The 72,089-nt window shown below is 42.4% G+C and overlaps 1 protein-coding gene across 1 annotated transcript; it reads left to right on the top strand.

Moving 5' to 3' along the window:
* Window positions 1–18,552: 18,552 nt before the first annotated feature.
* LOC310994811 (DNA repair protein XRCC4-like) lies at window positions 18,553–46,368 on the top strand (the record flags this gene model as incomplete). The annotated part of the gene is made up of 7 exons (XM_083983664.1): window positions 18,553–18,694; window positions 21,904–22,139; window positions 27,845–28,011; window positions 29,238–29,369; window positions 29,483–29,655; window positions 32,809–32,965; window positions 46,073–46,368. The coding sequence occupies 7 exons, from the start codon at window positions 18,553–18,555 to the stop codon at window positions 46,173–46,175; spliced, it is 1,110 nt and encodes a 369-aa protein (XP_083839790.1). The 3' UTR covers window positions 46,176–46,368.
* Window positions 46,369–72,089: the final 25,721 nt, after the last annotated feature.

Raw genomic sequence — 72,089 nt, 5'->3', positions numbered from 1 at the left:
CACACCAAGAAAAATCGATAATCATGACGTCCCTAATAATAATACTTACGACACATGAAACAAATACTCGGAACTACTTTCTCTTCTGAAATCACTCCGCCCAGCAGCCATGTCTGTAATGTAGTTCCGGCTGCATTTCCCTCTAAAACAACTCTGTGTGGTAACGTTGTGTTATTATCTCATAGCGTGGTGAATGTGCAGCTCACAACTTGTCCACCAGAGCGTTGTGGAGTTGTTGGATTGTGTATTTGATGAGTTTGATGAGGAGGAAAACCAAGAAATCCCATAATGAGCCTCTGTAGCGTAGCTCTGAGCAGCTCACGGCTCTGCTCCGCCGTTCTAAAAACAACTTGCACCGACAATTAAAGGTAACAAACCTACTGCTATGACTATAGGGATTATGGCAATGGGCCAATTTGCCAAAAATGTTGAATTATCCCTTTAACAATGAACATCTGAGGTCCTAGTTTATATAATGAAACACAGGAAGTGTCTCCATCAGCGACTTAATGCTGCTGTTGCTTCAGCTGGATGCTGGTTGATCCTCACTGAGCTCTGAGCTGGAGACTCTTCACAGTGAATATCTATGATCCCTGAAGCCACGATGATACAGCAGGAGGACTCCTCAAGACCCCCGATCCAGGCCCCCCCCCCCGCCTCCGAAAAACTAGGCCAGACCCTAATGAAGCCACGTTTATGGACTGAGGTTTTAACTGCATGGCCTCCCTGTGAGAGGAGGAGGAGGAGGAGGAGGAGGAGGAACACAGGGAACTCGCTGCTTTTCTGCTAATGTGGCAAAACTTCACGGTTAAGTTCTCTTCTCAGGTAGTCTCTCCATGGAACGGTTACAAAGACGATATGCTCAATACACGGGTAGCCTAATCCTTTAATTTAATGGCCATTAAATACGTGATAATGTCAAGAAATAACGGTCAGTTTCATAGTAATGTCATGTTTTTCATAAAGGCAAAATATTACACATGCTTTGAACTTATTTGGGAAAGGCCAGAATCTTTCTCCACCAGGTCTTCTTGCAATTGACCGATAGTTCTGGACTATTTCTACACAATCAATCGTTATTTCTTGGCACATTACTATGAAATTGAACGTTATTTCTTGGTTATTTCTTGGTTATTTCTTATTATCGGGTTACCAGAACTATTAGCTTGCCTCCTCTTCACATATGTGATGCTCATTACTGTCTTACCTACATGCTTTTTCGACAACCATACATGATGATCATGTCTTCATCACTTTCACGAAGAAGAAGATCCAGGTAGGTTAAGTGTGAGGGACTCGGACTCAGCAGCAGCAGCTACATGGAGGCGTTCAGGTCTCTGTCCCGGGGCAGAGGACACCGCCGCCGCTGACAGGAAGTGCTAGTTACTGTACCTGCACACGGAGCTGGAAGTCATTACAGCAGGATGGAGGCTGACGCACGCACACGTGTGTCGGTGTGTGTGTGTCTGACTGTCGCTCGCAGCGAGACGCAGGCGGAAGGAAGGATGAGAAGGAGGGAGAGATGAAAGTGTTGGAGTTGGAGTTAATGATCAGAAAGTGAGTGAGCTGGTCGGGGCCTCGGGGGACGCCACGGGGCCACGGGAGGAAACATGGTTCTGGTTATCTGGAAGTGGACACACACTGCAAAACATCAAATATCTTACCAAGAATATTTGTCTTATTTCTAGTCAAAACTAATCTCATTCTATTTAAAATAAGACTAATCACATTAAAAAGTAGCTTGTTTTTAGACACTTTTTACTTCTTTCAAGCAGATTTTCACTTAAAATAATCTGATAGTGGAGCAAGTTTTTCTTCCTTATTACAAGCACAAAAAACGTACTTTCACTGGCAGATTTTTTTTAGTTATTTCGAGTGAAAATTAGTTTGAAAAAGTAAAAATTATGTAAAAACAAGTACATTTTTAGGTGATGAGTCTTATTTTAAGTGGAAAGAGATTAGTTTTGACTAGAAATGATGAGACATTGTGACAAGAAATAAGACAAAATATTCTTGGAAAGATTTTGAGTTTTTACAGTGTAACTCAGACCAATTGAATACGGTTTCTCGGACCTGCACTGCAAAAACTCAAAATCTTACCAAGAATATTTGTCTTATTTTTTTGTCAAAATGTCATTTCTAGTCAAAACAAATCTCATTCTACTTAAAATAAGACTCATCACATTAAAAAGTAGCTTGTTTTTAGACACTTTTTACTTCTTACAAGCTGATTTTCACTTGAAATAAGCAGAAAAATCTGATAGTGGAGCAAGTTTTTCTTTCTTATTACAAGAAAATTATCGAAAAACAAGTTAATTTTTAGGTGATGAGTCTTATTTTATGTGGAAATTTAGATTAGTTTTGACTAGAAATGAGACATTTTTACAAGAAATAAAACAAATATTCTTGGAAAGATTTTGAGTTTTTGCAGTGCACAGACACACAGACAGACAGACAGTTTCCCATCATGCAACACTGTGGAGTTACTGAACAAACAGGCCGTTAAAGAAAGAAAGAAGGAAACAGACTGGAACGCATTAAAACAATTGATTTAAAAAAAAAAGAAGATGAGTGGATGATTTGAGAGAACTTGATTTCATGACTAACATTATTGTATCAACCAGAGACGTTCATGAAACAGTCAATTATTCCATAAAAAAGATTAATGAGCAATAAAAACAATATAAAATTCCCTAAAAGTCGACAGAGCATTGTCCACAAATCAATAAATAAAACTATTAAACCCTGTTTATACGATCAGATCAGCTGTGATTCATCAACATTTCTGAAACACATTTTAATAATATTAATTGTGCAAATTTATTAATCTTTTTCTCTCTGTCTCTGTAAACAACCTTAAATCATCAAAAACTCACCAGAATGTGAGTTTTCACTGTTTATTTGATCACTTTAATCACTTCCTGCTGTTTGGACGAAGGGGGCGTGGCCTCACCGGTTCACCTGCTGGTTTGTCTGTGTGTCAGGATTCAGAAAAACGAAGGTGAGTGAAGCATCTTTGCTGACTACTACTTGGAGTTTCAAAATAAAAGCCATCAAATAATTGGTTTGCAGCTGTGATTCATGAACATTTCTGAAACACATTTTAATAATATTAATTGTGCCAATCATTTTCATTAATCAAATTCTTTCTCTCTGTCTGTCTAAACAACCAATTACCGTTTTTTACAATCTGGACCTTATTTCTAGCATAAACTACAATAATTTCCTCCCCCAGATAACTTTGGTGTCACTACAAGTGGTTGTGATGAAATGAGCTCAAGCCGAGAGGCGCGTATATCTCAGTCCCTCCTGGATTTCGCGGGCTTTTTTTGTGATTGTTGCGGCCTAAAATGCCTGATTTTGCGGCCACATTTTGAAAAAATTGCGGTGCATGTTGCGATGTTTTAGGTGCTTTTGTTGCAATTAAATTGCGGGAGACAGCGAAAGTTGAAAAAAAAATTTGCAGTTTTGTTCTGAATAATTAAAAATCAAAGGAAAATTTAAAATTTTGAAATGTCACAAAATAATGTGAGGTCCTGTTATACCAGCAATTTTCCACTTGTTAAGAAAGGCATAGGAAAATTATATAGACTTGAAAGTTGTTTTACTTTTAATTAAAATGTCTGTTTAAAAATCGTGGTAAAAGAACTGTTTTAAAATGCCGTTAAAACAGTCCAGTCTTTGAATAAAAAGGGGGGGGTGGCTACTCAAGTCCAGGGCCAGGGCCTTAGGATGGGGGAAGGGGCACCTGGCCACCGGCTGCTCCGCCCCGGCCCTGCAGTGGCGCACTCACTGGATTCCCCCTCGGCGAGTGCTGCGGGGTTGACAGACTCACACTCTCTGATGTGTAACTCGCGGAAAGCACCGACAATTGGTCCAATTTGCGGAAAAGTTGCGGTGATTGTACAAAATTGCAAGATCGCAAAAATTCGTGGGGATTGGCTGAATTTGCGTTAATTGTTGCGATCGCAACATCGCAAATTCCTGGAGGGACTGATATCTGTATAATGGAGTCTACAGGGCAGCAGAATGCAGCCTCTAAATAACACATTATCTGCAGAGAAACTCCTTCATTTCACCAATATTTAGTTGTGATAGGCTAGTGCTATTCCCCTCTGAGTCCGGGGTTAGCTGTTATCAACATCCGGGGTCTGTAGGTTGACCTACTGACCTCTGACCTGGATGATGTCATCTCTGAGCGCCGCCCAGTGCGGCTTGTTGCTATCGCTAATACTAAAGCTCTAATGCTAAAGCTCCGGCTAGTTGAGATAAAAATGGACCCGAATGCCGAAGCAGAATGATTATTATCAGAATGAGCCGGGCAGCGCTCAGAGATGACATCATCATCCAGGTCAGAGGTCAGTAGGTCAACCTACAGACCCCGGATGTTGATAACAGCTAACCCCGGACTCAGAGGGGAATAGCACTAGCCTATCAGAACTAAATATTGGTGAGATGAAGGAGTTTCTCTGCAGATAATGTGTTATTTAGAGGCTGCATTCTGCTGCCCTGTAGACTCCATTATACGGATATACGCGCCTCTCGGCTGGAGCTCATTTCATCACAACCACTTGTAATGACACCAAAGTTATCTGGGGGAGGAAATGATCGGATTTTATGATAGAAATAAGGTCCAGATTGTAAAAAACGGTAATTATTCTTTAAGGTTGTTTACAGAGACAGACAGAGAGAAAGAAATTGATTAATTAATTTGCACAATGAATATTATTAAAATGTGTTGGCTTTTATTTTGAAACTCCAAGTTGTAGTCAGCAAAGATGCTTCACCAAACCAGCAGGTGAACCAGGTGCGGCCACGCCCCCTTTGTCTAAATGGCAGGAAGTGATCAAAGTGAACAAATAAACAGTGAAAACTCACATTCTGGTGAGTTTTTGATGATTTAAGGTTGTTTGCAGAGACAGAAAGAAAGAAAGAAAGAAAGAAAGAAAGAAAGAAAGAAAGAAAGAAAGAAAGAAAGAAAGAAAATGATTCATTAATGCTAGAAATAAGGTCCAGGTTGTAAAAAAAAAAAGGTAATTATCCTTTTAAATCATCAAAAAATTCACCAGAATGTGAGTTTTCACTATTTATTTGTTTGTGACAAAGGGGGCGTGGCCTCACCTGGTTCACCTGCTGGTTTGTCTGTGTCTAGATTCAGTAAAAAGAAGGTGAGTGGAGGCTTTTGAAGTTTTATTATCTTTGCTGACTACTACTTGGAGTTTCAAAATAAAAGCCATCAAACAATTGGTTTGATCTGTGAACAGGTGAGTGAACAGGAGTCACTTTTGTTGTTTTTTACCTGTAATAAAATCAGTTTTTTTGCTTCGTTGTTGCAGCAGCGTCGTCGTGGCTACAGAGCCAACAGGAGCCTGATGGAAACAGATGCATTTTTTTTTTTTTTTTACGTTTTTATTGGATTTTATTGGAACCAAAGTGAAATGATTGGATTTTGCAATTTCCCCCCCGGCTGATGTGTTTAACATGTGGCTGCAGAGCTTCTGCCCACATGAGCTCAGGCAGAACATTTGGGCACTGAATTCGTATTTTTTTTTTGTTTTTTTCCTTTTTTTTTATAAACCAAACATAGATCCAGATCTTCTCTGCCTGTTCTCACCGACACCCTCCTCTAGCACCAAGATAAATAAATGACCTGGGCCCTGGAGACGGGGGGAGACGGGGGGAGGGGGTGTGTTGACCTCGTCTATCTCCAGACCCTCCGAGGTCTGATCAGGATAAACTGGGAAACTGACAAACACAAGAGGCCTGTAAATCTGTCTGAGCATCACTTATCGGTGGTTTATCAGAGAGCCTCATCGGGGTCTTGAGTAACTCGGCTCCTCCGCGCGGCGCCAACATAAAGAACATTTCTAGGAATAGAAAAGAAAAACAAAAAACAAAAAAAGAAAGAGAACAGCTTCCATCCAGAGGAGCCTGACATCAGATCTCTGAGCTGAAAAGGAGCTTTGTTGAGCAGAAATGTTGCAGATTACAGTTTGGACGTAGCTACACCGACCGTGGAGTCGGGTTGAAGCTCCTGCAGCGCGAGAAGTTTGATCTGAAACTCACTGACGCAGAGGAGGCAACACAAACAGCAACAATAACTACACGCGTGTCGGACAAACTGACCGACAACATCTGTAATCAGACACAGACGCTGTACGATCACGGTGTTTCATCACACGGAGCGACTCAGGCTTTGAGTCAGGGGGGCGGAGCTACCAGATGTTCAGTCTATGACGTTACTGTAGCTCCGACGACGTTCTACGGCGCATCATGTCGGCTGCAGAAAGAGCACAAGATCATGTCTTATTGTGCTGTTGGTCGCACTAATCGTTTTGATAAAAATAACAAAATGCACAAGTTTTACAGAATACTGTCAACTCGCATCCCTTTCAATTTATTTAAAGGGATAGTTCACCCAAAATTCAAAAAGACACACCAAAAAACACCCAAATACCTCCATACTGCTCGTATGTAATGTCCGTCTTGTATTGAAGCCCCAACATGAGAAATTGTTCAGAAAAAAATTAAATAAGTCTATATTTCAAGCTTGTTTTGTAGCGGAAGCTCAGTGTCTCAGTTCACTGCTCTTCCTGTGTCAGTGCAAATCTCACGTGATTTGCACTGACCGGCGGAACAATTTCTCATGTTGGGGCTTCAATACAAGAGGGACATTACATACGAGCAGCATGGAGGTATTTGGATGTTTTTTGGTGTGTCTTTTTGTTACGAAGACAGTTAGTATCCATTCACAACCATTATATGGACAAATACTGCTGCACGGACCCCCCCTAACTCAGAGAAGCCACGGAGGACTCTGAAACTTCTCCCAGCCCTTAGTCCACATGAGGGGGAGGAGATAATGAGTGACATTTTAATTTTGGGTGAACTATCCCTTTAATTTTTGCTGTGTGCCATCTTCATTTACTCTTCACCAGTAACACATATAAAGACTGAAATTTGCATCTCAGCAATTTCTCAATTTTTTCCCTTTACTATGACACCAAAAGTAGGTATTCAAATAGACCTTGTGGTTGCAGAGATATAGGCTAGCCTACTCGTTTTATTATGGATATGCAAATTTCGAGAAAAGGCCTAGAAAACAGGCTTGGTTTTTATCACGCTAAAGGCAAACGAGAGAGTAAATAGTACATTGGAGATTAATTAGGAGCAATATAATGTGTTAGACACGTTGGTTTGAAGGGTGATAAAGCTGGATATGCCCTGAGTTGTATGTTTACGAAGACAAGGTTACATAGTAATGGAAAGCAAGCTAAGATTAATTAACGTTAGCCTATATTATTTTTAATTTCATGCCCAGCCATCCAGGTGCAGTTCGCGGTCAGGATGCAGTTGTTCCAGACTTTATATATGTTTGTCCCATTTCCTTGTCTTTGATTAGCACCTCAGTTCTCAGAGCCACAAAGTTTTGTAATTGTGTTTGAGTCCTGAACATGATTGTCTGTTACAGAGCTGTAGGTAGGGACCAAGGGGGCAGTTGTCGGTCTGAGAAGTGAAGCTCACTTCCGCGTTCAAAAAACTGCAATCCCCTCTTCTTCCTCTGGGGGCTGGTGTCAGAAGGGAGCATTCTCCATAGACCCCCATGTTAAAATCACCGACTTTACATCCTCAATAAACATGTTAAAAGCCTGGTGTCAGAACGTTTTTTGGTCTCAATCGATAGTTTCTACCCCCGCACACACTCTGAGGGGGGTGAATTTTTTTTTAACTCTACCGTTTTACTGTTATTAGGTTAAGATTCGGGCCAATTAGGGCGCGGAAACGTTGAGTGACAGGTCCGAGCAGCTCCGTGGACAGCTGCTTCGAGGCCAGTGGGCGGGTTCTCGGCCGGCCAATCCAACATGGCGCTGTTCAGGCCGCCATATTTGAGTCACAAAAACGACTCCCCAAAACCAATGGGTGACGTCACGGGTGCTACGTCCATTCTCTTTACAGTCTATGCCTGGGACGCACATTGCCATTTTTAACCCATAACCGACGCTCGTTAACTGATTTATAAACCTTAACTGATAGCATTAAAGTGCTCTGAGTGTCTGTGGCTTGTGCCGATCTGCAACCTGAACCTCGGTCCTTAGAGAATAATTGGCGATGGGTTTTTTTTGTTTGTTTGGGGTTTTTTTTGCCGTTATAAAAGACACACTTTTATCAGGTGATAAACTGTTGTAGTAGCCTATGCAACATCGCTAGCTAACATTGCTTTGAGTAAACCAGCTCCCAGTGGCTGCGTAAGATGTTCTTCTGTGTACATCCAATGGTTTACAACGACGAACCAACATCTGGCAGCAAATCTCTCACATGTGCACAAACATCAACAGCCACTGGGAGCTGCTGCTACAACAAGGATAAAAACAGAGATCAAATTATAATTTTCCCAACAACTTTTCCATGTGGCGGCTTCAGGACACTTGGGTCAGTACAGACGAGCAGTATGGAGGTATCTGGATGTTTCATAGTGTGTGTTTTGGACCAATCAAAAGTGAACTCCATCCACTGCCATTATGTGAATGGAACTGGAACTGGAACTCCAAAAGCGTTTTGATGACTCTGACAGTGCGTTCACACCGGGCGCGAGGCAAATTTTTCGCGCGATAAGACTACATACAAAGTCAAGGTAAAGACGCGAATGGACGCAAACTTGTTCCGGCGGCGCGATGCGAATGACGCAAACACGCGAAATTTGCCCGTTGGCGCAAGTTCAAAATATTAAACTCAAGCGAAATATTTGCATGAATGCCGCAAGTAAAAACAAATATTCCAGCGGGCAAACTCGAGCGAGTAGAGTGACGCAAATATTTCACTCGCGCCGGGTGTGAACGCACTGTAAAAGTTCTCCAAACCCTTCCTTGGCATGACGGTGAGTAGATGATTGGTGAATTATCGATTTTGGGTGAAGTATCCCTTTATCATGGATCCCTCCATGTGGGAATCAAACCCACTCTCCTGCCCGGGCATCGTGTTTTTGATCGACCCCGTCAGTCCACCTTCTTAACCTGGATTTGTCTCTGTAATACTCACTACGACCACCAGGTGTCGCCTGGAAACAAAATGAAACGATGCTTCATAACAAACGAGCTGTGGACTCGTTTTTCTCTCTGGAGGTTTGAAGGTTTTTTGTTTTAGAAGAATAATAATGAAACTCTGCAGCTGGAAACTGAAAAGTTCAAATCGTTCTCATACAATAATCATTTTAGATTATTGAGGAGGAGGCGGCGTCTCCTCTGATCCTCTCATATCCTCCATGTTTGGTTTCCTGAGCCTCATATCAGTAAAAAAAAAAGAAAGAAAAACGAAGTATAGGACAGAGGCAGTGATGGACGGAGAGATATTAAAAACAACTTGATGAGGAATAAAACAGATAAACAGGAAAGAATTAGAGCAGGAAAGAAAAGTTCATGACCGAGTCTCTGTATTGTTTGACTTGGTGAAAGCGGTCGTTGGTCTGGTCCAGGTCTGCAGGGCAGGAAGCTGAGCCGGGGAGGCCCAGACCACGGGGGGGTCAGACCGACTCAACGGAGGCGACACACACATCGTTAATACATCAGTCAGTGTTTATGAACCAGGTTATTGATTATATTGATTGATTGCGTTCTAAAACCAGACTTTTGACCTGTTGTTATAGAGAAAAGCTGAGAGAGGAGATGGAAAACTACACTGAGATGGTTTTTAGATCTTCACTGCAAAAACTCAAAATCTTCCCAAGAATATTTGTCTTGTTTCTTGTCAAAATGTCTCATTTCTAGTCAAAACGAATTCTTTTTTCCACTTAAGATAAGACTCATCACCTAAAAATGTTTTTAGATCATTTTCACTTGTTTCAAACAAATTTTCACTTAAAATAAGTAGAAAAATCTGCCAGTGAAAGTAAGTTTTTTGTGCTTGTAATAAGAAAGAAAAACTTGCTCCACTGTCAGATTTTTCTACTTATTTCAAATGAAAATCTGCTTAAAAGAAAAAAAAAAGTGTCTAAAAACAAGCTACTTTTTATGTGATGAGTCTTATTTTAAAGGGATAGTTCAACATTTTGGCAAATTGGCCCATTGCCATAATCCCTATAGTCATAGCAGTAGGTTCGTTACCTTTAATTGTCGGTGCAAGCTATTTTTAGAACGGCGGAGCAGAGCCGTGAGCTGCTCAGAGCTACGCTACGGAGGCTCATTATGGGATTTCTTGGTTTTTCCCTCATCAAACTCATCAAATACACAATCCAACAACTCCACAACGCTCTGGTGGACAAGTTGTGAGCTGCACATTCACCACACTATGAGATAATAACACAACGTTACCACACAGAGTTGTTTTAGAGGGAAATACAGAGACTGCTTGATGTTTCTCATGTTCTCATGTTTCACTTGTTTCAAACTAATTTTCACTTGAAATAAGTAGAAAAATCTGCCAGTGAAAGTAAGTTTTTTGTGCTTGTAATAAGAAAGAAAAACTTGCTCCACTATCAGATTTTTCTACTTATTTCAAATGAAAATATGCTTTTTAATGTGATGAGTCTTATTATAAGTATATTGAGATTTGTTTTGACTAGAAATAAGACAAATATTCTTGGAAAGATAGTTGAGTTTTTGCAGTGTTCTCCTGGATCAGCCCTTCAAAATGAAACACAGAACAAGAAGAAGAAGGAAAAGAAAGGTGAGGGCCCCAATGAAGCCGATCGGGGGCCCAGATGTTACACTACACCTCTGGATCAGCCCGTTGTTGATTGTTGCTCAGAACTTACCTTGATGTTCACAACACATGTGATCACACACTTAGAGAGAGAGAGAGACCACCTGGGAGAGCTGCACACACACACACACACACACACACTGAGGCCCACATCAGCTGATTTTCTATGTGTGTGTGTGTGTGTGTGTGCATTAATGCCTGCGCAGCCTCTCAAGGCAATTATTGTTGGACAGAGTGTGTTTGCAGAAGTGGGATCATGCTCTGGCATAATCTCCTCATTTCCCTCTCAACATGCTGCTGCAGCTCCGTCTCTCTGCTCAGACACTCTGGAGATTATTCAACTATTAACTTTAACTTTAACTTTAACCTGTTTCCTGTCGGCAGAAGCTGCAGCTCCTCCGTCTGCTTCCTCTTCGTCCTCCCTGAATTATATCCAGCTACTTCTTTATGAAACTCTGTGGTGGTTCAAGTCTGATTTCTGCTGCTGGAGCGACGACGGCTGAAGTTCAGCAACATTTTATATTTGGCATCTTGCTGATAATTATGGGAGCATCCTGTAATCTAAAGAATAGAAAACTTTGTTATCCTGTTCATATACTAGAGATATAAAGATCCTCATTCAGCTTTTCTGCATTTTCTAAATTAATTCAAACAACTTCTAACCATTGCAACATTAATAAACACACACAATTTAAAATGCAGCACATAATAAACTATGGCTCTGTAACATGTACGTTTGTTTGTTTTATTGCCTCTGTGTATTTGTAGGCTACATGAATGTGTTTACACTGCAAAAACCCAAAATCTTACCAAGAATATTTGTCTTATTTCTAGTCAAAATGTCATTTCTAGTCAAAACAAATCAAAGTCTACTTACATTAAGACTCATCACATAAAAGTAGCTTGTTTTTAGACACTTTTTCCTTCTTTCAAGCAGATTTTCACTTGAAATAAGTAGAAAAATCTGATAGTGGAGCAAGTTTTTCTTTCTTATTACAAGCACAAAAAACTAACTTTCACTGGCAGATTTTTCTACTTATTTCAAGTGAAAAATTGTTTGAAACAAGTGAAAAATTATCTAAAAACAAGTTAATTTTTAGGTGATGAGTCTTATTTTAAGTGGAAAGAGATGAGTTTTGACAAGAAATAAGACAAATATTCTTGGAAAGATTTTGAGTTTTTGCAGTGCAATAATGAAAATAGATGATAATGAAGGCCTATTGATGAATTTAAACACTTTACACATTTTAAATCAATGTTTTTATGTCAAAACTTCAATATAATGAATACATTAATAAAATAAAAATGTATTAAGCGATCAAAACAATCAAATATATTGATTATATTGATCTGATTGGTGATTTCACTTGTCTTTTTATCAGTGTGGCTGCTGCCGTCGCCTGGAGATGACGTCATGAGGACGCGCCGTTCCCGGTGCAGCTGCAGATAAACACCGGAGAGATTTTTGTTTTACTTCGCGGCGGAAAAAGACAACAAACCGGGTAAGAAACCACTTTAACCAGCTGGTTCTGAGAGTCCGGTTCAGTCCGGTTCAGTCCGGTCTGAGTCTGACTGAAGCCGGAGCACGTGTCGTAGTTTGAGGCTGTTGTTGTTGTTGTTGTTGTGGTGGTGGAGGAGTTGAGGAGGCAGCAGTAAAGTCTGTGAAACATGAGAATATTAATAAACTAATCTTATAATATTTATTTATTTAACCAGGTCAAATGTTTGAGACCAAATTCCCATTCACACAGAAACAGATAAAGTCTAATGAGCAGGTTAAAAGCTGCAGACTTCTGCTTCTAGCTCATGTTTAATATTTCTTTATGTTTGGTTTTGGTTTTATATACTAATACATCACTATAAATATCCATTTACTTTATTTTTGTGTTTAATTGCTTTTCGATTGCTTTTAATTAGTCATTTCTGTTGTGTTGGAAGTTACAAAAGTTATGGATGTTTGGCTTTTGGATTACATTTCAGAATGCACCTTTAATGCACTTTAACCTTTTACAGGTGAACTTAATTTACCCTTCTCTAAACGTTTGAATGCACATGTCCAATTGTTCAGTGTTTCAGTCCTTATTGAATAACATGCTGCTCTCTAACAAGCTGATTAACCACAAACATCACAAGGTTATTGAGACATTGAGGTTTTTCTTGTTGCTATGGCCACCACTTGTTGGAGATAAAGAAATGACCATTACATCCTACTACTTAAAAGGCTTTCATGATAGAACATCACTGTAGCATGAACTTATACTAACCCTAACTTTTATTCTGGTCAAATATGATATCCCTAACTTTTTGTGAGTAGTGTATATTGTTAAAGCACTTTGGGCTTCATCTAATGTTACAAGAAGAGTGCTGTATTAACAAAGTTTATTATTATAAGTATTGAATTTAGAATGAAACAACATGAGAATCACTTAAACTCAATAAAAAGAGAGATTTTATTCAAAATATTATAAATAATTAGACTATAAATAATAAATCGCACCCCTTTAAATGTATTTAATTTTTGCTGTGTGCCATCTTCATTTACTCTTCACCAGTAACACATTATACTGAAATTTGCACATCTCAGCAATTTCTCATTTTTTTCCCTTTACTATGACACCAAAAGTAGATATTCAAATAGACCTTGTGGTTGCAGAGATAATATACTCTTTTTATTATAAATATGCAATTTTCGAGAAAACGCCTAGAAAATAGGTTTGGTTTTTAACACGTTAAAGGCAAACGAGAGAAAATAGCACATTGGAGGTTAATTTGGAGCAATATAATGTGTTAGACACGTTGGTTTGAATGGTGATAAAGCTAGATAGGCACAGCTGTATAATCACAGCAAATGAGTTGTGAAATGTGATCCCTGTGATCCCTAACTTTTAGTGAGTATTGTATATTGTTAAAGCACTTTGGGCTTCATCTAATGTTACAAGAAGTGCTGTATTAACAAAGTTTATTATTATAAGTATTGAGTTTAGAATGAAACAACATGAGAATCACTTAAGCTCAATATAAAAAAGAGAGACTTTATTCAAAATATTATGAATAATTAGACTATAAATCAAGTTTTAAGTAACTGAGTGCCACAGATTTAATAGATAATAAACAATGGCAGATTATTTATAGAGTGGATAATGATGTTTATGTGACAAAGATCATTTTATAATAGAGTTGTATGGTGTTATTCCCTGAGGGCGCCCCCTACAGGAGGAGGCTGGGGTTGAATCTCCCACTTCAAACTGGCTGTGGTTCAGTGTGTGTGTGTGTGTGTGTGTGTGTGTGTGTGTGTGTGTGTGTGTGTGTGTGTGTGTGTGTGTGTGTGTGTGTGTGTGTGTGTGTGTGTGTGTGTGTGTGTGTGTGTGTGTGTGTGTGTGTGTGTGTGTGTGTGTGTGTGTGTGTGTGTGTGTGTGTGTGGTTGGACGAGCAGCTGATCACTGTGTGGAAACAGAGTCTGGTCCAAACCTCATGAACATCTGGAGACATCTGGAGCTCTGTGTCGTTGTTTCATCAGCAGAAACTCTGAGCTCAGGTCGTTGTCGTGCAGCAGCAGCAGCAGCAGCAGCAGCTGACTCACTCTTTCAGACTCAGTGACTCAGTTCATCTCCGGCTGCAGGTTCAGATTAAAATGATCCTCTTATTCCTTTAACCACCACAATATTGTTTTTTTTTTAACATCGTCCATCTGTCTCGTTCTCATGGACACGACGTCTCAGTTACACCTCGATGGAGCTTCTTCATTCATATTTGGCACAAACGTTGGTCAGGAGGAGTCACTAGTTGTGTTTCTGTTTCCTCTAGAAACGCACAAAACCTAAATATCACAATTAAAAAACAGGTAATGGAAACACCTACGTTTTGGAAAAACCTCTCAGATACAGTATAACCAAAACATCTTTATGCTCTCATCATGAAGTGTTTTTTTTTCCATACGTGAGATGTGTCGATATGAAAGTGTATCGCAAAAGTGTAATGGAAACACAGAGTTGTTTTAGAAGGAAATACAGAGACTGTTGATGAAAAACTGTCCCTGAAGGCAACGTGCATCAGTGGTTTTGCATGACTTTCCCTCTAAAACAACTCTGTGTGGTAACGTTGTGTTATTATCTCATAGCGTGGTGAATGTGCAGGTCACAACTTGTCCACCAGAGCGTTGTGGAGTTGTTGGATTGTGTATTTGATGAGTTTGATGATGAGGGAAACCAAGAAATCCCATAATGAGCCTCCATAGCGTAGCTCTGAGCAGCTCACGGCTCTGCTCCGCCGTTCTAAAAACAGCTTGCACCGGCAAACAAACCTACTGCTATGACTATAGGGATTATGGCAATGGGCCAATTTGCCAAAATGTTGAACTATCCCTTTAAACGATCTGTCCCCAGTGGACATAGGGGTCGTCTAAGACCAGAAACCAGAAACCAGGTCCACTACATGACTTAGAGCATTTACTTTTTTTCTTATTCAAAAAAAGTAAATGCTCGAAGCCATGTAGTTAAAGGGATAGTTCAACATTTTACCAAATTGGCCCGTTGCCATAATCCCTATATTTTCTATTCTATTTTCATTTCTACGTCCTTTAGTTGTGTCTGTTTGTTCTCTTTTTTCCTGCTTTCCTTTTTATTTGCGGTCAAACTTCATTGGTTGCATCATTGCATAACCTGATGATTGTCAATCCTTTTTTTTTTTCCTTTTTCCCCTCTTTTCTTTTTTCTCAGATTAAAATGTATCCAAAGTAGGCAAAAGGGCGATTTGTAAATAACTTCATAGAGAAATAAAACACAGACAGAGCACAGATGCAATGAGATAAACCTTCTACACACAGTTTATTTATATATTTTGATTGACAGATGAAAGATGGTGCATCTAGTTTGCCCCTCGCTCTCTGTGCATGTGTGTGTGTGTGTGTGTGTCACTGTGTGTGTGTGAAGCAGGTGTGAAAGGATGTGTTACGGCCGGAGCTGCTGTGTGTGTGTGTCATTAGCATGCAGCGGGCCGAGCCGGGGCCTGTAGTTAGCGGTAACCACAGGTTGTGTGTGCGGCTCCATTACAGTTTTCACGGCGCTGTGATGACACGGTGGCGTGAAGCCGCACCGACCATTTACTCATTTACACCAAACGGCACTAAAGGAAAAACCCGTGTTTAACAATTATTATTACATAAGCTGTTACAGCAGCACTTTGCATGTTTGACTGAAGAGGCCGAAGAGAAGAGAGAGCTGGAGACTGATCTGAGGTCAGAGAGGAGATTCATACATTTAATCAGTTAATCAGGCAGGAAACATTATTATAAGGTTTAATTTACACTGAAATATATGAATACAAATGACTTTATTCATCAAAAAGCGAAATTAAGTTGTCTGTCAGCTCATCTACCATTTGCAGAAGAATTAAAAAGTAATATATTGTTGCTACACGGTGCACTTTTGCCCAAGACGAATTTCCTCTTTTGGGGAAAATAAAGTTAATCTAATCTAATCTAATTAAATAATAAATAGTGAATATATTCAGCCATCAGACTCTTTAATACTGAAAAATAATAATTATTAAAGAGTTGCACACCTGCACTTGTACATTACATTACATAACATTCCTGAATTAGCCTAATGTAAATAGACACAATCATTTCCTGCAAAGGGTTAATAAAGTTCTATTCTATATTCACAATGTTTATATAGTTATTATCCACCTCTATTTCTCTAATCTTATTTACCTCAGTCCAGCTCTTCCTCCCCTCTGATTGGTCGGTTTAGTGACGTTGGTTGGACTCAGTAAAACAGCTGATTAGAAAGTGAAGTCAAACCGTCGTCCTCTCTGCTGATGAAGACCAAGAGATGTGGTTGAAAGCTCCTGAAAGGAGGAATAAAATACATTTGGAATTAATTTACACACTCAGCAGGATATAAATAAAGATTTCAACATAAAGGACCTGATAAACTGCAGAGTTTCAACCCAGTTTATGATCCACGAGGAGTAAAAAATATCAAAAAATCATAGTTTAGACTCTAATCACTGGAAATGAACATCATATGAGAAAAAGAAATGATTATTTACTATCCAGAAATAAGTCTAATAAGGCGGCAATGTTGACATAATATGATAAATAACAATATAATTAAAGATGTAATTAGGTCTTCATCTGTTTCTTTATAATTAATGACATAAATAATCAGCAGATAAAACTTTAAACACGACGATCAAGTCGGTGTCGACAACTTAAACAAGACGTTACAGAACAAACTGGTTGTGTTTTGTGTCGTGTCCTTTCACAATAAGACTGACGATAAAAGTTTAATATGCTGAGGAACATCAGACGGGTCAGTGTGTGTTCGGACAGTTTCAGTTTCCCAGATTTTCACTTCAACACGTCTTTTATTTTGCTGTAAAACAAAACTCAACCTCCGTGTGTGTGTGTGTGTGTGTGTGTGTGTGTGTGTGTGTGTGTGTGTGTGTGTGTGTGTGTGTGTGTGTGTGTGTGTGTGTGTGTGTGTGTGTGTGTGTGTGTGTGTGTGTGTGTGTGTGTGTGTGTGTGTGTGTGTGTGTGTGTGTGTGTGTGTGTGTGTGTGTGTGTGTTTTGGGCACGTGAACAGCAGCAGTAACAGGCTGCGACAGCTTCCAGGAAAATGATGTAAGAGGCTGAAGCAGCTGTGAGTCCTGACAGAGAGACACCTCGACCGGCTTCACTGTGTCGGACCGATCTGAGGAGACCAGCTCATCACGTCTTAAAGGGATAGTTCAACATTTTGGCAAACTGGCCCATTGCCATAATCCCTATAGTCATAGCAGTAGGTTCGTTACCTTTAATTGTCGGTGCAAGCTGTTTTTAGAACGGCGGAGCAGAGCCGTGAGCTGCTCAGAGCTACGCTACGGAGGCTCATTATGGGATTTCTTGGTTTCCCTCATCATCAAACTCATCAAATACACAATCCAACAACTCCACAACGCTCTGGTGGACAAGTTGTGAGCTGCACATTCACCACGCTATGAGATAATAACACAACGTTACCAGACAGAGTTGTTTCCATTACACTTTCATATCGGCACATCTCATGTATGAAAAAAAAAACCCACTTCATGACAGCATAAAGATGTTTTGTTGATATCTGAGAGGTTTTTCCCAAACGTAGGTGTTTCCATTACCTGTTTTTTAATTGCGATATTTAGGTTTTGTGCGTTTCTAGAGGAAATAGTAACTCAACTACTGTTTGTGCCAAATATGAAGAAGCTCCATCGAGGTGTAACTGAGGGAAATTCATGCAAAACCGCTGATGCACGTTGCCTTCAGGGACAGTTTTTCATCAACAGTCTCTGTATTTCCCTCTAAAACAACTCTGTGTGGTAACGTTGTGTTATTATCTCATAGCGTGGTGAATGTGCAGGTCACAACTTGTCCACCAGAGCGTTGTGGAGTTGTTGGATTGTGTATTTGATGAGTTTGATGAGGGAAACCAAGAAATCCCATAATGAGCCTCCGTAGCGTAGCTCTGAGCAGCTCACGGCTCTGCTCCGCCGTTCTAAAAATAGCTTGCACCGACAATTAAAGGTAATGAACCTACTGCTATGACTATAGGGGTTATGGCAATGGGCCAGTTTGCCAAAATGTTGAACTATCCCTTTAACGAGCTCATCACGTCCTGATGAGTCACTTTGATCAAACCGATCTGATCCGAATGCAAATGAAACTCCCATTTTTCAGGTTCAGTTCTGCTCCGTCTTGATCTGAACAGTTTCCTGCTGTAAAAGCTTCAAGGCTTTTATTTTGAAGGGCTGAAAGATGCTAAAAGCTTTACGTTGTGTTTCCACGATCACATGTTGTGATATAAATTTCTCTGTTTCTCTCTCTGTCTCTGTTCTGCAGCCATGAACACGTCGGTGCGTGAGATCCACGTCTCCTCTCGGCCCGACTCGGCCTTCTTCCTGCGTCTGGACTGGAGGGGGCGGGGCTTAGGCTGCGGCTTCACGCTGCTGCTGACGGACGGACAGGACGCCTGGAGAGGAGAAGGTACCGACGGACACCTCACCTGTCTAACCTCACACACACACACCTCACCTGTCTGACCTCACACACTTCACCTGTCTGACCTCACACACACACACTTCACCTGTCTGACCTCACACACACACACTTCACCTGTCTGACCTCACACACACACACACACTTCACCTGTCTGACCTGGGGCTGTGTCGTGTCGTTGACCTCGTCAGCTGCTCGACAGGTTTATTTGCTTCACCTGCGACAGGAGCTGGATTCAATTGGTTCTTCAGGTCAAAGGTCGTCGTTTGTTTGAATAACTTTATCGACACCGTCCTGCAGAAACAACATAGAAAAGCATGGAGGTTATAAAACAGGAAGTAGACATGAGAGCCAGATGACGTGTGTGTGTGTGTGATGTCACTGATATTGTTATATCTCTAATTGGCAGGGTTCAATACAAAACATGCAAATTAAGAACATCACACAGGAAGTCAAACGCACCAAGCATCCGGTAAATTTCAAAATAAAACACAATGCATGAACTCCTGATGGTAGAGTCATCACTTTGTCAACGTCAGTCACAGCTGCCAACAAGGCAAGGCAAGGCAAGGCATCTTTATTTATATAGCGCATTTCATACCAAGGCAACTCAATGTGCTTTACATAAAGACAAAACATAAAAAAAAGAAGCATAAGACAGAATAAAAACAAACAAAACACTGAAAACAGAGTTAAAAGCAAGAGCAAATAAAAGTAAAATAAAATAAAATAGATAAAGTTTAAAGTTCTCAGCTATAAGCACGTGAAAAGAGAAATGTTTTTAACCTGGATGTAAAAGTGCTTACAGTTGGGGCTGATCTCAGTTCTGCTGGTAGTTTGTTCCACTTGTGTGCAGCATCACAGCTAAATGCTGCTTCACCATGTCTGGTCTGAACTCTGAGCTCCACTATCTGACCTGAGTCAGTAGATCTCAGAGCTCTACTGGGTTTATTTAAGCAATATCACACGAGAGGGAGTGCTGTTGTACTGTATATCAGCACGGCTGTGATTCGGTCAGATAATCACACCGTGCTGATATACAGTACAACAGCACTCCCTCTCGTGTGATATTGCTTTTATACAACAGTGCTACGAGCGCATTTTAGAACAGTAATAAACTACAAGAGATTATGATTTGTTTGTTTATTTAATCATTTATTTGGCTCCGCCAACAGAAATAGTTCCGCAACTGGAAGGGAGACAAGGCTGTTGCCAGGCAACACATAAACATTTCATACTAGCTTGCTACTAGCTACAAGCTTCTCCACCGAGCTGCTTCCAGTGCTGGTTCTGGTTCTGAGCCCGTGTCTGATCAGCACCGGAGCAACAGGACCAGCGTGAAGACACAGAGACGTTATCGATACCGTATTACATTTGTTTATCTGCTATGTAATCAATATAAACACAGTTGAAGCTAAGTAGCTGAGCTACGTGGCTAACAACAGCTAACGCTAATATCAAAACACATCACTGTCAAAACGTAGTTGCCCCCGTGGCGATTTTTCCCCCAGCCGGGTTTAGTAGAGATTTATAGCCAATTAGACGGACCAGGTCAGGTCCAGGTTTTAATGTTCAGGTCCGTTTATAACTGTAGCAGCAGCAGCAGCAGCAGCAGCAGCAGCAGCAGCAGCAGCAGCAGCAGAGAGATGGGGCAGCTCCTGTATGGGGAGCCTGGCTCTGACTTAGCTCCTGTCCAGCTGAACAGCGGAGTGATTATGTCTGTGAAAAGTCCCAGTGCTGTTATACTGTATATCAGCACTATGGAACGTCTCTTGTCCAATCAAATTGCTTGGTTTGGACCGGTCGGAACTAACTGTTGTATAAACTCTACTAACATGTCATTCATGTATTCTGGACCTAAACCATTCAGTGATTTGTAAACCAGTAGCAGAACTTTAAAATCTATTCTGTAGCTGACTGGGAGCCAATGTAAGGTCTTAAGAACCGGGGTGATGTGATCTGATCTCTTTGTTCTGGTTAAAACTCGAGCTGCAGCGTTCTGAATGAGCTGCAGCTGTTTGATACTTTTCTGGGGGAGACCAGTCAGAAGACCGTTACAGTAGTCTAGTCTACTGGAGATAAAAGCATGAATCAGCTTCTCCTGATCAGTTTGGGACATAAAACCCTTAATTCTGGATATGTTCTTAAGTTGATAAAAGGCTGATTTGGTGACTGATTTGATATGGCTGTTGAAGGTCAGATCTGAGTCTATCAGCACGCCGAGGTTTCGGACTTGGTCTTTAGTTTCTAAAGACAGTGACTCAAGGTGTTTACTGACAGCAACCCTCTTCTCTTTATTTCCAAAAACAATGACTTCAGTTTTTTCTTGATTTAACTGAAGGAAATTTTGGCTCATCCAATTTTTGACTTGCTCTAAACAGTGACACAATGACTCTATTGGACTGCAATCATCTGGAGACAGTGCAAGATATATCTGTGTGTCATCTGCATAACTATGATAGTTGACATTAGAGTTCTGTAGAATTTGACCCAAAGGCAGCATATACAGGTTAAACAGAAGGGGTCCAAGGACTGACCCCTGAGGAACTCCACATGTCATAGCCACTCGATCGGATTGATAACTACCAATGGTCACAAAATAACTCCGTTCCTCTAAGTAGGACCTGAACCATTTTAGGACTGTCCCGCTGAGTCCTGCCCAGGTTTCCAACCTGTCCAGCAGTATACTGTGTGACAGTGTCAAACGCAGCACTGAGATCCAACATGACCAGAACTGACACCTTGCCTGAGTCAGTGTTCAACCTTATGTCATTTAACACTCTAATAAGAGCTGTTTCTGTACTGTGGTGAGGTCGGAAGCCTGATTGAAATTTGTCAAAGAGTCCACTGGAGTTCAAGAAGTTGCTGAGTTGATTAAAAACCACTTTCACTTTCAAGTAGCTTGTTTTTACACTTTTTATTTCTTTCAAGCATATTTTCACTTGAAATAAGTAGAAAAATCATTCAGCAGATTTTTCTACTTATTTCAAGTGAAATTTAGTTCGGAACAAGTGAAAATGATCTAAAAACAAGTTGAATTTTAGGTGATGAGTCTTATTTTAAGTGAAAAGAGTTTAGTTTTGACTAGAAATGAGACATTTTGACAAGAAATAAGACAAAAATTCTTGGAAAGATTTTGAGTTTTTGCAGTGTGGCGGAGGGATACGACTCTTCTTTCTTTCTTTCTCTCTGTGCAGTGAGTGAGGCGGCCGTGAGCTCGGAGGCCGAGGAGCTGGAGATGCAGAGGGAGCGTTACGTCCAGGACCTGCAGGGGGCGCTGACGGGGGCCGAGGGCGCCGCCGCTGCTACCGCCGCCACCGCTACTACTACCGCCACTACTACCGCCACCTCCTATGTCTTCAGCCTGACGCCGTCTCCACCGGGCGCCGCCGCCGTCACGCTGGCGTACGAGAAGGTGCAGAAGGACATCTCGGTGAGCAACACACAAAACACAAAACACCTCTGACCCCTGAACGCATCGCTCCCACAGACGTGTGTTTATTGAAGTGTCACATGCCGTCGGCGCTGCGTTGGCTGCAGATAACGGTTCACCGCTGCTTGTTTTAGTTTCCTGATGAAGTGACTGAGACGTGTGACGTGTTGTTATGAGCTCCTGCAACAACAGCTGGTGAACAGTTAGTTCTTGTTTTCTGTCTCCGCCTGAACATGTGTCATCAAATAGAAGCAACAAAATAATGTTCATGCAAGAAGAAAATATGACAAAACACAAGTTAAATGAGTTGTACAAAAATTTAGTAAAAAGTAACAAATGTTTCACATGTAAAAAAAAAACACTCTTTGTGCATCAGTATTGAACAAAACAAAAATCAGTGCAATTGAACTTTAAAATGGAAAAAAATACACAAACACACGTGAACCTAAATCTACATTTAAAAAAAAAAACACTTTTAAAGGGATAGTTCAACATTTTGGCAAATTGGCCCATTGCCATAATCCCTATAGTCATAGCAGTAGGTTCGTTACCTTTAATTGTCGGTGCAAGCTGTTTTTAGAACGGCGGAGCAGAGCCGCGAGCTGCTCAGAGCTACGCTATGGAGGCTCATGGGATTTCTTGGTTTCCCTCATCAAACTCATCAAATACACAATCCAACAACTCCACAACGCTCTGGGCGCTCTGAGCAGCTCGCGGCTCTGCTCTGCCGTTCTAAAAATAGCTTGCACCTACTGCTGAGACTGCAAAAACTCAAAATCTTTCCAAGAATATTTGTCTTACTTCTTGTCAAAATGTCTCATCATTTCTAGTCAAAACTAATCTCTTTCCACTTAAAATAAGACTCATCACCTAAAAATTAACTTCTTTATAGATCATTTTCACTTGTTTCAAACAAATTTTCACTTGAAATAAGTAGAAAAATCTGCCAGTGAAAGCAAGTTTTTTGTGCTTGTAATAAGAAAGAAAAACTTTCAGATTCTTCTACTTATTTCAAGTGAAAATATGATTGAAAGAAGTAAAAACTGTCTTAAAAAGAAAAATAAGACAGATATTCTAGGTAAGATTTTGAGTTTTTGCAGTGTAGGGATTATGGCAATGACAAAATGTTGAACTGTCCCTTTAACAAACCACAGAGAAAATAATAGAATAGTAGAATAATAGAAATTATATTTATATTTTGGGGTGGGATGTCTGTTGCTAGGGGACCGTCAAAAGACAAAAAACAAGCTGATGTGTGAACAATAGTAAACTCTGTGTGTGTGTTACAACAGGGACTTGCTGGTGTTTGGTAATCTGTCTGATTAATCCATGTTCAGGGTTCAGGGCTCCCGTGGAAACACACACTCATCATCATCATCCGCAATGATGTGGACACACACACACACACACACACACACACACATCCTCCTGCTGCTGCCACCCCGTCGCCGTGGTTACTGCGGTACAGATTGCGTATGTGTGCTTTTGCGGTAAAAGGGAAATTAATTGATTCAAAAACGAGAGTCAGAAACAACTTGGTTCCATGTGTGTGTGTTTCTGTGTGTGTGTGTGTGTGTGTGTGTGTGTGTGTGTGTGTGTGTGTGTGTGTGTGTGTGTGTGTGTGTGTGTGTGTGTGTGTGTGTGTGTGTGTGTGTGTGTGTGTGTGTGTGTGTGTGTGTGTGTGTGTGTGTGTGTGTGTGTGTGTGTGTGTGTGTGTGTGTGTGTGTGTGTGTGTGTGTGTGTGTGTGTGAGGAGTCAGAGTTTCTCTTGCTCAACATGAAAACACAGTAATTCATCTGTCAGGGAGTTATGAGTCATGATGAGAGGGTCCGGTCTAACGCCTGGCGCTTCCCTCTAATCGCCGCCGCCGTCGCCTCGCACACGTACAGGTGTTACCTCAGGTGCTCCGCATACCTGTCTCTGAGTTCAGGGCTCAGGTTTCCTCCAGCAGCTGATCAGTGATGCTGAAAGTTGATGAATGAACAGTCTATTAAAGGGATAGTTCACCCAAAATTGAAATTTCTTACTCCTTATCTCCTCCCCCTCATGTGGACTAAGGGCTGGGAGAAGTTTCAGAGTCCTCCGTGGCTTCTCTGAGTTACAGGGGGTCTCGGCGTAGCAGTGCATGTCCATATGACGGTTGCAAATGGATACCAACTGTCTTCGTAACAAAAAGACAAACCAAAAAACATCCAAATACCTCCATGCTGCTCGTATGTAATGTCCGTCTTGTATTGAAGCCCCGAAATGCGAAATTGTCGCGAAAAAAATTAAATAAGTCTATATTTCAAGCTTGTTTGTAGCGGAAGCTTCTCGAAGCTCCTCTTTTATTTTTTTATTTTTTTATTTATTGGTTTATTTGGGTGGGACAATGCACATTAATGGACATATAAAAACATGTAAATGTGCCGGATTGTAGCAGCTAGTGCTAGTTTCCATCCGGAGTCCCAAAACATAAAAACAGTACAGTGTCAGAACAACAACAACATAGTATTATAAAAGACGTAATGCAGACAACAACACACAACTTTAACGAAATAAAACATTGACCTCTTCCCGGTTCGTCAAATTTGGACGAACCGGGAAGAGGAGCTTCGAGAAGCTTCCGCTACAAAACAAGCTGGAAATACAGACTTATTAAATTTTTTTCAGAACAATTTCGCATGTCGGGGCTTCAATACAAGAGGGACATTACATACGAGCAGCATGGAGGTATTTGGATGTTTTTTGGTGTGTCTTTTTGTTACGAAGACAGTTGGTATCCATTTGCAACCGTTATATGGACATGCACTGCTACGCCGAGACCCCCTGTAACTCAGAGAAGCCACGGAGGACTCTGAAATTTCTCCCAGCCCTTAGTCCACATGAGGGTGAGTAGAAATTTCAATTTTGGGTGAACTATCCCTTTAATAAATAAATTCATAAGTTCTGCTGCTGTTGGTGTTGTATTTTTCCAGGTGGCGTTTGTTTTCTCTACCTCGGCAGCAGCAGCAGCAGCTGATTCAGACGAGGTGGAGTCGTTTTTCTTCTCTCCTCTGAATCAAAGTGTCCAGTCGTTAATTAACAGCCGCAGCTTTTAGAAACAGTAGCGTCTCCATGACGACGGGAGGAGAAAACCTCTGCCCACATCAACAGAGCCTCAGCCAACGGGCCGGTGGTGTGTGTGTGTGTGTGTGTGTGTGTGTGTGTGTATATGTGTGTGTGTCAGCCTCCCTCAACAACATAGAGCTCAGAAATAAAAATGATAATAATAATAAAAACCACTTCTTCTTTCTAGGAAATCCTACTTCCTACACATGTAAAATCACAGCAAGTGTCTAAATTTAAAAGCTTTGAAAATGTCCCATCAAACCGACCGTACGTGCAACAGTTTTGCAACTTTCACTAAAATGTCACCACAATACTTTAGAAACATTGCTCAATTAAATCCAGTGGAAATGATGAAATCCATCACTGTAAAAGTGTTAAACCTCTTAAATGTTCTCCTTCTCCTCCCACAATTTTTGCTCAGTTGGCACCAAATTTGCTGCGACTGCATCTTCAGATTGAAGACGTTGGACTAAATTCTTGCTAAATAGCCTACATTTTCAATCTTCCTGAAAAAAAACTGACAACATTTTGGAGTCGTGGTTGATGAAGTTTGGCAAATATCAGAATTTTATCTCAAAAAACAGAATTTTTGAAAACATTTTGAATTCTGCTCTCATGGTCAATTTCTGTCAGTGGCGTATTTAAACATCAGATCTTCTCTTATGAAGTAAAACAACATTTTAATGCTGTCAAGATGCAATAGCCTGTCAAATTTTTGTCTTGGCTGGCTTTGTCTATTTGTGAAGCTTGTGAGTTCAAGTCTCAGCTGAAGCAAACAGACGTTGTAAAGCTTGTTCTCTTCCTATTTTGTCTCTTGTTGCTCAGAATTGCCTAAATTTGTCTAAAATTGCCTAAATTTGTCTAAAATTGCCTTCTTCCTCTCCAGATAGAAGTGTTAGATGCATTTACAGCCTGTTACTGTCTTTATGCAAGTCATTGGCCCTCAGCTTTTCCAGCTCGTCTGTTTTCTCTGGCTCTGAGGTCTCTGATTATTTATTTGATGTTTCTTAACCAGCTGAAAAAAAGCTGGAGAGAATCAGACACTCATTAAAAACTTAAAAAAAAACTGATCTGACTCAACTCTGAACCAAACAAACCAAAGCAAAAAGTGAAATAACACCCGTTTCCATTTAGTGTCCTAAAAAAAACCTCCGATATATTTTAATATTTTCTGATGTCAGATTATTTCGTATTGAACTGATCTCTATGAAACTAGTTCCACTTGGTGGTTATTAGTACAATAATGAGGCCTGTCATCATGATAAATTACTAGAGAGAAATTATTCACTGACTTCATCTGTCTTATCAAGTAGGCTACACAAACACACACACCTGCAGACACACAGCTGTGTTACGGTCACCTATTTAAGGTGGTCACTTATTTAAGGTGGTCTGAGGTCAGAGGTGACGGTCGCTGACTCGTCTTATCTGTGTGTAAACAAACATGTGTGTCTGAGGGAGAAGACGGTGGTTCCCATCTGTGTCCTTGTGTGTCTTTATTGTGTGTCCTTCCTTGTGTGTCTAAGTTGTGTGAAACCCTTGATGAGCTAATCAATGTTTTATGTCGACATCTGATCAGATGACTGAAACACGAGCGCTAGCTGTCACTCGTGGGGATGAATCACAGAGGAAGAAGACTTTGTTTTTGACCTTGAAGTTAATGTTAGCTTCTTCTGGTTGTTTTCAGAAGCTTAAAAAAAACCAAAAAAAAAACCGCTGACTATCAATGTTGTGTAAATGAAAGCTTGAGTATTGGATCCATGCTATCGCGACGTAGCACCTTTAGCATCAGCAGCTATTTAGCATCGATCTGGAAAGAAAAGAAACCCTCTATGTTTTGCGCCTCTTTTTGTGCTAACATTAGCATGCTAACTAGCCACCAACAACCTAGTTGATTTCTTTCCAATACCGAGTCAGCGTAACTAACTAGCTAATGTATTTTAAGTGTAACTATGGATGTAGCTAAGTTAGCTAAGTTTGCTACGTAAAAAGCTGCTTGTTGAAGTTGTTTATTTTCGTAGGATGCCCCTTTAGTTGTCACAACTCATTTACGAGGGGGTCCTACACAAAACATCAAGACATAACACAGCTCAGCACAATAAACAATGAAAGGAAAAAAGACAAAACAATACAATACAGACAATAAAATAAAAAACAGACAAGACAGACAAAATTGCAACCAAAGTTTGAACAAATATTAGATGTGACAGAGGTAATGAAAGCATGAGCAAGATGTTTCAAAATAGGAGGATACGTTAATGCTATTGCTAACGTTGATAATCAAAACGAACACCTAGCACCAGTTAATTCAGCTTTTTCTGCTTCCTTCAGCTCATTTTGTTGTTGTTTTTTTTCGTGTCTTAAGTGAACGATGAAAGAAAGATGCTAATGCTAATAATGCTAATTCATCCGAGTGCATTTGCATTAGCTTAGCATCGAGCTAGCTTGTCAGAAACATCAGCACAACCTGGAAAACTCCTGGAATAATCATGTCTTACAAAATATATGATATTATTTTTTATTTTTTGAACTATTTATATGTTTTTGTTTGACATTATTATGATTAAAAGTAGTTTTACTTGTCTGATTCAAACCCGTCGTCCTGTTTTTCTCAGTTCCGGTTGGGTTCTGTGTCTCTGGACGCGGTCCCTGAGCCGGCGGACGTGGTGAGGGAGCTGCTGCTCCACAGTCTGCAGAGGGGAAACACGCTGCAGCAGCAGAACCAGGACCTGGAGGAGGAGAACCACAGACTGAGACGAGAACAGCGACGCATCACCGACGAGTAAAAACACACAACAACATAACTACTAAGACTAACAGGCTCAGAACAAAACCAAAACCAGGCAGCGACGAGTCAGGGAAAGTCCTGAGAATTTTAGATGGAAATTTTTACAAATAATGTGTTTTTTTTTTCTTTTTAAACATATTTATGACATGAAACATCTGGAAATCGACCCCGGAGCAGCTGCAGTGGAAACGACCGTCTGTTTTCTTCTGTTGTTTAATCATTTAAACCCAGTAATGGAACCTAATGACACAGATTTAGAAGAATAAGAAGAAGTTAGAGACAGTGAAGTTCACATAGAGACGACTGGGGGAGTTTTAGTTCCCTCAAATCCATCATCAGGTTCCTCCGAGTTATTACACAACACGTGTAAGTGTGTGTGTGTGTGTGTGTGTGTGTGTGTGTGTGTGCGCGCGTGTGTAAGTGAACATACGTCAGTTTGAGCGATGGCCCGGAGTCACGTTGGTGTTAATGTTCCTCACACCCAGTAAAGTGAGAGTTACTTCACCGTGTGTCTCAATGTAAAGACCCAGTGACGTATTTAACTTCATCATTAATGTTCACACACACACACACACACACACACACACACACACACACACACACACACACACACACACACACACACACACACACACCTTTAAAAACACAAAGAAAAGATAATTAATAATGTAAAGGAGACTTGTTGAGTTTTCGGGTTTTAATGAGTTGACTCCAGATTTATCAACTTTAAATTGGTGGATGAATAAATGAGCTAAAGTGTTATTTTAACAAATGAATGAGGCTTAAAAACACATTAAACTTACTTTACATCTCAGATTTGGGGTAAATAAATGGATTAAATTAAACATATTGTAGCAAAATGTTTATAATTAGAAGTTTTATTGATTAAGGTGTCCTCAGAGGTAGAAATCCCTTTTAAAAAGGTGCACTACTTTTTTCTGAAGTTGAATATTAAAGATCTTTGATAGTTTTAAGGTTTTTTTCTACCTTTAATCTCCTTTAATGTACAAATAATTATTAAAAATATCTTAATATCTCATAACAATCCATTCATTATCCAAACAAACATGCAAATAGTTTCATTTCTTAGTAAAAATAAACTGCTCACACACAAACAGGAGGAGATGATGGGGACTATTTTCAGAGGCGGATTAATCCACATTAGGTTAGGGGTGTTAGTTAACTACTAATTAACTACTGTGTGTGTGTGTGTGTTGCAGACTGAAGCGGTACACTGGAGGAAAGGAGGCGTTGGAGGCGGAGCTCTACTCGCGCTTCGTCCTCATCCTGAACGAGAAGAAAGCGAAGATCCGCAGCCTCCAGTCGACCGTCACGCAGCTGCAGGACACCAGGTATCGCCACGGCAACGGGGCGTCGCAGTCGGGTCACAGTTCGATCGACGACGACGACCTTACAGTACAGTATATGTGACCTTGTTGGTTTTTTTGCTCATCCCCTGCTGCAGGAGTTCCTCTGAGGGAGAGAAACACAAGAAACGAGGACGAACAGGAAGTCAGGAGGAGGAAGAGGAAGAGGAGGAGGAGAAGGAGGAGAAAGGAGGAGATCAATATGGAGGCAGCACCGACGAGGAGCCGGAGGAGGTTCAGTCGACTCCAGCTCCGTCTGCTCCGCCGCGGGGTGAGACCTGAGTCAGACCGGCTGAATACTCCTCAACATGAATGAAATACCTAAAAACTACGGCGGCCCTGAAGGGTCAACTCACTGCAGCTTAAAGAAAACACACAGAGACACAGAACACAACTTTACAACACAACAGGAAGTGCTTCTGGAGGACACAATAAAGTGAGGGACCAGCAGGCTAAAGGCTAATGCTAAGCTAACAGTCGTGTCCCCAAACTGGTTGTCAGTGCCCGATCCGTACCCGGAACACGATCCGTTCCAGACGCTTCTGCGCATGCGCACGCACATGCGCACTTCCCCCCTTCTTTTAGTTTACGGCAGACACCGCGGATATGCATGAAAACAGAGACATTCTATGTGAAAAACACAACGAACGAATTCCCCTCTGTTCTATTTCTGATTAAATTAAATGTAATGTAGACCGATCAGTTAAAACATTTATTTATTGATGTAAATGTGGTGATTTCTGCACATACAGACAGCAGCAAGTCAGCACTGCTCCTCTGACCAGCTCCTCCTGAAGCTTCACTTTTCATTTACACAAACTAATCAATGAGAGCATGAATTAATCTGCTCGCTTTCTCCACCGGGATGACGACATAGTCTGACCGGTCGATCCCCTCAGCCAGCCGGCTGCTGCCTCTGAGATGAGCCGAGCAGCGAGCTAACGTTAGCTCCCAGGTAGCTGCTCCCAGCTAGCTCTGCACTTCTCCCAAAACCTCGGAACAAACTTCCAAACAGACGTCAGTTGGATAAACTGACCACAGAATAGGACTCTAAACTGTGACTTTCTCGCATAAAATTTTTTTTTTAAGTAATAAAGTGACGTTTTAACAGCGCTACAGCAACTTTTAGCTGCTCTACTGCTAGGCTAGCAGGTAGCATAGCTGGCGCAGAAGCGTCATGTTACGGGTACGGATCAGGCACTGACACTGGTCCCTCATTTTATTGTGTCCCTAGAAACACTGACACATTGAACGTGGTTCATCCCTTTTTTTTTTTTAAGTATATTTTTGGGGCTTTTTCGCCTTTTACTGGAAAGCTGGACAGTTGAGAGAGAGAGAGAGACAGGAAATGGGGAGGCAGAGAGCGGGGGATGACATGCAGGAAAGGGCCGCTCGATGTGGGATTCGAACGCAGGCTGCATGCAGTGAGGACTGTAGCCTCAACTACCAACTGAGCTACACACCGCCCCGTTCTTCACTTTATTATGTCCCCTAGAAACACGTGCACTGTGTTATATTATCACTATCTGCTCGGTGTTACAGTGTTTTGAGTTCTCTTCGCCGTAGAAGGAGAAACGTTGTGGAGGTCGCGACCCCTCCTCTCTATTAGACTTCTCTATGAATCACGGTGACGATCGGTGACGGTGCGTTCAGGGGCGGCCTCGAGAGTCGTTAATCTGGCTCTGAAAACAACATGACATCATCACTCAGAGCGCGTCGGCTGCAGGTGTTGCAGCTGAAGTGATGGCTGATGGGAAACACCTGCTGGGGGGGGGGCAGAGGGGGGGCCCGTCAGTCAGTCATCGAGCCCCGTGATGTGTTCAGGTGTCACGCGTCAAAACTGTGGAGCTGTCAGGAAAAAAAGTTGAGTTGAGTTTTGTTTTTCTATGTGTTTCTATGTGATTTTTTTTTTAATACTTTTTGGGTGGCAGGGGGCTGTTGCCACGGCAGCGAGTGTGTTTGTATGACATCACCGAGGAGTTATGTAATGTAATGTGGAGTAGAGGGTCCTCGTTCCACTTCATCATCACAGAGAGTGTGTGCATGTGTGAGAACTGAACATAACTCACCTGTCACAGTGTGTGTGTGTGTGTGTGTGTGTGTGTGGGGGGGGAGGGGGGGGGGGGGGGGGCTTTAGGCTTTAGGGGCAGTTATTCCCCCTCCCCTCCCTCATTTTTCCACTTTCTCACTCGGCGCTGAATAAATCGTGTTAAATCCCAGACACTGATACCTCGATACGTCGGCTGCTTCCCGGGGCCTTCCCCCTGCATCCCATGTTGTTGTTGTTTCTGTTGCTACGACGACAGCTCACGACGACGGCTGCTGCAGGTTTCCAGTTATTGTCAAGAAAGTGGGAGCGGCGGCGGCATGAGGAGGGGTGGGAGGGGGGGGAAACTGTGGTTAGTTTGTTTTGTGAGGAAACTGTCGTCAGTAGTTAACCGACACACATACACACACACACACACACACGTACGGCGTCCATTCATGCGAGATAGAATCAAAACGTGACCGCCATGAACACAGCGTGACCCCTAGGCAATCTACATTAAAAAAAAACAACAACAAAAAAAACAGTGTTCACACCACTTATTCAGTCTGAATTAAATGTAAGTTTCAAAACTCACATCACTGTATCTTCCTCAGAAAGCCAATTTATGTAATAATGTCTGTTGTCATTCCATCAGCTAATCTAAACCTATTTTTTATATATTATTTTTTATTGCAACAATTTAGTTTAGGAGGCAGGTGTGTGTTGTTAAGGCAGCTGCCTAACTATAATACAATGGGGAAAACACTGCTGATTTTAAAGGGATAGTAGCATTTTTTTTAAAGTGTGGTTGTATGATCTCCAAATAGCCCCTAAGTACTTTAATTGCAGTAGAAGACTCTCTACACTCCTCCCGTTAGCAACGCCAGCCCATAATAGCCCTGCCCAGAGATTTACAACATACACAGTTTTTATTTGGACCTAACCAACTCATGTATCCCTCCGCCCAGGGTTAGCGTCCGCTGATCAGCAGTTGGTTAGGTCCAAATAAAAACTGTGTTTTTCCTGCACTTTGAAGGGCTGGAAAAAATTATATTATAGCAAACAATGGAACTGTGTATTATTTTTCAGGTAAAACCTCTTTTAGGCCGTGAAAATAGGCCGTTTCTTTGGGTCTGTTCACAACACTGTATGTTGTAAATCTCTGGGCAGGGCTATTATGGGCTGGCGTTGCTAACGGGAGGAGTGCAGAGAGTCTTCTACTGCAATTAAAGTACTTAGGGGCTATTTGGAGATCATACAACCCCACTTTAAAAAAAAATTATACTATCCCTTTAAGGACTTTGTGTTGTGAGCAGTTCAGTGGCCAGTTAAAACATATTTTGGCCGGTAAATGCCTCTAACCCTTCTTTTGACCTCCTGTCCTTCCTCCTGCAGAGTCTCCGTCCCCGTTGGACGACAGCCTGAGGGACATCACCGACGTCGCCCCCTCCAGAAAACGCCGCATCCGCCACCTCGCGCCCCCGGGGGAGGCCGCCGTCGCCGCCAAGAAACCGACGGCAACATCATCGTCATCGTCGTCCCAGAGACGAAGGTACAGCACGAAGCTCCTCCCACTCTGTGATGTCATCGGACGTCTGCTCTGTTTATTGGCCTCGTAAACGTTTCATACTCTTATTGTGAGAGGCGTATATTGAGGGTGGGGCGTGTGCACGTTAACACACCCACACACACACATAAACACACACAGTCTATTTTAATGTATCTTAAACTTTATTGTTTAAGTTGAATCTCACCTCCCTGTTTTCACTGAGGAGTCGACGGCCTCCACCTGCAGCTGCTCCTGTTTAAACTCACTCTCTTTGTCACTTCCTTTGCTTTAACCCCCCCCAACACACACACACACACACACACACACACACACACACACACACACACACACACACACACACACATATACACACACTTAAACACACACATTCCTCCACATGTTTACGTCACTGATTGTTTCACTTTACGGCTCCATACGACTGAGATTAACTCTGCAGCCTTGTGTAACTTTCACGTACAACTCAACAGCAGTTTGGGGGAGGGTGTGTGTGTGTGTGTCCTTGTGTGTTTATGCATGCGTGTGTGTGTGTGTGTGTAACCTCAGACCCGAAGGTTAGAATCATAGCGAGCTGCTGCAGATTGGATGTAATGACCCGACATAAAGAAGATCTCTGACAGCAGCTTTTATGATGTTTGATTTTCCCGTTCAAGAGGATGCTGAGGGTGGAGGAGGGCTGGGGGTGTGTGTGTGTGTGTGTGTGTGTGTGTGTGTGCATGTGTGTGAACGCTGGGACTTGACTCTAAAACATCAGTTATTAGAGCTGCAGTAGTTTCGTTCTCACATTGTTTTAGATTAATAGAATAAAAAGATATTGATAAGATATAGATTTTTGGAAATGTGGTGAACTAACCCTTTAATTTGATGTTAGTAATTGTTGATGAAGAGTAATGCTGCATCCCATTTACCTCGGGAAGTCAGAGGTCGGAGCTGGGAATGACATCACACCCGAGTTATCAGCGTTTCAGTTACAAAGTCGGAAAAAAGCAGCCAACGGCCAGAAACACCGGCTGAACTACCAGGCTAACGGTTAGCCGTTGTTAGCACGGTCTGCTTTGTAGTTTGCATATACACATGAAAAATATAAATTACACTATGACAGCATTTCATCCAACAATACCATGTATACGGCTGACATATTGTGACGGCAAATAGTAAAAAGTGTTAATAAAAGGATTATTACAGGAGCTTCTACGACTGTTTACAACCGGGGCAGCCATGTTTAAATTTCAACTCGGGGGTTATGTGGATCGTCCGACTTTCCAACATTGACATGAAGTCGACTGAGAGCAGAATGGTGAAACAGATTTAAAGTTTGAGAGCTACGATGTGATTGGACGGTGGGGATCGTGGTGAAATATGATAGGACGATCAATAACGAACATGATCAGCTAATTATTGGAGCAGAGAGAGGGGAGGGGGGAGGAGATGATTGGTGGGGGCGTCATCCTGATTGAATTTAGCTGAGCACGTAGCTGGTTTATTGCCGACAGGAGGATCACTCCGTTAACAGACTCAGGAGAAATAAACTCGGCTCCTTTTATGTGTCTTTTTTTTTCCCGCCTGTTTGAACACTGTTCACTTTGTAGTAAAAGACTAAATGAGAAAATGTTTCTTCACAGTTTGAAGCAGAGCTGTGTTTTTTTTCTTGGACGCTGCTGAATGCTGCTGTTTTTTTTTTTCCTCTGGGAGTCAGAACAACCTCCTCTGTCGTTATCTGACTGCGTCCCACGGCTCCGAGGCTCCGAGGCTTCTTCACGTCCAAAATCCTCACAATGCCGCCGCTCTTGTGCCCCCGAAACCTCGATCCAGTCTGCCAGTTTTCTCCTTGGACGTGTTCAGTTATAGAAATTAATCCAAGAGTCATGTCTCAATCTGACGTTTGTCTCTGTGGCCGTCCAGCAGAGAACGCTGAATACACGGAGAAACGGCCAAACTCCAACTCCGGCCCCGAGCCAGCGACAGATGGTCCTAAGTGCTGCCATCCATCGCCGCCGTTACCGGCTTATTACCGACCAACAAGAAGCAGCAGTGAGCCGATGAGCAGCTGTGGCTGGATGTTTGATCACTGGAGAAGCTGAACCCCCCACCAGCACCTCCTTCTCCTCCTCCTCCTCCTCCCTGAGCTGGCAAACACTGGCTGCAAAAGTCTTCTTAGAAGACATGGGTTGTGTCCGAAATCCCCCCCTACTCACTATATAGTGACCAGGCCATGTTGTAGTGGTGTCCGAATGTTTAGTGATTATTAATGTTGACTATATAGTGACTGAATCTATCCCACAATTCACCGCAAAATGTAGTGAACATCCGATGGTCACTAACCGGAGCAAGATATCCCATCATGCATTGCGGTCACGTAGCTACCAAATAAATGCAAGTTGTGACCGGTGTAGCTGCCAAATAAATGCATTAGTGACCGGTGTAGCTACCAAATAAATGCAGTAGTGACCGGTGTAGCTGCCAAATAAATGCAAGTAGTGACCGGTGTAGCTACCAAATAAATGAAGTAGCGACCGGTGTAGCTACCAAATAAATGCAGTTGTGACCGGTGTAGCTACCAAATAAATGAAAGTAGTGACCGGTGTAGCTACCAAATAAATGCAGTAGTGACCGGTGTGGCTGCCAAATAAATGCAAGTAGTGACCGGTGTAGCTGCCAAATAAATGCAGTAGTGACCGGTGTAGCTACCAAATAAATGCAAGTAGTGACCGGTGTAGCTACCAAATAAATGCAAGTAGTGACCGGCGTAGCTACCAAATAAATGCAAGTAGTGACCGGCGTAGCTACCAAATAAATGCAAGTAGTGACCGGTGTAGCTACCAACTAAATGCAAGTAGTGACCGGTGTAGCTACCAAATAAATGCAAGTAGTGACCGGTGTAGCTACCAAATAAATGAAGTAGTGACCGGTGTAGCTACCAAATAAATGAAGTAGTAACCGGTGTAGCTACCAAATAAAGGCAAGTAGCGACCGGTGTAGCTACCAAATAAATGCAAGTAGCGACCGGTGTAGCTACCAAATAAATGCAAGTAGCGACCAGTGTAGCTACCAAATAAATGCAAGTAGTGACCGGTGTAGCTACCAAATAAATGCAAGTAGTGACCAGTGTAGCTACCAAATAAATGCAAGTAGTGACCGGTGTAGCTACCAAATAAATGAAGTAGTAACCAGTGTAGCTACCAAATAAATGCAAGTAGTGACCGGTGTAGCTACCAAATAAATGCAAGTAGTGACCGGTGTAGCTACCAAATAAATGCAAGTAGTGACCGGTGTAGCTACCAAATAAATGCAAGTAGTGACCAGTGTAGCTACCAAATAAATGCAAGTAGTGACCGGTGTAGCTGCCAAATAAATGCAGTAGTGCAGCAGCCTCAATAAATGTGTCCAGCTGCCAGAGTTGTCCGGTCGCGGCTTCCACAGACTCCCAAAACAAACGTCGGAGCAAATTTCCTAACAAGCGTTATAAACCGACCACAGACTCTGCAGCGATGCTAATTTCTGTTAGCCCGTCTATGGCGTTTTACATTATACGTTAGCATTAAGTGTGTGTGTGTGTGTTTTGAACGTTGTTTAAAACTATGTGGGTTTGATTGAAAATCTTTGATGCTCAAATACTGTATATATATTACCGCTTAATATATTGCTTTACTCCTCTTTTCTATGCTACACCGGCCGTTACCATGGTTGTATCCCTGGTACCTGCACCGGCCGTTACGATCGCGGTCAGAACGTTTTAATTACGCAACGTAATACGTCATTAACTGTGCGGCGGAGTTGTGTCCGAAAGTGTTTTTTTATTTGACCAGTGAGTCACTATATAGTCACTATATTGAATTCACTATATAGTGAGTAGGGAGGAGGGAATGACTTTGACTCTTCGTTTCCTTGTCTTCTCGTGTACTTGAGCCGATGAGCAGCTGTGGCTCGATGTTTGATCCCTGCAGAAGCTGAACCCCCCACCAGCTTCTTTCTCCTCCTCCTCCTCCTCCTGAGCTGGCTAACACTGGCTGCTAAAGAGAGGCCTTTGTCTGAGGTGGTTACCGTGGGGGGGTCCAGCTGCTGGCAGCGCTTCACCCTCCTATTGTTTCAGCCATTTCCATCACTACTCAACCCGTTCACCTTCCACAGCCACCTCCATGTGGAGGAGGAGGAGGAGGAGGAGGAGGAGGAGGAGGAGGAGGAGGAGGAGGAGGAGGAGGAGGAGGAGGAGACCCTGCAGAGAATCAAATGAAGGCCACATGAAGAGACTGCAGCCGTGACTGATGACGGGGATTGCTCAACGTTTTAGGGGACGTGTTAAATACAGAGCAGGAAGAAACTCCAGAGTGAAACTTACGTAGTGCAAAGATGGAAACTTCAGGTGAAGAAAGTCAGTGATGTCAACGTTTGTGTTAATAAAGCTCCTTCAGAATAAAGGTAGATATTTGCATTAAAGCTCCTTCAGAATAAAGGTAGATATTTGTATTAAAGCTCCATACAGTATAAAGGTAGATGTTTGTGTTAAAGGGATAGTTCACCCTAGAATGATATTTCGCTCATTATCTACTCACCCTCATGTTGACTAAGGGCTGGAAGAATTATCAGAGTCCACCGTCCCTTCTCTGAGTTACAGGGGGTCTCGGCGTAGCAGTGCATTTCAATGCAACGGTTGCAAAGGGACACCGGAGCTCTTCGTAAAAAAACACACACAAAAAAACATCCAAATACCTCCATGATGCTCGTATGTAATGTCCGTCTTGTGCTGAAGCCCCAAATTGCGTAATTGTCCCGAAAAAAATTAAATAAGTCTATATTTTAAGCTTGTTTGTAGCGGAAGCTTCTCGAAGCTCCTCTTCCTGGTCCGTCCAAATCTCGCGTGATTTGCGCCGGCGTCAGTGCGGTTACTGCGAATCACGCGAGATTTGGTGGAGGTGGACTCTGATAATTCTTCCAGCCCTTAGTCAACATGAGGGTGAGTAGATAATGAGCGAAATATCATTCTAGGGTGAACTATCCCTTTAAAGCTCCATACAGTATAAAGGTAGATGTCCATGTGTAGTGTGATTATAAAGCAGCTCTAGGTTCTATATACTGTGAAAGTATCAAAGCCTCAGTCCACAGAGAAATGCACACAGCCTGTATTCAGAAACTGAGCCTTAAAGGGCTTTGCCTCACTCCTGAGTCCATGACCAGCAGATAGACACCATCCTTTCGACTGTGTGTGCAGTAACAAGGGAGATAGAGCCGTATCGCCCGTAATTAGCTTAGCTCAAACACTGGAAGTGTATGGGTAGTGTTAGCCTGCCTCCACCTAAAGTCATCAGAGAAACTCTTCAGCAACTCTAAACAGAAACCGGCGGGCCGATCTTCGTCTCAGAGCTGACAAAACTCTCCGGTAAGGCATCTTGAGCGCTCAAATGCCTCTAACGGGACGAGATCGGTCAAAACGGAGGGTTCAAGCAAAGACGCTTTATTCTGGTTCAAGCTAGCTACATCGAGGGTAGGTTAGCTTCCTATTTCAAAGTAAAAGCACAAATTCTATCGTCATGGTTTTCTGTATGTAAAGGGCAACGGGTGTTTTATTTTGTGAAGGTAACCGGAAGTGCGTTGGTCACAACGGCTAGCTTGAGTAGCACCGAATTCGTCCTAACAAAATTGTAAACAGCTGGTATGTAGATAAATGAACGACACACTGCTGATCTAAACGGCTACTTTCTCTCCTAAACATGTTTGAAATGTGGATAAAGTGATATATTTACAGAGTTTAGAGCTAAAATGAAATCAACTTATGACTGCTGGTTTCAGCTCGTGTAGGAGGCAGGCTAACACTACCCATACACTTCCAGTGTTTGAGCTAAGCTAATTAGCGGCGATACGGCTCTATCTCCCTTGTTACTGCACGCACAGTCGAAAGGATGGTGTCTATCTGCTGGTCATGGACTCGGGAGTGTGGCAAGACACGGAAAAAAAATGTTCGCGTATCCCTTTAAAACCAGACGTCATGACTTCCTGTCACTTTGTGATGTCACAACAAAGCCCCGCCCCCTCTCCACCTGGAACCACCATCCAGCAACTTGCAGGATTTTTAGTTTCTCTGAGTGTTTTATTCTGAAATCTGCTCTGTTTTCTTATCGGATCACTCAGAAAGCAGTCAGCCAATCAGAAGAGAGGCTCAGAGCCTCCTCCTCTCTTCTGATTGGCTGACACCGACCTTTTGTTACCAGATCTTCAGAGAGAAGCTGAGAGAGGAGAGAGGAGAGAGGAGATGGAAAACTTCACTGTGATGGTTTTTTAGATCTGGTCGTGGATCAGTGACTGAGCTCTTCATTGAACAGAATAATCTTCTGTGTGAGTCAACGATTAAACAAGACTCGTTCTGATTCGATTATAAAACAGCTGTTTGATCTGATCTCCTCCTCCTCCTCCTCTTCCTCCTTGTTGTTGACTCACTGTACTTCCTGCAAACATTAGATCTGAGTGTTTTCCCATGAAGAGAAACAATAGAAAGCTGCAGTGCGACTCTCCCTCTCTCTCTGTGTTTCTGTAAACCATCAAACGTCGCTCGAGGCCATAACACATAATCACTACAAGACGCAGCAGCAGCAGCAGCAGTTTGAGCTCAGTGTTTCTGCTTTTAGCTTCACACCGACAACAGATTCTGCAGCTTGTTTGTTCCTCTGTGACTCCTCTAACGTGTGAATATGAACGTAGTCAGTGATCAAAGTTTCACAAGATGAGAAAAAACCTTGATGACGTCTCTCTCTGGCCACCGCAGAAGCAGGGAGGATTTTGTTTGACGTCAGACTGTGACGTCGGCTTCGGCCCGGCTCGGCCAATCAGATGTGTCCGTTGTTTGTCTTCAGGATTGTTATTGTTATGTAGAGAAAATAAACAACAGTTATTACGACACCGACAGGTTTTGATTATCGTCGCCGCTAATGAGAAACAGTGAGTGATGTTTGAAGCCTGGAAACGATCAGAGCTGGAAACGAACTCTACCGCCGTCACATGACTTCAACACGGAAGAGAAGAAAGTCGTTTCTGACTTCGTTTTCTCACAATTCTGACTTTAAAGTCCCTGAAAAGTGACACTGGATTCGTCTTCTGAGTTAATCACATCCCAGACATATGTCCTATTAACCATCCTGCCAATTTTGGATGCTAGAAAAATTCGTTTAGTAGGTGAAATTAGGTTTTAAAATCATGACTAAATGAGGCAGCTCTGGATGTCTGCTGCAGGCACAGAAGCCCCGCCCACTTGCTGAGCTTCGTCAAGTTTCAACTGTCAATCAAATGGCCTACTGGCCGGCCAACTATGCTGATGCTACTGCTAACTGTCACATCGTACCCGAGCAGCTACGGGTTTGAGCTATACGCTTGAGCTGGAGTCTGAGTCCAGCTCTTATCTGAATGTCTCGGATACACACTGAGCAGTGAGGGAAATATGCCCGGGCCGCTGCCGTCAGCACACGAATCTCCGCTACCCTGATAGCGATAGCTCGGCGGCTAACACTAGCCCGGCGGCTAACACTAGCCCGGCGGCTAACACTAGCCCGGCGAGCTATCCCGTTCACCCCGAGCCACTGCAGCATCGGACCCACGGCTCACCGCCACAGCAGCCGGAGCCTTGAAGGCTACAACGCAACAACAATGAGGGCCGCCACCGTCAGCACAGGACGAATGGGCCTAGCGTTAGCCGCCGAGCTAACGCTATCAGGGCAAGCAGAGATTCATCTGCTGACGGTCGTTGGCATTTTTGAAGTATTTATAATATATTACTGTGCACATGGGAGGAGTTATGAAAGTAGGGACGGCAGTGCGTCACGGCGTCCCCCTCTGTAAGCCTGCCCTTAAAAACAAAGACCACTGAAGCAGAGTGAAACTGTGAAACCCTAACCTCTAAAATTAAGCACTGTACAGAAATGAGTCTTTTTGCATGTTTTTATCAATACATTTCGAACACTTTTAATATATTTTGAAACAAAACTCTAATTTCACTTTACAGGGACTTTAAACTCAGAATGAGAGAATTTTCTGGAAAAAAAGAAAAGAAAATCTCCAGAGACCGAGCTCAAGCCTCCTTGTCTCCTCGTGTCCTTGTCTCCTTGTCTCCTCGTGTCCTCTCCCGGCTGCTGTTAACACAGATTAAACTCTGCGGTGCTGAATGAATCAGACCAGTGTAAACAGATCTGTGGTTTTGTCATTTCAGTTGTAATTAGTGAAGCACTGAACCTTCCAGCGATGAACAGAGAAACCGCAGGTTCGATTCCCCTGGTCCCTCGTTTCCCAGCGTCGTCTCAGACTGAACTCTGAGTCCATGTTGTCACCATCATCATCATCATCAGCTCCGTGTGGGGGCTGCGTCCCCCCGAGCTCCACCTCACCCCCCCCCTCTCCCTGTGCCATGTGTGGGAGTCTGCGGTGGTCCTCCTCTCTTGTTTCCTGTTAAAGGGACAGTTCACCCAAAATTCAAATTTCACTCATTATAATATCTCCTCCCCCTCATGTGGACTAAGGGCTGGGAGAAGTTTCAGAGTCCTCCGTGGTTTCTCTGAGTTACAGGGGGTCTCGGCGTAGCAGTGCATGTCCATATAACGGTTGCAAATGGATACCAACTGTCTTCGTAACAAAAAGACACACCAAAAAACATCCAAATACCTCCATGCTGCTCGTATGTAATGTCCGTCTTGTATTGAAGCCCCGAAATGAGAAATTGTTCCGGCGTCAGTGCAAATCTTGCCGGAAGAGCAGTGAACCGAGACACTGGGAGCTTCCGCTGCAAACAAGCTTGAAATATAGACTTATTTCATTTTTTTCGGGACAATTTCGCATGTCGGGGCTTCAATACAAGAGGGACGTTACATACGAGCAGCATGGAGGTATTTGGATGTTTTTTGGTGTGTCTTTTTGTTACGAAGACAGTTGGTATCCATTTGCAACCGTTATATGGACATGCACTGCTACGCTGAGACCCCCTGTAACTCAGAGAAGCCACGGAGGACTCTGAAACTTCTCCCAGCCCTAAGTCCACATGAGGGGGAGTATAGATAATGAGTGATGAAATTTGAATTTTGGGTGAACTATCCCTCTAACTGGTTCCAGCAGCAGCAGTGGCAGCGTCGCTCCCACAGTTGGTAATGATTTGAAGGAGCTCGGGGCCTCGGCGCTGCTCTCAGCCCGGGTCGTCATGGTTCCACTCAGCCCGGGTCGTCATGGCTACGCGCAGCCCGGGTCGCGTTGCGTTTGGGTTTCAGAACCAGTCGTCGTAGGAACGTGTAGCAGGTCTGGGTGGTGAGGTGGGTGGTCGTCATGGTGGTCGTCGGGTCACCTCGGCCTCAGGTTCTCACAGACAGACACACACTCACAGGTGAAAGGTGAGGAGGTGTGTGTGTGTGTGTGTGTGTGTGTGTGTGTGTGTGTGTGTGTGTGTGTGTGTGTGTGTGTGTGTGTGTGTGTGTGTGTGTGTGTGTGTGTGTGTGTGTGTGTGTGTAGCTTCAGGGAGTTTTCACTCTGCTCCGTGTTCTGACCTCGTTTTTCTTTTTTTTTTTCTTCTGCTCCTTCAGGTTTACAGTAAAAGCATAAACACACTGGTCTCAGGCCTGAAGGCTTCTTATAAACACACATCAACACACTGAGTCCTCAGCTCCACAGCCACATGTCCCATCAGCCACCAGGAGCAGAAACCTCTGAGTGGTGACGCTTCATCTTGTCCTTGTTCATTGATAAAAGCCAATAGGGTTAAAACGATATCAAAATCTCACGATATTCAGTCTTGAGACCGATCTTGGCCACATTTTCACGGTCTTGGTACTGACCTCGGTTGTCAATGTTAACGCCAATTTCTTGGTCTTGTCTTGGAATCGACTACATTTTTACTTGGTTTTGGTCTTGGTCTTGACTTGGTCCCCAGCCGTTAGATTCTTAGATGGGTACTTCAAATACTTTGACAAATACTTCAATAAATACCTCTATTGAAGTCTTAGATACATTGATAGGTCATAAGGTGGGTTTACATGGACAGTTTTAAATGGTTTCAAATACAGTATTTCATATAAACACCTCAAACCGTCTCATTTACCTCAAACCGATTTAAGTTCCATGTTCCAGGGAGTGTATAGTTTAAACCTTTTCTAAAGCGTTCTGTCTGTCACGTAAACCTTGAAACAGGTTGATTTCTTGCTGCGTTCGTTCAGCGCATGCTCGAGCCCTGCCTGGCAGCCACTCAAGCGAAAATGTCGAGCAAGAAATTCACGCCCCAAGATGGACTTCAAGAGAAACCAATTAACTCCAAAAGGCTCTCTCTTCTTTAAAGGTACATTGTGTAGGAATTCCTCCCATCTAGCGTTGTGGTTGTATATCATGAAGCAACTCAGTCGTATTTTTCATGCTGCATTCACCTGAAATTGGGCAGACAGCAGACGGACGACAGCCGCTGCACGTAACGGCATTAACAAGCCTCTATGTAAACAAGTGGTCCGTCAGCACCAGGCAAAACAATACATGTGACAATATGTTGTCATGGCGATGTGGTATTGTTTTACCGGCTTTCTCTGGACTTCTGTGACTAAAACGACATCTGGTTTGTTAGAGACGGCCGTCTGCCCGACTGCAGGTGAATGCAGCATCAGTGTAACGCTCCATTCCTCCTCACTGCGTTACCACGGTGACTGAGCCGACAGCTCCGGTGTCTCTGCTGAGTTTCCGTGGTTTCCTACCGTCACGCTGCCACTGAACGTAAAAACATGGAGATTACTGATGAATGAAAAACAGACTTTTGAACCAAATATCGATTTTCGTGAATAGATAACAGGAGAAGTTACACAATGTCCCTTTGAAAGTAGCTAGGCATATGTCACGCTGCTGTTTAATAAAGAGAAATATTATAACAGCAAAGACTGCACTCAACAAACAATGTATTTCCATGTTTCTGTTTTGTTTTTATGTACTGTGTGTCCATGTAAGCCCACTGATAGATACCTAGATGGTTTGATTTGTCCTTCAGCTTATCAGCAGTAATAATAATCATAAGTATAGAGGAAGTGTGATTGACTGTGAAGGCCAAACTGAAGGAAGACGTCTCACTATAGACAGGGCCGTTGCTAGGAATTCTGGGCCCCCTTAAAGAATACTAAAGTGGGCCCCTCCCCCTAACTTTTTTTTCTCTTAGACTACGTATGTATTATTTAAGCAATATATCACGACAGGCCGTGGTATATGCTCATTATACCACGGCTAAGGGGCGTTGTTCGGCCCGACGCGAAGCGGAGTGATATATTGCTTTTATAAAACGGTTACGAATAAAGGCAATATAAAAGAGGGATACGCAATCAATTTCATGTAGTTTTATTCAACCAGAAATACATATTATCCAATAAAATAGCCTCACTGTGAAAAAATAGTCCCACCTCTCCAGACGTTAGCTCCAAGTTAGCTCTGCAGCTCGTCTTTTCCTCTGCATTTTTTCAGGTGAAAGTCACTGCTCAATCCACTCTACCATTGTTAACCCTCCCCGCAGGTGAAAGTTCACCTTAAACATGTGAATTCAACTACTTTAGTCCGTTTTTTAACATCGTAAAAACATCAGCTGTCTTTTGCTACGGACTGCAACAGTCCGTTGTCATGGATACATGACAACAACTTCCATTCATACCAGTCATACGTGCCTGAGGCGGAGTGATAGCCTGCGCTGTGATAAGGTTTTAGAATAGTAGCCGTGGTATATGCTCAATATACCACGGCTAACAACCAATCAGATCGCCGGATTTCACCTTTCCGTTTTATAAAACGGAAAGGTGAAATCCGGCAATCTGGTATTGCTTAGACTACGTATGTATTATCGTTTTTTATTTAGCCTTCTTTGTTTTGATGCTAATGCAGCATTACACTGCAAAAACTCAAGTATCTTAGCAAGAATATTTGTCTTATTTCTAGTCAAAATGTAATTTCTAGTCAAAACAAATCTCATTCTACTTAAAATAAGACACATCATATTAAAAGTAGCTTGTTTTTAGACACTTATTACTTCTTTCAAGCATATTTTCACTTGGAATAAGTAGAAAAAATCTGATAGTGGAGCAAGTTTTTCTTCCTTATTACAAGCACAAAAAACTTACTTTCACTGGCAGATTTTTCTATTTATTGTGAATTTAAGTGAAAATTATCTAAAAACAAGTTTATTTTTAGGTGATGAGTCTTATTTTAAGTGGAAAGAGATTAGTTTTGACTAGAAATGAGACATTTGGACAAGAAATAAGACAAATATTCTTGGAAAGATGTTGAGTTTTTACAGTGTACTATGAGTATTAGTCAGGGTCTTACGCAGAATAAATCAGTCATACAAAGATTAGACTACTGGGGTTTTTTATGGGCCCCACTGGACGCTGGGCCCCTAGAGTTATCATCACCTTTCTCCCCTATACAACGGCCCTGACTATAGAGGATAGAGGAGTTAAAGAGGAGTTCATTCATTCATTCATTCATCTTTGCATCACCAGCCTCTCAGGTTGTAACTGGTGTCAGCTTGGTGTTGGACTGAGCTGAGCAGCTGCTGGTTTCAACCTCCTCCAGAGTTTTTACTGTTGGTTCAGTCTGAACATGTAAACGTCCGGAAAAATGTCAAACTGCTGCTTTAAGACCGAAACCTGCAGCTTCTACGTCCAGACTCTCCTTTGATCCTCTCTCTCTCTCTCTCTCTCTCTCTCTCTCTCTCTCTCTCCTGTCACCTCCTGCGCTGCCTTCATCTTCATCTTCATCTTCCTCATCCTCGCTTCCTCTGAACGCCACTTTCGCCTCACGATGCTGCGTTCAGGTGAAGCCAGGATATCAGAGCGTCTGTAGAGCAGAGAGCGAACAACTCGAGAAGTCTCCACGTGGAAACACAAGAGTTATAGAGTGTTTTATATTATTTAAAGTAGACGACACACACACACACACACACACACACCTACCTATCTACACACAGGTATAAAAGTCGCCCATGTGTTTCCAGTCTCGCTCCTTATGGGCCACATGATCCACTTCCTGTCTCAACAGGAAAACTCCTGTAAATCGGCCTCATTAGCCCACTGACCTGTGTGTGTGTGTGTGTGTCTGTGTGTGTGTGTGTGTGTGCAGAGACTCCCCTGCAGCATCCAGTAAGCAGCAGTCGACCTCCCATCGCTCCACAGACGCTGCAGCGGCTCGTTCAGAAGCCGAGGACCTGTTTGAAGACTTCTGAGGATGAACCGTGACGTTGCTCTGGTGACGGCGTTTACGGACAAAACGTACGAATCACAGGTCGATGGGAGATTTGTTTCTTTATTTAACGACCTCGACCACGTGTTTATTAAACGTAGAAGTCGCTTTAACCAAAATCATTAAAATTGGATCAGACCGAAGCCATTTGGCCACAGAAACACAGTTATTCCTCCAACAGGAAGCTGCTGTAACGACTTCCTGAGCTCGCTAGGCTAACAGGCTAGTGCTAGGCTAGTTAGCTAACTTTCCGTTTCTTTTTTCTTTCTTTCTTTCTTTGTTTTTTTGTAGTGCACTAAATTCTCCTTCTACATTGTTAAAATATCAGATTTAGTTATAGTTTATTCATATGAAAAAGTTGTGGGTGAATTTATTGTGAAAAAATGGCGTCCATGTTGTTTTTTCTAGTGGGGTTTTCTACGGTGGCCCTGAAGGATCAACTCTCACTACTGCAGCTTCAAGAAAAGAAAACAAACGAAGACACAAACATCAGAAAACAACTTCATCAGTTACAGAAAAAACAGAAGTGTTTCTGGAGGACACAATAAAGTGAGGGACCAGCAGGCTAAAGGCTAATGCTAAGCTAACAGTCCATGTGATGAATACCATGTGAATCCTGTGATATTGACATTCTAATAAACCAAACAAACTCAGTTTATTGTCAAACCCACTAACAGGAAGCAGTCCCTCACTTTATTGTGTCCCTGACTGGTCCCTCGCTTTATTGTGTCCCCAGAAACAAAAAAGAAAGAAGCTGAACCCTCAAGGCCACCGTAGTTTTGCTTTTTCTCCTCCTTCGTCCTCTCGCCTCTGAAGTTTTAAATCCAGATGAAACTTCACACCTCGGTGAAGTTGAGTGAAACTTGAACTCATCATGTTCATCGTCGTCACGTCTCAGCTCAGGTTCCTGCTGCTCCTCATCAACTCTTTTTACATGTTTACAAAGATGTGAGTTTTATATTTGTACCAATAAACTGTGTAAATATCAACTTTAAAATGACAAAAGTCTTTTTGTTTGAGCTATTTAATTGTATAAGTTTAAGTTTGTGGGTGTGGTCTAATCTAGTGGTCTGGATCAGCTCTGATCATGTGACTGTGTTTAATCTCTGTGAGAACGGAGAGGTTTTAGGTTTCTGACACTGAGGTGAAGTCACATGAAAACAGACCCGAGCGTCCGTCCGCCGTGACATCATCACCCTGCAGCTCAGAGCGCCGGCCAATCAGAGAGTCTAGTTGACCCTGTCTACATCCTGGGTCAACTCCTCTGTCCTTGTAGCCTAGTACATCTCTCCTGGCTTTGTATCGACACCATGTTTGATTCCCACGGCCGGTGAAACCGTGATTTACAGCCTCGTCCGCCGGTCTCACAGCTGCCCGTGTTTGAGCAAACCAGCAGAGTGCATTGTGGGTCAGATCCAGGCCAGGACCAAGACGTGTGTGTGTGCATGTGTGTGAGTGTGTTTACCAGTGGGGGAGGGGTTCAATAAGAGTTGCGACTTCTCCCATTCACTCTTTTCATTAACAGTGTTTTGTGACTCACAGTTCAAACATGTCGACATCAGGAAACTCTTTCAAAAGTCCAAAATTTCCCTTTTTTTGAGATTAAAAACTGAACTCAAAGAGGTTGACTACAATTCCCAAGGTGCATTTCTGCATCAACGACGTCCAATTTTAATGAGCTTAACATCCTCTTCTCTGTGTGTTGATGAGGGAAAACTAATTTGATTATTATTTTTAACCTCCTGTTGGCTTCTTCTGCAGCAGAGGATCATGGGTATTGTAGTCTTCAGAGCTTTCCACTAAAATTGATGTTCAAAAAACACAAAGTGGAGATAATTAACAAAATAAAATACTTTTGAATGTTTTGTCCCTCTCTGATCTGAGGATGCTGCGGTAGTGTTGCATTCTGGGAAATGTAGTGTATCCTGAAGCTCTTTGGGCTGAACCTTATAGTTTAATGCCTCTCTCCCACTCAGGCTTCCCCCATTCTCACTTCCTCCCACTCTCTCTCTCTCTCTATCTAACTCCCATTCACTCTATTCCTCTCTCTCTCTCCCACACACACACACACACACACACACACACACCCTCCGATGGGCGGTGGTGCGGACATGCGCCCCTCCTCTAACATAATGTCTGGATAATAGCGGGTGTCAAGTGGATTTGAACTTGCAGGCAGCGCAGAGAGGTCGGAGGTTTGAGTCCGGACCGGCCGCAGTCTGATACAGGAGCCGCAACAGACCGCAACAGACCGCCACCACCACCGCAACCGCACGCGCCTTCCCGGGAAACATTAGCTCCAAGAGATAAAAACTGGAAACAAAGAAGTGGATTTAGTGACTTTTTACTGAAGGATCCAACAGGTGAGGTCACAGCTTATCTTTATTTCCTGTTCTAATTTGTTAAAGAATTAAGTTACTGTAGAGATCTGGTGGCCCAGGTCCCGGACTCGAACCCGGACCACCCGGGAGCTGTGAGTCTTGTTCCCACAGTGATAAATAAATGATAAAAAGCTCAGAGTCAGGATTGATAAAGTGACACTCGGGACCAGTCGAGGCTCCGTGTGCAGCAGCTGATGTTCGGATAAAGCTGTAATCAGCTGCTGCTGCTGCTGCACATCCAGCTGTGAGCAACATCTGGCCGCGCGCTCACTGCTCGCCTCATTATCACCCACTCAGATAAAAGAAAAGAAAAGAAAAAAAAACAAGCGATGGGAACAAACTCTCAGACTTTATAAAGAGATTAGAGTTAATTCATTAATTAATAGATAAGCTGCAGAGATACTGACTCACTGCTGCAGAACTCACTAATTACACTTTAACTTGTTGATTGATTAGATCATTTGATTGATTAGTTTGTTTTCTAAAAGCTGCAGCTGCAAAGTAAAAAAAAAAAAAAAGCTCAGAGAAGCTTTAAAAAAAAAGTAAAGTAACATAAATTCCAAAATAAAAGCAGCTCCAGAACTGAACTGAACTCTGTGACTCCAGTTACTTTTCAACAGTTACCAGGCAAGGCAAGGCAATTTTATCTGTATAGCCCGTTTTTACCACCAGTTTGTCTCAAAGGGTTTTACATCCCATCATAGCAACATCCTCTGTCCTTAGACCCTCACATCCACTGAGGAAAAACTCCATGGAAAACTCCTTTAACAGGGAAAACCAGGAGAAAGCTCAGGGTGGAGGGATCCCTCAGGACGGACAGACGTGCAATAGATGTTACAGACAAGAAAACAGTTTATAACAGAGAATGTGAGAAACATTGAAAACTGAGAAAAATGAATGTGTCAAACTTTCATAAAAGCTTAAATTTTAAGGAAGTTTTATACAATGAAGTGACATGAATGTGTTGGACAAACTAATAGAACAGAATCATTAATCAATCATGATTTATACTTTTATCATCGGTTGTTTTGTCAGAAAACAGAGAAAGTTCCTGTTTATAATCTATTTAAAACGTATTGAAATCACTTGTTTTTAACCTGAGCTCTAAAAATATTCTGGTTTATCATATGTGACGTCAAGACTGACTGATTGGTTGATTGATTAATGATTGATTCCCTGTCAGTGTGAACTAACAGCTGCAGCAGAAGACAGTAGAAGATAATAGAGATGATTGTTGTCACCATGGTGATCTGTGTGTGTGTGTGTGTGTGTGTGTGTGTGTGTGTGTGTGTGTGTGTGTGTGTGTGTGTGTGTGTGTGTGTGTGTGTGTGTGTCCTCAGGTCGTGGAGATGTTCCCTCTCGTCCTCTCTCACCTGCTCTGTCTGGTGTCTCTCTGCGCCGCTCGTCCTCAGTCAGGTGAGACAACAAACCCACCGACTGACTCCGCCCACTGAAGCAGCTTTATAGTGTTTTAACAGAAAGAAGGTCCAACAGTGACACAGTGGAAAATGACATAACACACACACACACACACACACACACACACACACACACACACAGTTGGCTCACTGCTGCCTCAGAGTGGAGACATCTCAGATCATCCAGATTCATGTAACTTTATAGTTTCATCATCATTTTACAGCGGTAAAGATGAAGATTATAAATTAAGACTTTTTGACTTTTAAAGGGATAGTTCAACATTTTGGCAAATTGGCCCCATTGCCATAATCCCTATAGTCATAGCAGTAGGTTTGTTACCTTTAATTGTCGGTGCAAGCTATTTTTAGAACGGCGGAGCAGAGCCGTGAGCTGCTCAGAGCTACGCTACAGAGGCTCATTATGGGATTTCTTGGTTTCCCTCATCAAACTCATCAAATACACAATCCAACAACTCCACAACGCTCTGGTGGACAAGTTGTGAGCTGCACATTCACCACGCTATGAGATAATAACACAACGTTACCACACAGAGTTGTTTTAGAGGGAAATGCAGAGACTGTTGATGAAAAACTGTCCCTGAAGGCAACGTGCATCAGCGGTTTTGCATGAATTTCCCTCTAAAACAACTCTGTCTGGTTAATAAATTGAGTCTCCATCTGCAATGTAATTATTTAAAAAAAAAAAAAAAGTATATTAGTTTTTATTTTGGGTTTTAATTTACCAGTCGACTGTGGCGCCTCCTACTGGACAACTGGGAAACTTGAGGAGCAACATAAGTGATGGTCATTTTTCCTTTTAAAATAAAAACGTATCATGACATAATTCTCCTGTTTTAAGTCGAGCAGCTCGGTGATTCGTCAGGTTCAGAGATTCTCCTTCTCTTAACGATGAACTGATTTCCGGTCGTCTCTCGTCCTCATTTTAGTAAAACTTTGATGAAACTTCTTCAGATTTCAAACATTCACTTGAATCGATCAGAGTTTGGCGATCGAAGGTCGAGGTCATAGTGAGCTCACTATGCAGTTGCATCACGGCGACACTTTGCAGCCTCAACTCCAGACTCAACCTCCAGTTTTTGGAGAAGAACCAGATTCAGTCGAGTTGTTTGTTTTATTTTCACGCTTCATTTCCTCTTAAACACATTTTTATGAGTCTGTTTGATTCGTTCAGTTTCACGGTTTAAATGAATGAGTGTAAAATGTTGTGACAACTTCACCAGCTGCTGCAGATGTTACTGTGACACACACAGTAGCTGTATGAGTGTGTGTGTGAGTGTCACACCCTTCAACCATTTAGTTTTAGTTTGATTTTTTGTTTCAGTTTAGTTTTAGTTGTTCAACAAGTGATGAATCAGTTTCATTTCAGTTTTTATTCTGAGGAATTGACTAGTTTTTGTTTAGTTTTTATTTAGTCTTAGTTTCAGTTGTTCAGGTTTTAGCAGAAAGCCTCTGTCACATCTCTGAAGATGAACTTCCACATTTGTGGGATTTTTCCCTTTTGGATGCATCCCATAATGTTCCCATCAGTCCTCAATCCTCATCAGTTTCCATTCACTCTTATCTACCTGTGAGTCGTACTCCAATCCAACAACTCCACAACGCTCTGGTGGACAAGTTGTGAGCTGCACATTCACCACACTATGAGATAATAACACAACGTTACCACACAGAGTTGTTTTAGAGGGAAATTCAGAGACTGTTGATGAAAAACTGTCCCTGAAGGCAACGTGCATCAGTGGTTTTACATGAATGTCCCTCTAAAACAACTCTGTGTGGTAACGTTGTGTTATTATCTCATAGCGTCGTGAATTTGATGAGTTTGATGAGGGAAACCAAGAAATCCCACAATGAGCCTCCGTAGCGTAGCTCTGAGCAGCTCACGGCTCTGCTCCGCCGTTGTAAAAATAGCTTGCACCAACAATTAAAGGTAACGAACCTACTGCTATGACTATAGGGATTATGGTGATGGGCGGTCTCCCCCCCCTCGCGGCCCAATTGTTGAAAAACGTGAGCTTAAGTGCCCTCTTGGGAGCCAAAACACATGTTAAAACAGGCCAAAACGTTTTTTAGTCTTAAGGTATTGATATTATAAAACAGGCCAAATCGACGTTAAAAAAGACACATTTTTTTTCCAAACGCACCGTGTCGCTATAGTCTCACTCTTGTCATTTTCTGAAACTTGGCAGCCCTGAAAGTGCCCTCTAGGAGCCACATCTAGGAGCCAAAACATGTGGTAAAGTGCTCTCAGGGAAGCCAAAACGCCCAAAAGTGCCCTCTTCAGTGGCGAGGACGCGCTATTATGTGCCCTTTTTTTTCCTTTTCGCCCCTGCCCTTCAAAAAGTCTGTGCACGCCACTGGCTCCGCCGTTCTAAAAACAGCTTGCACTGACAATTAAAGGTAACAAACCTACTGCTATGACTATAGGGATTATGGCAATGGGCCAATTTGCCAAAATGTTGAACTATCCCTTTAAGTCTTAGTCTTAGTTCACTATAATAACTCTCCCTCTGGTTTTCCAGCTCCTCCTAAGTCCATGCGGATGGAGACCAGCGCTCCGGCGGCGGGCAGCCTGGCCGGCCGCGTGGTGCTGCCGTGTCACTTCTCCATCTCGCCGCTTTCCTCCGACGCCTCGCTGGCCACGCCCACTCCCACACCCGGACCGCTCCTCCCCGTCGCCACGGACGACGAAGGCCTCACGGTGACGCCCGGCGACGAGCAGCTGAGGATCAAGTGGACGAAGCTGGAGGGCGACGGTGAGCGCGTGGTGCTGGTGGCGCAGGGCGGCGTGGTGAAGGTCGGGCCGGAGTTCAGAGGCCGCGTGTCGGCGCCGAGCCGCCCGCGGGCCGTCGGCGACGCCTCGCTCACCATCGTCAAGCTGCGGGCCAGCGACGCCGGGCTGTACCGCTGCGAGGTGATGCACGGGATGGAGGACACGCAGGACATGGTCAGCCTCAACGTCACGGGTCAGTCAGCACACACACACACACACACGCATCCTTGTAAATCTATCTTTGTGAGGACATGTCATTAATGTATTCCCTAGCCCCTCACCCTAACCTTAACCATCCAAAACAAATGCCTAAACTTAACCATAGCTCTAAACCTAATTTAAACCTAATTATAACCTAACATCTTAACCCTCAAACAGCCCTTGGAAAAAGTGAGGACCGGCCAAAATGTCCTCACTTCCCAAAAATGTCCTCACTCTGTTGGTTAAAAACTCGTTCCGGTCCTCACAACGTAGCATGTACAAGAACACACACACACACACACACACACTGCAGGTGCAATACCAACATCTACCACTAGAGGTCTCTCAGACGCAACCACGACAAGAACAAAAAACAGCGTTAGTGATGTCATGAAGTAGCGTAGGATCAAACTCAGTGGACACACGTGACGCCATCAACAGGCGACTGAATGAAATGCACCTTCACCCTCTTGTTTTTATGACACATGTTTATGGAAAAACACAACTCAAAAAGGTTATAGATCCAAAAGGCCGTCTATTAAACATTTTAATGTGGTACAGTTACCTACAGATTTTAACTTTTAACTGGCATTAAAGCAGAAGTAAGCAGAATATTTGTGTTAATATAAGTCTTAAATAGTTGTATCTTCCGACAGCAATCACTTCTATAGAGTGTTTGGTCTGAAACACGGGTCTGTCAGTCACTCTGCTCTGCTCTGAGCGGAGAAAACTTTTCTCGTATCCTACAACCTTTATCCAATGAGGAGAGAGAACGGCATAAAGGGGCGGTCCTCTCTGTGTGTGCAGCCAAGGCATGCGCGTGAATGTGGTGACGTAGGGACGAGGGCGGGGACTATGCTAACTCCATCTGCTGACAGGAAGTTAGCCAAAACGACCGCATCGCTTACTTCTGCTTTAACTGACTTGAGTGGCCACTAGGGGGCAGCACAACAGGAAGAAAACATATCAGGTTACAGTTAAAATGGTTTAAGGGATAGTTCAACTCTTTGGCAAATTGGCCCATTGCTATAATCGCTATAGTCACTCATAGCAGTAGGTTCGTTACCTTTAATTGTCGGTGCAAGCTATAACAGAACGTTACCAGACAGAGTTGTTTTAGAGGGAAATCCATGCAAAACCACTGATGCGCGTTCCCAGTTCCCAGTTTTTCAGGTCACAACTTGTCCACCAGAGCGTTGTGGAGTTGTTGGATTGTGTATTTGATGAGTTTGATGAGGGAAACCAAGAAATCCCATAATGAGCCTCCGTAGCGTAGCTCTGAGCAGCTCACGGCTCTGCTCCGCCGTTCTAAAAACAGCTTGCACCGACAATTAAAGGTAAAAACGAACCTACTGCTATGACTATAGGGGATTATGGCAATGGGCCAATTTGACAAAATATTTAACTATCCCTTTAATATAGTAGAAGTTCCCCTTCGCTCACTGGTGTAGAGTTGTTTTGTTATCAACTAGAAGTTAAAGCGAAACAGTGACATCGTGTGCTGTATGTTAAACAGTGGAAGATCCATGGAGCCATCAATCTCCATGTTATATTTATATTTCCTCTTTCCACCCCCGTGTTTTGGAGCAGATATCAGAGTTTGAATGACACCAGAGACTCGTCTGTGACTGAAACCGGATCGGTCCAGACCGGGAGATAGAGGGGAAATAGAAACCTCTATTAGCTATTTCAGCTGTCATCCTCAGAATATATGTAACCGTTGTGTTGTGTCATTAGCTCCTTTATTTCCAGCTGGATGAGGCCATTATTTCTCATCTGCCGAGGAAATCCTGGCAGCGCCGCAGCGGGACGACGTGAATAGAGGACTGAGCCGTTAAATGGAGAGTTGTGTGTCTCTCTCATAGGAGCCGTCTTTGTCAGGAGCAGCTCAACAAAGCCGCCCGTTCACTATTAATGTGGAATCAGTGTAAATGTCTTTGGCTCGGCCGGCGGATAATGTTCCGCCGCGCGCCGCGGGGTTTCCACTGGATGAACTCTCTGTAGAGAGTCACTGCAGAGGCGTTTAGGAAGCAAACCGACCGTAGCCGAGGTCGGGTCACTGCTGCCTCCTCTTCTAGAGATGCACCTGCTCTCATCCTGGAGGAACAGAGAGTTAAAGGGATAGTTCAACATTTTCAACATTACATTTCAACATAGTCTTAGGAGTAGGTTCGTTACCTTTAATTGTCGGTGCAAGCTGTTTTTAGAACGGCGGAGCAGAGCCGCTACGGAGGCTAATGGGATTTCTTGGTTTCCCTCATCAAACTCATCAAATACACAATCCAACAACTCCACAACGCTCTGGTGGACAAGTTGTGAGCTGCACATTCACCACGCTATGAGATAATAACACAACGTTACCACACAGAGTTGTTTTAGAGGGAAATACAGAGTCTGCTTGATGAAAAACTGTCCCTGAAGGCAACGTGCATCAGAGGTTTTGCATGAATTTCCCTCTAAAACAACTCTGTCTGGTAACGTTGTGTTATTATCTCATAGCGTGGTGAATGTGCAGCTCACAACTTGTCCACCAGAGCGTTGTGGAGTTGTTGGATTGTGTATTTGATGAGTTTGTTGACGAGGGAAACCAAGAAATCCCATAATGAGCCTCCGTAGGGTAGCTCTGAGCAGCTCACGGCTCTGCTCCGCCGTTCTAAAAATAGCTTGCACAGACAATTAAAGGTAACAAACCTACGGCTATGACTACAGGGATTATGGCAATGGGCCAATTTGACAAAATGTTGAACGGTTTCATGCTAAAGTTGCAGGAAAATTCACTTCTTGACGTCTCATCCCAAAGGCGTCTTTCTTCAGCTCTAAAACCAATGTGAGCGTCCCAGGTGTTTAACCTTCAGTGCTGCGGTCATGAGAGTCGTTGACCTGCCCCTCATGGGGTCATTGGGGTCACTGGGCCGAGGTGTTGACGGGGTTAAACCACCCAGGAAGGAGCTGCAGGTGGCTGTTAACGGCTGTCGTAAGAGACACGACCTCCGATCAAGGACAGTTGGACATAGTTGACCTCCTTTACTCCTCTCTAGTGTTGTATAGTACTAAAGACCGGTCTTGGTCGAGCTGGACTCAAGACCACAAATGTCTCTCTGTCTCTGTCTCACTTTGGTTTCTGTGATGTAATTCAATAAGTTACAGATAATTCAAATAGTTGTACTACTGTTTTCTTGTCTGTAACAACATCTATGTCACGTCTGTCCATCCTGGGTGAGGGATCCCTCCTCTGTTGCTCACCCTGAAGTTTCTCCGATTTTTCCCTGTTAAAAGGGTTTTCCATGGAGTTTTTCCTCAGTGGATGTGAGGGTCTAAGGACAGAGGATGTTGCTATGATGCCATGTAAAGCCCTTTGAGACAAACTGTTTGCAAAAACGGGCTATACAAATAAAATTGCCTTGCCTTGCCTTACTAAAGTATCTGCTTGTGTAACCATGGTAACAACTTGGTGTCACCGGTGTCAACAGTGGGAGGAGACTTCAGCTTCAGGTTCTGTGCTGTGTTCTTCTGTTCAATCCAAACTTGGTTCACATTAAATATGGTTTAGATTTTACATCAAATCATCTTTTCTCTTTGTAGCTAAAGGAGGAATAATGTAAATATCAAGACTAGGGCCGGGACTCGATTAAAAAAATTAATCGAATTAATTAGAGGCTTTGTAATTAATTAATCGCAATTAATCGCATTTTAATCGCATATAAATATTTGACCTGAGAACAGTGAGAAGCATTTTTTTTCCACATGGATTTTAGTATACCATTGAATGACTGAATACATAAGCTTAAGCATTCAAGGTGGTACTTAACCAAGACCAACAGACTAGGGATGCAAATTATCGATTAATTCATTAATCTTAGTCTGAAGACAGACAGCTCTGAGGGTGAAGTCCTATCATAATGAGATGAGCTGCACCTGTGACAGTGACAGGTCATAGATATAGCGCTGCAGCTGAGCAATTAGCGCGATATAGCGCATTTAGCATGCGCCCGTGTCTGTGTATCTATGTGCAGGCAGAGATCAGAGATGGTGTTTTAAATAACCATGCTAGCGTTTCACCAGCTCTCATCTCTGCCAGTCAGCCTCTCAAACTGCCGCCTCTCTCGCGTGCGGGCGCACCGCACGTAGACACACGTGAGAAAAAAAAAAAAAAAAAAATTTGAAATTTTTTTTTTTTTTTTTTTTTTTTAATTTTTAAAATGCGTTAATTTTTTTAACGCGTTAATTGTTGTGTAATTAATTAATCGTAATTAACGCGATAAAGTCCCGGCCCTAATCAAGACACATGGTTATTATGCGGACTAGTCTGGGACTGAATACAGTGATGGTCCTTGAAATGAATGAATTGAATGAAATTGTTTATTTCGGTCACACAACACCAATATCAAAATCAACCATTTTGCATTAACAATTTAGCCACCAGCACATATTATACACAATTGCAACCATACATTTCACGTACACATACACAAAAAAAATCATACAGTGACCGAAAAGGGAATAGGCTGAAGCCCAAGCTTATATTTGCCTATATCCTTTACATTCCATGAAATTAGATTACCTAGAATATTAACAGTACAAAATAATACAATTAGATTACTGTATTTTATCATTTTTTATTATTTTACATTTCAAGGCTTTCTTAAAACTCAACAAAGAACTGGTGGAAATGGTCTTGCATTGGTTTGGTCTTGGTCTTGGACTTGGTCTTGCGTTAGGTGGTCTTGACAACAACACTACTCTGACCATTTGTCTTCTCTGTCCAACATGTGGACCGTAGCGTCCTCAACAAGGACGCCGATGCACTGCAAAAACTCAAAATCTTTCCAAGAATATTTGTCCTTTTTCTTGTCAAAATGTCTCATTTCTAGTCCAAAGTTAACTAATCTCTTTCCACTTAAAATAACTCATCACCTAAAAATTAACTTGTTTTTAGATCATTTTCACTTGTTTCAAACTGATTTTCACTTGAAATAAGTAGAAAAATCTGCCAGTGAAAGTACGTTTTTTGTGCTTGTAATAAGAAAGAAAAACTTGCTCCACTATCAGATTTTTCTACTTATTTCAAGTGAAAATCTGCTTGAAAGAAGTAAAAAGTGTCTAAAAACAAGCTGCTTTTGATGTGATGTTTCTTATAATGAGATTAGTTTTGACTAGAAATGACATTTTGACTAGAAATAAGACAAATATTCTTGGTAAGATATTTGAGTTTTTGCAGGGTCTTGGTGGTTTTGTCTCTTTGTCTCCTCTGTATCGATGGTTGTTGATCCTCTCCTCTTCCTCCAGGCGTGGTCTTCCACTACCGAACCAACGTCAGTCGCTATGGTTTCGACTTCCCCGGGGCCGTGGAGGCGTGTCGCTCCGTGGACGCCGCCATCGCTTCACCCGAGCAGCTGAGCGCCGCCTTCGAGGACGGACTGGACCAGTGCGACGCCGGCTGGCTCGCCGACCTGTCAGTCAGGTGTGTGACAACGTGAACATCTACACAACATGTTGGATCTCCATTACCTTCATTTTCTCTTTCTGTTGGTCCAAAACGTCTCTTTAACACACTGCAAAAACTCTAAATCTTACCAAGAATATTTGTCTTATTTCTAGTCAAAACAATCTCATTCTACTTAAAATAAGACTCATCACATTAAAAGTAACTTGTTTTTAGACACTTTTTACTTCTTTCAAGCAGATTTTCACTTGAAATAAGTAGAAAAATCTGATAGTGGAGCAAGTTTTTCTTTCTTATTACAAGCACAAAAAACTTCCTTTCACTGGCAGATTTTTCTACTTATTTCAAGTGAAAATGTGTTTGAAACAAGTGAAAATGATCTAAAAACAAGTTAATTTTTAGGTGATGAGTCTTATTTTACGTGGAAAGAGGTTAGACATTTTGACAAGAAATGAGACAAATATTCTTGGAAAGATTTTGAGTTTTTGCAGTGGCACGACGAGAAAATTGTGTCTTGTGTTCGGTTTCGTCTGAAGATGTCAAAATGAATGTTACAAATTATTAAGAAATGCATTTTACATAAAGATCGTTACGTGTGTTCTCAGGTACCCGATCGTGGAGCCGCGGCCCGGCTGTGCAGGCGACCTGCTGAGCCGACCGGGAGTGAGAACCTACGGCTTCCGAGACTCCACGGAGAAATTCGATGTGTACTGCTTCGTGGACAAAATACAAGGTAAATACAACAACAAGACAATCCATCCGTTTGTGTCATTTCTTGATTTTGTTTATTTCCTATTAAAGCAAGATGGTATTTTTGAATAAGAAAATTAGAGTTAATTAACTTTCAAACAAGGAACATGGTCCTTTTCTGGGCAAATTGAATCATACACATACCTGCACAGACTAGCTAGTGCGGACTAGTGAGACTTGTTGCGTACGAACTGATGAAGCCCCTTGGATAAGAGGCGAAACGTCTTCCCAGACAAATACAACAAGTCCAGTTGCCTACGATTCAATTTGCCCAAAAAAGAACAATGACCTGGATGAATGAGAATATCCATAGACAAAAGGAACATGGTGCATACTGGGAATTTCGACATTAGCATAACGTTGTTTTTCCATCCATTATCTTCAACGTATGAATGATTGGAGCTACTTCCAGACATCCCTTTTCCCAGCTCCTCCTGGGGTGTCCCTAGGCCTGATGGGATATGTAGTCCCTGTAATGAGTTGTGGGTCTAACTTGGGGCCTCCTCCAAGTTGGACCTTCCTGGAAAACCTCCCAGAAAGCACCCTGATTAGACGCCTACAACCCCCTCGGTTACATGCTGTCATTAAGACATCCCACCATTTAGACACATAGTGCGAATTACAGGGGGGTTTGGGGGGGTTTGACCCCCCTAATTACGACTGCGACCCCCCTAAAAGAGGTACAAATAACAGATAGGGGGGGTTGAAACATTTATCTTTCTTATTAGTAATCATAAATACTACAATATACAGTATTTCCATAGTCATGCCAGGAAGATGCTTGTAGTAAAATTTCAAACACCCCTAGCCAGTCCCTCCAGGAATTCGCGATGTTGCGATCGCAACAATTAACGCAAATTCAGCCAATCCCCGCGAATTTTTGCGATCTTGCAATTTTGTACAATCACCGCAACTTTTCCGCAAATTGGACCAATTGTCGGTGCTTTCCGCGAGTCTGGACGGAGCGCTGGTTGAAAGTGAGTCCACGGAGGAACAGCGTGGCTGGGCTGACGGCAAGAAACTTGATACAACGTGCACAAAGTGATAAGTAAAGGAACACAAGCTGAGTTGAACGTGTTGAGTGTGTGAGTTGTCCTGGTTGACCACCCGAGGCTGTTCCCCCCCCCCCCCCCCGCAGCACTCGCCGAGGGGGAATCCAGTGAGTGCGCCACTGCAGGGCCGGAGCGGAGCAGCCGGCGGCCAGGTGCCCCTTCCCCCATCCTGAGGCCCTGGCCCTGGACTTGAGTAGCCACCCTCCCCTTTTTATTCAAAGACCGGACTGTTTTAATAAAACAGTTCTTTTACCACGATTTTTAAACAGACATTTTAATTAAGTAAAACAACTTTCAACTCTATATAATTTTCCTGTGCCTTTCTTAACAAGTGGAAAATTGCTGGTATAACATGACATCACATTAATTTGTGACATTTCAAAATTTTCCTTTGATTTTTAATTATTCAGAACAAAACTGCAACTTTTTTTTGCAACTTCTCCCGCAATTTAATCACAACAAAAGGGCTTAAAACATCGCAACATGCACCGCAATTTTTTCAAAATGTGGCCGCAAATTCATAGCCTGATGCATCAGCCGCTTACTTCATTACATTTCATGTAGCGTCTGAACACGAGCCATAGGGATTCGTTTGCTTCCGGGAGGCGGTTGCTTACATTTGCTTCAACTAATCGCTGCTGCTTGGTGGTCACGTGTGCTATACACCGGTTAAGCTCATAGGTTAATCTTGAGCGCTTGAGTTCAACGTCATCGCCTTCACTTACCCGTCTGTTCGCTGATTGGTCCGTCCGCTCTGGCGGACGGAGCAAACCGAAACGCATTGCTAGTGTCCTGACTACATGTTTGAGGCAAATGAAATTTGCCGGAACCAGTAGGCGGCGCTAGCCTGGCTAGCAAATTCAGGCATTTTAGGCCGCAACAATCACAAAAAAAGCCCGCGAAATCCTGGAGGGACTGCCTAGCGGACTTAACCATTTCATTGCCTGAATCTACGTGTGTCACTATGAATCCGAGATACCGGGACTGAGTCCAGGTGTTTCATTCCTGTGTGGAGTTTAACATGTGAACCCGAGAATAGAGCTTCAGAACCAGAACCAGCAGGTCCACGGACAGTCCTGGAAGAACTTTTACCTGAACCAGAACCAGAGCCTGAGCCAGAATCTGAACCAGAATCTGGACCTAAATCAGAACCTGAACCAGAACCAGAAAAGGGGACTGAGGGCAGGTGTTTCGTTCCTCTGTGGAGTTTAACATGTGAACACGAGATACCGGGAATGAGTCCAGGTGCGCTGCGTAAAATGTTGACCCCCCCAATTGTCATTGTATAATTCGCACTCTGTTTAGACATGCCACCATTCCAGCATGGCTTTCAATATAAGGAAATGTGCGTTACTCAACAGGTGGCTCCCTTCTTTAAGACATGCTGATAGAGGAATTCCCACATGGTCGTGTGTAATTACTCAGCAGAGCGCAGACAGGGACTAGTCAGTCTGTCTACCCTCTACCTGCTCTTTTTACTAAACTTAACCAACTCCTTTCTTCATTGCCTATACCCAACCAGTGCAGAATCTTTTGGGGAAAAAAATACGCTATTAAAGGGATAGTTCACCCTCATGTGGACTAAGGGCTGGGAGAAGTTTCAGAGTCCTCCGTGGCTTCTCTGAGTTACAGGGGGTCTCGGCGTAGCAGTGCATGTCCATATAACGGTTGCAAATGGATACCAACTGTCTTCGTAACAAAAAGACACACCAAAAAACATCCAAATACCTCCATGCTGCTCGTATGTAATGTCCGTCTTGTATTGAAGCCCCGAAATGTGAAATTGTCCCGAAAAAAATTAAATAAGTCTATATTTCAAGCTTGTTTTGTAGCAGAAGCTCCTCTTCCCGGTTCGTCAAATTTGGACGAACTGGGAAGAGGACAGACCCTGGTTCGTCCAAATTTGAGATGAGGGTGAGTAGATAATGAGTGAAATTTCAATTTTGGGTGAACTATCCCTTTAAAGGAATTGTCGGAAAGGCAGGATGTTTAAAAAAAAGAAAAAAATACCGTCATTCCGACCATAGGAGGCAAAAATTGTCGGAATGATGAGACGTTTGATAGAAAATGAAGAGTTGCCATTTAGACAATTAGAGGCCGATGTCGGACTGGTGGGATGTCGGACTGGCGGTTGCCTCCCAACAGCCTCAACTGGTTCCTTCCAAACTCCTTCCACTCACTAAACCTCCGTCTTTGACCTCCTCTGTCTCCAGGCGACGTCTTCTACCCTCCGTCCCTCGGAGATAAACTCAGTCTGCAGGAGGCGAGGGCCGAGTGTGAGAGACTCGACTCTGTGCTGGCGTCGCCCGGTCAGCTGTTCGCGGCCTGGCGGGCCGGGCTGAACCGCTGCGACTACGGCTGGCTGTCCGACGGCAGCGCCCGCTACCCCATCAACGTCCCGCGGGCGCAGTGCGGCGGCGGCAAGCTGGGCGTCCGCACGCTCTACAAGTTCGAGAACCAGACCGGCTTCCCCGACCCCGAGGACAAGCACGGAGCGTACTGCTTTAAAGGTGAGAGCCACGTTTTAATACACACACTACAGGTGAATAGGGTAAACATTTTAACTAACAGATATCACCATGAAACATCCCAAGTTTATCACTCACATTAAGACAAATATTTTTTGTATTACAAGTTTTGTCCAATTTTATGTTTAAATATGTAAATGAGGCAATATTTAATGAAATATGCGCTAATTTTCATACATTTCCAGAACAGAAATCTGAACAATGGATAAAGCTACTTTCAAAATGATTGTTTTATTTTGTTGACATATTAGAGTCAGAAGTTTTTCCAGAGGAGGATTTTGGATATCTCTTTTTATCACTCTGTAAATGAGAAAATACTGTCACCAGCCCTAAAAAAAAATCTAATTTCGCCCTGTTTTTAGGAATAAAATGTTGTATAAATGAGGCTGTGAATGATATATCAACAATCCCCTCTGTAAAAACCTTCAGAATATAGAAAGGGATCAAAGTGGAAGGTTTGGTGTCTGTAAGTGCTGCTGAAGTGGAGATTTCAGATTCAGAGTCTGAGTCTGAAAAACTCATTTTGAGAAAACGGCCTTTAAAGACTTGTACTGTAAAATTCCATAGACTCTTAATGTAAATCGTACTTTTACGATTGGTTGCGGATACGGAGGAAATGACCATTTTTGGAGCCTTCATAATTGTTCAGAAGAGAGAGAGCTTTACAATGATACCTGACATGACATGGGTCAGACAACAAACACAGCACAGTATGTCACAGTAGCATGCTAGCTGTTGCTAAATTTGCTAAATTTACAGACAAAATAGACTAAATGAAGTAAAATAACCACCTTAATGTGTTTTTTATAACATTTTTTTTTACTTTTCTGAAAGAATACATGTTAAGGAAGAAAAATAGCCCAAAATCTCAAAATTGATCAATGCATGAAAGAACAGTGTAAAGTTAAAGGACATTTTAACATGGGAGTCTATGGGGATTGACTCACTCTAGTGGTCGGGAGAGGAACTGCAGCTGCTGGTTTCAGATCCAGCGGTCGATTGGCGTTTGGCTCAGTTCAACGTATCATAAACTTGTAGTCGATAATGTTCTCACGTCTTTAAACATTTCTCTGAACCTTCCAGCTTCGTTATCTCACACTTTCGTTTTTTTTCATAAACTCGACCCGTCGCAGCAGGAAACGATTGTTGGGTCGTCGTGTTCCAGAGAGTCGTGGGAAAGCAGGACTTAAAAAATGTGATCCAACTAAAATCTGAGCAAGTATCTGGCAAATATTACATGACTAATGACTCTCTGGCATATTTTCATTGTGTTTAATGAAAAAAAAAACTATGAAAAAAAGAAATAATGGAAAATTTGAGGAGAATAACCTGAGAGAAATGTGCAACTTTTGGGAAAGCCCCTGATAGGCCACTAATGAGCTCATACTGATAGGTGAAGGAATGACTAAGAGCAGCGGTCAAACCTCCTCATTGGTCAGTGCAGTGATGGTGCGTTCACATCCCAGACTTTCTTTGGCCTCAGACTGAATTTGAATAACGTGACGAGGCCTGAGGGGGAAAACTCTGCAGCATGTTCATGTTCTGTCCTTTCCTGTTCTTCTCTCGTCATCAGCACCTCGAGACCCGTCAGATTTATGTGCAGCCTCTTCGGAGAGTCCCGCTTAATACTTTCATGAGGAAATCCATCACGATGCTTTATGCAGTCGCTCGTTTTTACAAAGTAGAGTCGTTATTTATGAAGTGCAAGAAAAACAATATCAGTCCTGAGGGAAAGATATGAGTTAAGTAGGAGAAAAATATCCAAAGTCAGAAGAAACAATAAATTAAAATCTGAATATGATCAGTTAAAGTTCAGAAAATCTTTCAAATGTAGACAAAACAACTTTACAGACAAGTTTCACATTAAACATTTATGAATAAACCATATATTTTATCAATGTAGAAGGCAATTTTTATTCAACTGTAAAACTATATTTCAGAAAAATAAGTTTTACACACAAAAAACCTTGCTAACTAGCCTAGCGCTAACGAGTTAGCCGAGTTAAATATAGGCTACAACTAAGTTGTTAAAAAAAATACAATAAATGCCGTGTAATTATCATTTTGTGTAGTGTTTTATGTTGTTTTGTGTGTTAATTCATTTGCTACATTAGGTACCGCACAACTAAAAAGCTCTGGGGAAATTTAATTTAATAGTTGTGAATTTGACGTCTCCAGAGTCTAAAACATTAAAATGAAATCCCATAATCGTTGCGATCTGACCGGTGGGTCATATTCTGATGTGAAATGTGTTTCTTTCTTGCGCCAGAACTGGCAGCCATCTTGGAGGGGCTAATGGGGTTTTTTTTTTTCAGGTTAAAAGCCCCAAAGGGAGAAACAGAGCAATTCTGCTGCTTGTATTCACATTTTAAAAGATTTTAAATGTTGTTGTTTTCTGCTGCAGAACGAGAGAATGAGAGAGACTAGAAATGTAGGTCAGCGAGGCCGAGGTGTGTAGCAGCAGCACAAACAATAATGTGCAGAGGTTTAGAAGCAGCCGAGCGTAAAAAGACGTGGAAAAAGAGAGAATAAACCCAAACAAGAGGAGGACCCACTCCCACTGCCCTGTTTATGGTGGGGCACATGGTGTTTTTCTTTTTTTTTTATGAGGGGAAAACCCGAGCGGCTGCACTCTAACACAGATAGAGCAGAAACGGGACAGGTCCCTAATGCATCACGTCTGGACGCCGCCCAAACACAGAAGGACGGAGGAGGAGGAAGAGAAGGAGAAGAAGGGGATTACACGGCAAAAACTCAAAATCTTTCCAAGAATATTTGTCTTATTTCTTGTCAAAATGTCTCATTTCTATTCAAACTAATCTACTTTCCACTTAAAATAAGACTCGTCACCTAAAAATGAACTTGTTTTTAGATCATTTTCACTTGTTTCAAACAGATTTTCACTTGAAATAAGCACAAAAATCTGCCAAGTTTTTTATGCTTGTAATAAGAAAGAAAAACTTGCTCCACTATCAGATTTTTCTACTTATTTCAAGTGAAAGAGAAGAAATAGCCCGCACAACCTCGTTTTGCTCCAGAATGTCAACATTCTGGAGCAAAACGAGGTTGTTGTTTTCTATTGTCCCTTTGGCCCAGCACCCCAAGCAAGGGATGTGCGTATATTTTCACAATTTTTACTTATTTCAAGTGAAAATATGTTTGAAAGAAGTAAAAAATGTCTTAAAAACAAGCTACTTTTTAATGTGATGAGTCTTATTTTAGGTAGAATGAGATTTGTTTTTACTAGAAATAAGACAAATATTCTTGGGAAGACATTTGAGTTTTTGCAGTGTATACAGAGCGATCTCTCTCCCACAAGAAACATCAGGATGATTAAAAGACGCTCAGCAGCTCAGCAGCTCGGAGCTGTAGAGCGGTGCAGTAGGTGCTGTGATTACACACTCGCAGTCTGATGCTTTGCAGATGATATAATTGCAAACAGTCGTGAGCGTCTGGCAAGAGCGCGAGGAACTTTCTGGACCCGAGGCCGCTGCAACGTCCTGCCAAGCGCTGAGCGAGGTGGCAGCGCTGCAGGAGGAAACCAAACACAGAGAGAAAGAAGAGAAGGGGAATAAAGAAAGAAAGAAAGAAAGAAAGAAAGAGAGTCGACGCACAGCGAAGTGACAGTATGAGGACAGACCCCGACCCGGCCAGAGCAACGCCGCTCGCCAAGCGCATGACATCATACCTGGGCGGCGACGCGGCCAGGGTCTCCTCTGTCTGCAGCAGCACAACAAGAACTAAACAGAGTTTCAACTCAGGAAGCAAAACAACTGAAACATCAAGTAAAACTAAAGTTTCACCAACTGAAAGTTTGTAAATAACAGTTTTTTGCACATCTCATTAAATGATAACCCCGTTTAGTAACACTTTACTTGAATAGGTATTCATAAGATTGACATAACAGCTGTCATAAACATCAATGAATACTTCTGACAGCTGTCGTTAAGTGTCATTCAGTAAGTTATGTCACTTTTGATGCAAAGTTGACATTATTTGAGATGTTTTTGTTCTGACAACGACATAATGTTTAAAGTTTGTCCATTAGGTCTGCTATGACAGTTTAAATTGTCTTTATGTCAAGTTGTCAGAACAAAAACATCTCAAACAATGTCAACTTTGCATCAAAAGTGACATAACTTACCGAATGACACTTAACGACAGCTGTCAGAAGTATTCATTGATGTTTATGACAGCTGTTATGTCATGGTTATGACAGTGTTATGTCAATCTTATGAATACCTATTCAAATGGTAAAATGGTAAATGGTCTGTATTTATATAGCGCTTTACTATACCTGAAACGATACCCAAAGCGCTTTACAGTACATCACATTCACCCATTCACACACACATTTACACACTTCAAGTAAAGTGTTACCCTATTTCACTGACTTTGTAGTTTGTACCTAATGAGAATAAAATTAAAGCAGAAGTGAGTGATCCGGTCGTTTTGGCTAATGCTGCGTTCCAGGCAGGCTTTTGAAACCGTAAATTACAGCTTCAAGTCACGACTTACGACTTTGTAGCGTTCCAGGCAACCCACTCGTGTTTCTCCGACCTGTTTTACCGGTGAAAGTCACTATAACAGCCACTCGTAACTTCTGACCCGTGAACTCGTACCAGATCGAACTGGTACCACTTCACAGGTCAGAAAAACACGAGTTACGAGTTGCCTTGAACGCACCATAACGTCTTGTCAGCCGATGGAGTTAGCAGCCCCCGCCCTCGTCATGGATCTATTGGTCCTCGTCCCTACGTCACCACATTCACGGCGTTCCTTGGCTGCACACACAGCCCTGCATGCCGTTCTCTCTCCTCATTGGATAAAAACTGTAGGATACGATAAATGTTTTCTCTTCGGCTCAGAGCAGAGCAGAGTGACTGACAGACCCGTGTTTCAGACCAAACACTCTATAGAAGTGATTGCTGTCGGAAGATATAACTATTTAAGACTTATATTAACACAAATATATCACTTACTTCTGCTTTAATGAAGAAAATAACCTGCAGAGTACTTTACTTTACTTTATGCGTTTATTTGGGTGGGACAATGCACATTAATGAACATATAAAAACATGTAAATGTGCCGGATTATAATTATAGCAGCAATGCTGATTTCCATCCGGAGTCCCATAACATAAAAACAGTACAGTGACAATAGACATAGTAAAACGACATAATAACAAGGACATAACAAGACGACTATAACGAAATAAAACGTTGACAATAGAGTAGATAATTATATTTAAATTGAGGATATAAGGGTTCAAACAATGATCTGTCCAAATAATCCCGTCAATACGACTGATGATTGATCACACGAGTCTCTGAACGAATCAAGTCGTTTGTGTGTTTAATGGATTATAATGTTAAACATCTGGAGAAAATGCCCTTTTTTAACACACGACAAAAAAAAAAGGGTTCATTTTGCCAGCTCGCATGATCACAGTTTGTTGTAATGTGAGTTTTATTTTTACAGGTTTGGCTGTAACTCTTATAATAATAACAACTGTGAAACAAACCATGAGTCACTCGGTGAAGCAGGTGACATGATCAAATGTTTTTTTTTTAACGTAAACTCTTAATTTGAAAAGCTGCAGCTGTTTAACAACATAAAAAAAACGAGGAGAAGGAACATAAAGTCGAAAAAAGTAAAAACGTGAATAAATTATCAGCTACTTTCCAACTCTGGGTTAAACATGCAGGACGAGGAGTTGGAAAAACGGGAACTCCACCTATCCCTCCCTCCTCCTCCTCCTCTTCCCTCCATCCATATGTAAGGGAGTTTCAATTACGTGGCGTTTATTAAAGCATTATGTCAGTGACGTTCAAAGCTGCTTATTCCCAGGACACTAACTACAACATGAACTCAGCACTTAAACCCACACAAAGGAGGGCATTGTATGTGTATGTGTGTGTCTGTGTGTGTGTTTGTGTGTGTTGGGCAGCCCTTATTTCCTGTCTTTGCTCATATGGTATGTATTCCATCATAATGAGATATAAATCTTTGCGAGCATCACAGGACAAAAGCCTCGTGGTGCGTTCAAGGCCCCTAAACTCTCTCTCTGCATGTGTGTGTGTGTTTAGGAGAGAAAAGAAAACACATTCCTTGTCAAAGCTTTTTTATTTTGAGGCCTAAATAACAGTCGTCGCGGCGTCGGCGCCTCAGACTGTTTTATTTTTCGACAGGTGACTTCATGTTTGAAAAATCAAAAAGCCGTCGTTGCATTTCCTTTTATAGCAGCAGCAGACTGATTGGCCGCCTCCAGATCGCACGTTTTCTCTTATTTTAATGAGTCATGACGACGAGACTGACTCATTGTGTAAACGTGTGACGTGGTGGGACCAGACTCAGAGGTTTTACATGTTTCAGCCCACGCTTTTCAAACAATGGATCATTTTCATCACTGTGCAGCTTTTTCTTTTCTTTCTTTTTTTTAATCAAAGCATAACACAACACAAGAAAGTCTAAAGTTGATTTTCTACCCATTTAGGCTTTTGGTTGTTATTATTATTATTAGCATGATAAGGCAATTTTGCGTAGAGTGGTTTCTTTTGGCAGAAACCGTTTTAAAATTCCCCGGTGAGGCATTCAGAGTCAGTCAGACATGTAGAATGTGATATTCAGCCAGTCTGTTGTAATTTTATGTCTTATTTGTGTGTGTGTGAACCAAACCAACAGTTAAAGGGATTATTTGAGCTATTGGTTGTAATCAATCGCTTGAATAGCGCCGAGCTGAACCAGAAAGTCTTAAACTGTGATTTAAAGGAGCATTATCGCAAATACAGCAGTAATAGCAATACAAAAAACTGAAATATGCAATAAAAACCTTTTTAAACCTTTATTTAACCAGGCAAGAATTGCTAAGAATACATTTTTATTAAGGCAATAGACCTAACAAAACGCAATGACATACCACAAAGTGACAACATGGTTGTTGTTTTTTCTGCTTTATTGATGACAACACACATGGATGAATACAACCAAAGATAAATGTATAAAACATTATTACACAAACATACGATCATAATTATTATGTGATTATTTATATCACAATTACATAACAAAGTGGTTGGTTTTCCCTGGCGGTCGACTCGGACGTGACGTCATTCCTAGTTTCGAATTCGGACTCAGAATGGGTAATGGGTCCATGCACTGCAAAAAACTCTAAGTCAAAATGTCTCATTTCTAGTCAGAACTCATCTCTTTCCACTTAAAATAAGACTCATCGCCTAAAAATTTACTTGTTTTTAGATCATTTTCACTTGTTTCAAACAAATTTTCACTCAAAATAAGTAGCAAGTTTTCTGTGCTTGTAATAAGAAAGAAAAACTTGCTCCACTGTCAGATTTTTCTACTTATTTAAAGTGAAAATCTGCTTGAAAGAAGTCAAAATTGTGTAAAAAGTAAAAACAAGCTAATTTCTATGCGATGAGTCTTATTTTAAGTATAATTTGATTAGTTTTGACTAGAAATTAGACATTTTGACTAGAAATAAGACAAATATTCTTGGTAAGATTTTGAGTTTTTGCAGTGTGCCTCCATGGCAACAGCAGCCGAGGCTCATGGATACTGTGGTTTTTAGCGAAGCCCGCCAAAACAAAAACGTCTCTAGAGTTGAAACAGAAAACAAACAAACGGCTGCATGGCTGGACTATAAACCTGTGTGACTGTTACATTTAACAGGACTTTGATTTCATCATCAGAAAAACTGAAACTCGTCTGTTTCTGTTTCTGTTCCTTCTCTCTCTCTCTCTCGCAGCCAAACTACCGGAGCCAACCACGACCATCTCCATGACGACGATGGGCCCGGCCAGCAGCACCCCAGAGCCGTACAGACCCGACCCGGACCAGGCTGCGGTTCAAGCTGCGGCCCACAACCCCACCCCAGGACCACACTCAGCCCTCCACACCTCCCCCCACACCGCCACGCCCACGCCTACACCGACACCTACAGCCGTGGTCTTAGACGACGGGATCGTTGAAGGGTTCGATGCCGGCCAGGTGGAGTCGGTGCCGGTGAGAGGAGACGTGATCCCGGAGCAGCTGCCAGCTCTACCCACCACCCGCTCACAGACCCCGCACCTCGACATCCCTCACGGAGGAGGACAGGAGGCCGGCCCGGCGGCTTCAGGTACTAACTACTACTAACATACTGTCTGTGTCTGTGTGTGGTACAGTATACCAGCTGCACAGTAGCCTACTATTGCCCTACAAAGGCAAAGTGCAGTAGCCTATCTGTAAAAATGCCAAACTGTTTTTCATTGTCAGGTTTAAGCATCAAATTATGAATAACTACCAAGTCAATAATTGTTCAGATAAAGGTGGACTGAATTAAATGTATTTTGTAGTTTGTAGGGCTGACCCAAAAAAAATCGAAGCTTCGAAGCTTCGTTCGTTGCCATGGTAATCAATCATGAAGTCCGTGATCGATTGTTTTTTTTTTCTTCCTTTTTTCCTTTTTGACACCGGTTCTCATCGGCAATTGTTACATTACAATGAGTAGGCGACTTGGCATCCTGGAAACCTGCCTGAGTTTGGAGATAGTGTTTGTCATTATTTCCGCTACGATCGCGGACCCATGATAATCGGGTCAGCCCTAGTAGTAGTAGTACCAATTTTGACCGTTTTATGGCAGATACGGCACTTTGCCTTGGTTTTACTCCAATGGAATTAAATTATAGGATGTAGGGAGTACAGTACTCTTTGCAGATACTGCACTTTGCCTTGGTTTCACAGTGCTTTTTTGGATGGCGATGAAAAAAGATCCTCAAAGACACAACACATCCTGGTCACTGTCTGTTTGAGCTACTCCTCCTCTCTGGCAGGAGATACAGGACAATTAAAGCCACTACAAACTGATTAAAGAACAGTTTTTACCCTAAAGCACTAATTGCACTTAATGCTGAGTAAGGCTGTGAATGGTTGATGCCATGTGTGTTTTTATGTTTTTTAAATGTTTTTATGAATTTTGAACTGCAGGAGATGCACTTTCAATTTCGTTGTTGTGAAAATGACAATGACAATAAAGTATCTATCTATCTATCTATCTATCTATCTATCTATCTATCTATCTATCTATCTATCTATCTATCTCTAGGTAGCGGCAGCGGGGAGGGAGGCAGCACCGATGAGGCGGGGGCTTCGGTCGCTCCAACACCGAGCTGGTATCCAGAGGCAACAACGATGATGGAGGCGAACCCAGGCCTGGAGAGCACGCCACCGACACCGCCAGAGGTGACGCCGCAGCACGGCCACGTGGAGACCGCCTCGACCCCGGCGCCGATCCTCCCAGACGGCCTGAGTCCAGCCGTGGTGTTCAAAGAGGT

Source organism: Trachurus trachurus (genome assembly GCF_905171665.1).
Source record: "Trachurus trachurus genome assembly, chromosome: 12".
In the NCBI taxonomy this organism is placed as follows: domain Eukaryota; kingdom Metazoa; phylum Chordata; class Actinopteri; order Carangiformes; family Carangidae; genus Trachurus; species Trachurus trachurus.
The sequence above is the reverse complement of the archived record's forward strand: the minus strand, read 5'-3'. Positions and strand labels throughout refer to the sequence as shown.